This window comes from Taudactylus pleione, unplaced genomic scaffold (genome assembly GCF_031769625.1).
Source record: "Taudactylus pleione unplaced genomic scaffold, aTauple2 ptg000285l, whole genome shotgun sequence".
In the NCBI taxonomy this organism is placed as follows: Eukaryota; Metazoa; Chordata; class Amphibia; order Anura; family Myobatrachidae; genus Taudactylus; species Taudactylus pleione.
Genome location: NW_028284687.1, coordinates 692856 through 764944, shown reverse-complemented (window position 1 = coordinate 764944; position 72089 = coordinate 692856). Strand labels below are relative to the sequence as shown.

General features: G+C 46.7%; 1 protein-coding gene across 2 annotated transcripts; it reads left to right on the top strand.

Annotated features, from left to right (window-relative positions):
- Nucleotides 1-22567: 22567 nt before the first annotated feature.
- Nucleotides 22568-45840, top strand: LOC148512029 (uncharacterized). 2 transcript variants are annotated; one of them, XM_088482332.1, is made up of 7 exons: nucleotides 22568-22620; nucleotides 33049-33174; nucleotides 34176-34363; nucleotides 34548-34626; nucleotides 34741-34838; nucleotides 34967-35438; nucleotides 43338-45840. In XM_088482332.1, exons 4-7 carry the CDS (start codon nucleotides 34593-34595, stop codon nucleotides 45257-45259), a joined length of 2526 nt encoding a protein of 841 aa, XP_088338458.1. In that variant the 5' UTR covers nucleotides 22568-22620; nucleotides 33049-33174; nucleotides 34176-34363; nucleotides 34548-34592; the 3' UTR covers nucleotides 45260-45840. The 2 variants fall into 2 exon arrangements, with proteins under 2 accessions (XP_088338458.1, XP_088338457.1); XM_088482331.1 differs by lacking the exons at nucleotides 22568-22620; nucleotides 33049-33174; nucleotides 34176-34363 and having other exon boundaries at nucleotides 34542-34626.
- The last annotated feature ends 26249 nt before the right edge of the window (nucleotides 45841-72089 follow it).

Here is a 72089-nt window from a genome sequence, read left to right as displayed (position 1 = left end):
GGGGTAGGAACTTATAAGGGTGGTTAGGGGTAGGCACTTATAGGGGTGATTAGGGGTAGGAACTTATAGGGTTGGTTAGGGGTAGACACTTATAGGGGAGGTTAGGGGTAGGCACTTATAGGGGGGATTAGGGGTAGGCACTTATCGGGGAGGTTAGGGTTAGGCACTTATAGGGGAGGTTAGGAGTAGGCACTTATAGGGGTGGTTAGGGGTAGACAATTATAGGGGTGGTTAGGGTAGACACTTATAGGGGTGGTTAGGGTTAGGCACTTATAGGGGAGGTTAGGGGTAGACACTTATAGGGGGGGTTAGGGGTAGACACTTATAGGGGAGGTTATGTGTAGACACTTATAGAGGGGGTTAGGGGTAGGCACTTATAGGGGTGGTTAGGGGTAGACACTTATAGGGGAGGTTACGGGTAGGCACTTATAGGGGTGGTTAGGGGTAGGCACTTATAGGGCGGTTAGGGGTAGGCACTTATAGGGGGGGTTAGGGGTAGGCACTTATATGGGAGGTTAGGCACTAATAGGGGTGGTTAGGGGTAAGCACTTATAGGGGTGGTTAGGGGTAGGCACTTATAGGGGAGGTTAGGGGTAGACACTTATAGGGGGGTTAGGGGTAGTCACTTTTAGGGGTGGTTAGGGGTAGGCACTTATAGGGGTGGTTAGGGGTAGGCACTTTTAGGGGTGGTTAGGGGTAGACACTTATAGGGGTGTTAGGGGTAGGCACTTATAGGGGTGGTTAGGGGTAGGCATTTATAGGGGAGGTTAGGGGTAGGCACTTATAGGGGTGGTTAGGGGTAGACACTTATAGAGGGGGTTAGGGGTAGGAACTTATAAGGGTGGTTAGGGTTAGGCACTAATAGGGGTGGTTAGGGGTAGGCACTTATAGGGGAGGTTAGGGGTAGACACTTATAGAGGGGTTAGGGGAAGTCACTTATAGGAGTGGTTAGGGTTAGGCACTTATAGGGGTGGTTAGGGGTAGACACTTATAGGGGGGGTTAGGGGTAGGCACTTGTAGGGGTGGTTAAGGGTAGCCACTTATAGGGGTGGTTAGGGGTAGACACTTATAGAGGGGGTTAGGGGTAGGCACTTATAGGGGTGGTTAGGGGTAGGCATTTATAGGGGAGGTAAGGGGTAGGCACTAATAGGGGTGGTTAGAGGAAGGCACTTATAGGGGTGGTTAGGGTTAGGCACTTATAGGGGAGGTTAGGGGTAGACACTTATAGGGGGGGTTAGGGGTAGACACTTATAGGGGAGGTTAGGTGTAGACACTTATAGAGGGGGTTAGGGGTAGGCACTTATAGGGGTGGTTAGGGGTAGACACTTATAGGGGAGGTTACGGGTAGGCACTTATAGGGGTGGTTAGGGGTAGGCACTTATAGGGCGGTTAGGGGTAGGCACTTATAGGGGGGGTTAGGGGTAGGCACTTATATGGGAGGTTAGGCACTAATAGGGGTGGTTAGGGGTAGGAACTTATAAGGGTGGTTAGGGGTAGGCACTTATAGGGGTGATTAGGGGTAGGAACTTATAGGGTTGGTTAGGGGTAGACACTTATAGGGGAGGTTAGGGGTAGGCACTTATAGGGGGGATTAGGGGTAGGCACTTATCGGGGAGGTTAGGGTTAGGCACTTATAGGGGAGGTTAGGAGTAGGCACTTATAGGGGTGGTTAGGGGTAGACAATTATAGGGGTGGTTAGGGTAGACACTTATAGGGGTGGTTAGGGTTAGGCACTTATAGGGGAGGTTAGGGGTAGACACTTATAGGGGGGGTTAGGGGTAGACACTTATAGGGGAGGTTATGTGTAGACACTTATAGAGGGGGTTAGGGGTAGGCACTTATAGGGGTGGTTAGGGGTAGACACTTATAGGGGAGGTTACGGGTAGGCACTTATAGGGGTGGTTAGGGTTAGGCACTTATAGGGCGGTTAGGGGTAGGCACTTATAGGGGGGGTTAGGGGTAGGCACTTATATGGGAGGTTAGGCACTAATAGGGGTGGTTAGGGGTAAGCACTTATAGGGGTGGTTAGGGGTAGGCACTTATAGGGGAGGTTAGGGGTAGACACTTATAGGGGGGTTAGGGGTAGTCACTTTTAGGGGTGGTTAGGGGTAGGCACTTATAGGGGTGGTTAGGGGTAGGCACTTTTAGGGGTGGTTAGGGGTAGACACTTATAGGGGTGTTAGGGGTAGGCACTTATAGGGGTGGTTAGGGGTAGGCATTTATAGGGGAGGTTAGGGGTAGGCACTTATAGGGGTGGTTAGGGGTAGACACTTATAGAGGGGGTTAGGGGTAGGAACTTATAAGGGTGGTTAGGGTTAGGCACTAATAGGGGTGGTTAGGGGTAGGCACTTATAGGGGAGGTTAGGGGTAGACACTTACAGAGGGGTTAGGGGAAGTCACTTATAGGAGTGGTTAGGGTTAGGCACTTATAGGGGTGGTTAGGGGTAGACACTTATAGGGGGGGTTAGGGGTAGGCACTTGTAGGGGTGGTTAAGGGTAGCCACTTATAGGGGTGGTTAGGGGTAGACACTTATAGAGGGGGTTAGGGGTAGGCACTTATAGGGGTGGTTAGGGGTAGGCATTTATAGGGGAGGTAAGGGGTAGGCACTAATAGGGGTGGTTAGAGGAAGGCACTTATAGGGGTGGTTAGGGTTAGGCACTTATAGGGGGGGTTAGGGGTAGGCACTTATAGGGGTGGTTAGGGGTAGACACTTATAGAGGGGGTTAGGGTTAGGCACTTATAAGGTTGGTTAGGGGTAGGCACTTATAGGGGAGGTTAGGGACTAATAGGGGTGGTTAGGGGTAGGCACTTATAGGGGGGGTTAGGGGTAGGCACTTATAGGGGGGGTTAGGGGTAGGCACTTATAGGGGTGGATAGGGTTAGGCACTAATAGGGGTGGTTAGGGGTAGGCACTTATAGGAGTGGTAGGGGTAGACACTTATAGGGGGGGTTAGGGGTAGGCACTTGTAGGGGTGGTTAGGGGTAGCCACTTATAGGGGTGGTTAGGGGTAGACACTTATAGAGGGGGTTAAGGGTAGGCACTTATAGGGGTGGTTAGGGGTAGGCATTTATAGGGGAGGTTAGGGTTAGGCACTTATAGAGGTGGTAAGGCACTAATAGGGGTGGTTAGGGGTAGGCACTTATAGGGGTGATTAGGGGTAGGCACTTATAGAGTGGTTAGGGGTAGACACTTATAGGGGTGATTAGGGTTTAGGCACTTATAGGGATGGTTAGCGGTAGGAACTTATAAGGGTGGTTAGGGGTAGGCACTTATAGGGGTGATTAGGGGTAGGAACTTATAGGGGAGGTTAGGGGTAGGCACTTATAGGGGGGATTAGGGGAAGGCACTTATCGGGGAGGTTAGGGTTAGGCACTTATTGGGGAGGTTAGGGTTAGGCACTTATAGGGGTGGTTAGGGGTAGACACTTATAGGGGGGGTTAGGGGTAGGCACTTGTAGGGGTGGTTAAGGGTAGCCACTTATAGGGTTGGTTAGGGGTAGACACTTATAGAGGGGGTTAGGGGTAGGCACTTATAGGGGTTGTTAGGGGTAGGCATTTATAGTGGAGGTAAGGGGTAGGCACTTATAGGGGTGGTTAGGGGTAGGCATTTATAGGGGAGGTTAGGGTTAGGCACTTATAGAGGTGGTAAGGCACTAATAGGGGTGGTTAGGGGTAGGCACTTATAGGGGTGATTAGGGGTAGGCACTTATAGGGGAGGTTAGGGTTAGGCACTTATAGGGGGGGATAGGGGTAGGCACTTATAGGGGTGGTTAGGGGTAGACACTTATAGAGGGGGTTAGGGGTAGGCACTTATAGTGGAGGTTAGGGGCTAATAGGGGTGGTTAGGGGTAGGCACTTATAGGGGGGGTTAGGGGTAGGCACTTATAGGGGGGGTTAGGGGTAGGTACTTATAGGGGTGGTTAGGGGTAGGCACTTATAGGGGGGTTTAGGGGTAGGCACTTATAGGGGGGGTTAGGGGTAGGCCCTTATAGGGGGGGTTAAGGGTTGACACTTATAGGGGTGTTAGGGGTAGGCACTTATAGGGGTGGTTAGGGGTAGGCACTTATAGGGGTGGTTAGGGGTAGACACTTAAAGGGGTGGTTAGGGGTAGACACTTATAGGGGTGGTTAGGGGTAGGCACTTATAAGGGTGGTTAGGGGTAGACACTTATAGGGGAGGTTAGGGTTAGGCACTTATAGGGGTGGTTAGGGGTAGACACTTATAGGGGGGGTTAGGGGTAGGCACTTGTAGGGGTGGTTAGGGGTATGCACTTATAGGGGAGGTTAGGGGTAGGCACTTATAGGGGTGGTTAGGGGTAGGCACTTATAGGGGAGGTTAGGGTTAGCCACTTAAAGGGGTGGTTAGGGGTAGACACTTATAGAGGGGGTTAGGGGTAGGCACTTATAGGGGTGGTTAGGGGTAGGCACTTATAGGGGAGGTTAGGGTTAGGCACTTGTAGAGGTGGTTAGGGGTAGGAACTTATAGGGGTGGTTAGGGGTAGACACTTATAGGGGTGTTAGGGGTAGGCACTTATAGGTGTGGTTAGGGGTAGGCACTTATAGGGGTGGTTAGGGGTAGGCACTTATAGGGGTGGTTAGGGGTAGACACTTATAGGGGTGTTAGGGGTAGGCACTTATAGGGGTGGTTAGGGGTAGGCACTTATAGGGGTGGTTAGGGGTAGACACTTATAGGGGTGGTTAGGGGTAGACACTTATAGGGGTGGTTAGGGGTAGGCACTTATAGGGGTGGTTAGGGTTAGGCACTTATAGGGGTGTTTAGGGGTAGGCACTTATAGTGGTGGTTAGGGGTAGACACTTATAGAGGGGGTTAGGGGTAGGCACTTATAAGGGTGGTTAGGAGTAGGCACTAATAGGGGAGGTAACGCACTAATAGGGGTGGTTAGGGGTAGGCACTAATAGGGGTGGTTAGGGATAGGCACTTATAAGGGGGTTAGGGGTAGGCAATTATAGAGGAGGTTAGGGGTAGGAACTCATAGGGGTGGTTAGGGGTAGGCACTTATAGGAGGGGTTAGGGGTAGGCACTTATAGGGGTGGTTAGGGGTAGGCACTTATAGGGGAGGTTAGGGTTAGGCACTTTTAGGGGTGTTTAGGGGTAGACACTTATTGAGGGGGTTAGGGTTAGGCACTTATAGGGGTGGTTAGGGGTAGGCACTTATAAGGGGTATTAGGGGTAGACACTTACAGGGCGGGTTAGGGGTAGACACTTATAGGGGGGGTTAGGGGTAGGCACTTATAGTGGAGTTTAGGGTTAGGCACTATTAGAGGGGGTTAGGGGTAGACACTTATAGAGGGGATTAGGGTAGACACTTATAGGGGGGATTAGGGGTAGACACTTATAGAGGGGGTTAGGGGTAGACACTTAAAAAGGGGGTTAGGGGTAGGCACTTATAGGGATGGTTAGGGGTAGGCACTTATAGGGGTGGTTAGGGGTAGACACTTATAGGGGTGGTTAGGGGTAGGCACTTATAGGGGTGGTTAGGAGTAGACACTTATAGGGGAGATTGGGGTTAGGCACATATAGGGGTGGTTAGGGGTAGGCACTTATAGTGGTGGTTAGGGGTACACACTTATAGAGGGGGTTTAGGGGTAGGCACTTATAAGGGTGGTTAGGGGTTGGCACTAATAGTGGAGGTTAGGCACTAATAGGGGTGGTTAGGGGTAGGCACTTATAGGGGTGGTTAGGGTAGACACTTATAGGGGAGGTTAGGGGTAGGCAATTATAGAGGAGTATAGGGGTAGGAACTTATAGGGGTGGTTAGGGGAAGGCACTTATAGGAGGGGTTAGGGGTAGACACTTATAGAGGAGGTTAGGGTTAGGCACTTTTAGGGGTGTTTAGGGGTAGACACTTATAGAGGGGGTTAGGGGTAAACACCTATAGGGGTGGTTAGGGGTTGGCACTTATAGGAGGGGTTAGGGGCAGGCACTTATAGGGGTGGTTAGGGGTAGGCACTTATAAGGGGTATTAGGGGTAGACACTTATAGAGGGGGTTAGGGGTAAACACTTATAGGGGGGTTTGGGGTAGACACATAGAGGGGGTTAGGGGTAGTCACTTATAGGGGTGGTTAGGGGTAGGTACTTATAAGGGGGGTTAGGGGTAGACACTTATAGAGGGGGTTAGGGGTAGACACTTATAGGGGGAGTTAGGGGTAGACACTTATAGAGGGGGTTAGGGGTAAACACTTATAGGGGGGGTTTGGGGTAGACACTTATAGAGGGGGTTAGGGGTAGGCACTTGTAGGGGGGTTAGGGGTAGGCACTTATAGGGGAGGTTAGGGGTAGACTCTTATAGAGGGGGTTAGGGGTGGACACTTATAGAGGGGGTTAGGGGTAGGCACTTATAGAGGAGGTTAGGGGTAGACACTTATAGAGGGGGTTAGGGGTAGACACTTATAGGGGTGGTTAGAGGTATACACTTATAGAGGGGGTTAGGGATAGGCAATTATAAGGGTGGTTAGGGGTAGGCACTTATAGGGGAGGTTAGGGTTAGGCACTAATAGGGGTGGTTAGGCACTAATAGGGGTGGTTAGGGGTAGGCACTTATAGGGGTGGGTAGAGGTAGACACTTATAGAGGGGGTTAGGGATAGGCAATTATAAGGGTGGTTAGGGGTAGGCACTTATAGTGGAGGTTAGGGTTAGGCAATTATAGGGGTGGTTAGGCACTAATAGGGATGGTTAGGGGTAGACACTTATAGGGGAGGTTAGGGTTAGGCACTTATAGCGGTGTTCAGGGGTAGACACTTATAGAGGGGGTTAGGGGTAGGCACTTATAAAGGTGGTTAAGGGTAGGCACTAATAGGGGTGGTTAGGGGTAGACACTTATAGAGGGGGTTAGGGGTAGGCACTTATAGGGGTGGTTAGGGGTAGACACTTATAGAGGGGGTTAGGGGTAGGCACTTATAAGGGTGGTTAGGGTTAGGCACTAATAGGGGGGGTTAGGCACTAATAGGGGTGGTTAGGGGTAGGCACTTATAGGGGTGGTTAGGGTAGACACTTATAGGGGAGGCTAGGGATAGGCACTTATAAGGGGGGTTAGGGGTAGGCAATTATAGAGGAGGTTAGGGGTAGGAACTTATAGGGGTAGTTAGGGGTAGGCACTTATAGGGGGGGTTAGGGCTAGGCACTTATAAGGGGGGTTAGGGGTAGGCACTTAAAGGGGAGGTTAGGGTTAGGCACTTTTAGGGGTGTTTAGGGGTAGACACTTATAGAGGGGGTTAGGGTTAGGCACTTTTAGGGGTGGTTAGGGGTAGGCACTTATAAGGGGGGCTAGGGGTAGACACTTATAGAGGGGGTTAGGGGTAAACACTTATAAGGGGGGTTTGGGGTAGACACTTATAGAGGGGGTTAGGGGTAGGCACTTATAGGGGTGGTTAGGGGTAGGCACTTATAAGGGGGGTTAGGGGTAGACACTTATAGAGGGGGTTAGGGTTATACACTTATAGGGGGGGTTAGGGGTAGACACTTATAGAGGGGGTTAGGGGTAGACACTTATAGAGGGGGTTAGGGGTAGGCACTTATAGGGGTGGTTAGAGGTATTCACTTATAGAGGGGGTTAAGGGTAGGCAATTATAAGGGTAGTTAGGGTTAGGCACTTATAGGGGTGGTTAGGCACTAATAGGGGTGGTTAGGGGTAGGCACTTATAGGTAGGGGTGAGCGGGTTCGGATTTCTGAAATCCGAACCCCCCCGAGCCCCCCCGATCCGAGTCCGATCCGAGTCCGATCCGAATCAGGCTCGACTTTTCCCGCCTGACTCGGATCTGAAATCGAGGCAAAACGTCATCATCCCGCCTTCCGAGTCTCGCGGGTTTTGGATCCTATATAAGGTACCCACGTCGGCGCCATTTTCTCACTCGGCTGTGGACAGTGAAGAGGGAGGGTGGGAGTTAGGGCTGTGTAGTGTAGTGTAGTGTAGTGCTGCTGTTGTCCACTACTTCAAAGTCCATAGGGGCTGGCTGTGTTGTGCTGTGCTGCTGTTGTTAATAGGGGCTGTGTCCACTACTTCAAAGTCCATAGGGGCTGGCTGGACTGTGTTGTGCAGTCAGTTCTCCATAGGGGCTGTGTCCACTCCAAAGTCCTGTGCAGTGTCCCAGTCCTAAAGAGGTGCTGTAGTGTTGTCCAGGGGGTGCTCTGTCCATCAGGGGTGCTCCCCCCAAGTGCTAAAAAAAATAATATATTTTCTGTGTTTGTGAATTGTGTGCGCAGTAGCCGCACGTGCATCAACAAAGTAGTGCCAAGCGTGCGCCTGTGTCATAAGTAAAGGGCCGGCTGGCTTGACCGTTAAAGGGTGCTGTAACCCCCGAAAGTACACTCCAGTCCAAACCAAAAAAAAATTATTTTCTGTGTTTGTGAATTGTGTGCGCAGTAGCCGCACGTGCATCAACAAAGTAGTGCCAAGCGTGCGCCTGTGTCATAAGTAAAGGGCCGGCTGGCTTGACCGTTAAAGGGTGCTGTAACCCCCGAAAGTACACTCCAGTCCAAACCAAAAAAAAATTATTTTCTGTGTTTGTGAATTGTGTGCGCAGTAGCCGCACGTGCATCAACAAAGTAGTGCCAAGCGTGCGCCTGTGTCATAAGTAAAGGGCCGGCTGGCTTGACCGTTAAAGGGTGCTGTAACCCCCAAAGTACACTCCAGTCCAAACCGAAAAAAAATTATTTTCTGTGTTTGTGAATTGTGTGCGCAGTAGCCGCACGTGCATCAACAAAGTAGTGCCAAGTGTGCGCCTGTGTCATAAGTAAAGGGCCGGCTGGCTTGACCGTTAAAGGGTGCTGTAACCCCCGAAAGTACTCTCCAGTCCAAACCAAAAAAAAAATTATTTTCTGTGTTTGTGAATTGTGTGCGCAGTAGCCGCACGTGCATCAACAAAGTAGTGCCAAGCGTGCGCCTGTGTCATAAGTAAAGGGCCGGCTGGCTTGACCGTTAAAGGGTTCTGTAACCCCCAAAGTACACTCCAAACCCAAAAAATATATATTTTCTGTGTTTGTGACTTGTGTGCACTGTGGCTGCACGTGCATCAACAAAGGAGCAGCGCCAAGCGTGCGCCTGTGTCCCATAAGTAAAGAGCCGGCTGGCTCATTTCTTAAAGGGTGGTGTAACCCACAAAGTGCACTACTCTCCAGCAAAAATAAAAAAATATTTTCTGTGTTTGTGTGCGCTTTAGCCGCACGTATATATATCAATATAACATAAATGGAGGACCAAACTTTCTCTGATAAAAATAAAATAGGGAAAGATCAAGAACCACTTCCTACTAGTGCTGTTGCTGCTGCTGGGAGTTGTTCATCATCCCAGAGAGGAAGTAGGAACATCACTACTTTTACTAAACAATTGACCCTCCAACAGTCCCTAGCGATGAGGATGAAGTACGACAGCAGTCATCCTAAAGCAAAACGTATAACTGAGGCCTTGACTGCTATGTTGGTGTTAGACGTGCGTCCGGTATCCGACATTAGTGCAGTGGGATTTAGACAATTGATGGAGGTAGTGTGTCCTCGGTTCCAAATCCCGTCTAGATTCCACCTGCATCCTCAAAGCAGCAGCGACAAGCGTGCGTCTGTCTGTTAAAGGGTGGTGACACCCTCAAAGTGTGCTACACAAACAATTAAAATATTGTTCTTTTTTTTCTGTCTTTGTGAAATGTGTGGGCTGTAGCCGCACCTGCATCCTTAAAGCAGCAGCGACAAGCGTGCGTCTGTCTGTTAAAGGGTGGTGACACCCTCAAAGTGTGCTACACAAACAATTAAAATATTGTTCTTTTTTTTTCTGTCTTTGTGAATTGTGTGGGCTGTAGCCGCACTTGCATCCTCAAAGCAGCAGCGACAAGCGTGCGTCTGTCTGTTAAAGGGTGTTGTAACTCTCAAAGTGCTCCAAAAAAATCAAAAATTTTTTTTTAATGTGTTTGTGACTTGTGTGCGATGTAGCCACACTTGCATCCTCAAAGCAGCAGCGACAAGCGTGCGTCTGTCTGTTAAAGGGTGGTGACACCCTCAAAGTGTGCTACACAAACAATAAAAATATTCTTCTTCTTTTTTCTGTCTTTGTGAATTGTGTGGGCTGTAGCCGCACCTGCATCCTTAAAGCAGCAGCGACAAGCGTGCGTCTGTCTGTTAAAGGGTGGTGTAACTCACGAAGTGCTCCAAAAAATAAAAAACTATTTTTTTAATGTGTTTGTGACTTGTGTGCGATGTAGCCGCACTTGCATCCTCAAAGCAGCAGCGACAAGCGTGCGTCTGTCTGTTAAAGGGTGGTGACACCCTCAAAGTGTGCTACACAAACAATAAAAATATTCTTCTTTTTTCTGTCTTTGTGAATTGTGTGGGCTGTAGCCGCACCTGCATCCTTAAAGCAGCAGCGACAAGCGTGCGTCTGTCTGTTAAAGGGTGGTGACACCCTCAAAGTGTGCTACACAAACAATTAAAATATTGTTCTTTTTTCTGTCTTTGTGAATTGTGTGGGCTGTAGCCGCACCTGCATCCTTAAAGCAGCTGCGACAAGCGTGCGTCTGTCTGTTAAAGGGTGGTGACACCCTCAAAGTGTGCTACACAAACAATTAAAATATTGTTCTTTTTTTTTCGGTCTTTGTGAAATGTGTGGGCTGTAGCCGCACCTGCATCCTTAAAGCAGCAGAGACAAGCGTGCGTCTGTTTGTTAAAGGGTGGTGACACCCTCAAAGTGTGCTACACAAACAATAAAAATATTCTTCTTCTTTTATCTGTCTATGTGAATTGTGTGGGCTGTAGCCGCACCTGCATCCTTAAAGCAGCAGCGACAAGCGTGCGTCTGTCTGTTAAAGGGTGGTGACACCCTCAAAGTGTTCTACACAAACAATTAAAATATTGTTCTTTTTTTTCGGTCTTTGTGAAATGTGTGGGCTGTAGCCGCACCTGCATCCTTAAAGCAGCAGCGACAAGCGTGCGTCTGTCTGTTAAAGGGTGGTGTAACTCTCAAAGTGCTCCAAAAAATAAAAAACTATTTTTTTTATGTGTTTGTGACTTGTGTGCGATGTAGCCGCACTTGCATCCTCAAAGCAGCAGCGACAAGCGTGCGTCTGTCTGTTAAAGGGTGGTGACACCCTCAAAGTGTGCTACACAAACAATAAAAATATTCTTCTTTTTTCTGTCTTTGTGAATTGTGTGGGCTGTAGCCGCACCTGCATCCTTAAAGCAGCAGCGACAAGCGTGCGTCTGTCTGTTAAAGGGTGGTGACACCCTCAAAGTGTGCTACACAAACAATTAAAATATTGTTCTTTTTTTTTCGGTCTTTGTCAAATGTGTGGGCTGTAGCCGCACCTGCATCCTTAAAGCAGCAGCGACAAGCGTGCATCTGTCTGTTAAAGGGTGGTGACACCCTCAAAGTGTGCTACACAAACAATTAAAATATTGTTCTTTTTTTTTCTGTCTTTGTGAAATGTGTGGGCTGTAGCCGCACCTGCATCCTTAAAGCAGCAGCGACAAGCGTGTGTCTGTCTGTTAAAGGGTGGTGACACCCTCAAAGTGTGCTACACAAACAATAAAAATATTCTTCTTCTTTTATCTGTCTATGTGAATTGTGTGGGCTGTAGCCGCACCTGCATCCTTAAAGCAGCAGCGACAAGCGTGCGTCTGTCTGTTAAAGGGTGGTGACACCCTCAAAGTGTTCTACACAAACAATTAAAATATTGTTCTTTTTTTTCGGTCTTTGTGAAATGTGTGGGCTGTAGCCGCACCTGCATCCTTAAAGCAGCAGCGACAAGCGTGCGTCTGTCTGTTAAAGGGTGGTGTAACTCTCAAAGTGCTCCAAAAAATAAAAAACTATTTTTTTTATGTGTTTGTGACTTGTGTGCGATGTAGCCGCACTTGCATCCTCAAAGCAGCAGCGACAAGCGTGTGTCTGTCTGTTAAAGGGTGGTGACACCCTCAAAGTGTGCTACACAAACAATAAAAATATTCTTCTTTTTTCTGTCTTTGTGAATTGTGTGGGCTGTAGCCGCACCTGCATCCTTAAAGCAGCAGCGACAAGCGTGCGTCTGTCTGTTAAAGGGTGGTGACACCCTCAAAGTGTGCTACACAAACAATTAAAATATTGTTCTTTTTTTTTCGGTCTTTGTGAAATGTGTGGGCTGTAGCCGCACCTGCATCCTTAAAGCAGCAGCGACAAGCGTGCGTCTGTCTGTTAAAGGGTGGTGACACCCTCAAAGTGTGCTACACAAACAATTAAAATATTGTTCTTTTTTTTTCTGTCTTTGTGAAATGTGTGGGCTGTAGCCGCACCTGCATCCTTAAAGCAGCAGCGACAAGCGTGCGTCTGTCTGTTAAAGGGTGGTGACACCCTCAAAGTGTGCTACACAAACAATAAAAATATTCTTCTTCTTTTATCTGTCTATGTGAATTGTGTGGGCTGTAGCCGCACCTGCATCCTTAAAGCAGCAGCGACAAGCGTGCGTCTGTCTGTTAAAGGGTGGTGACACCCTCAAAGTGTGCTACACAAACAATAAAAATATTCTTCTTTTTTCTGTCTTTGTGAATTGTGTGGGCTGTAGCCGCACTTGCATCCTTAAAGCAACAGTGACAAGCGTGCGTCTGTCTGTTAAAGGATTACATCGGTGACAGCATCCAAGTAGGCATATCAGAGAGTCCGTACCTGTACTGGCAGGAAAAAGAAGCAATTTGGAGGTCCCTGTACAAACTGGCTCTATTTTACCTGAGTTGCCCCCCCTCCAGTGTGTACTCCGAAAGAGTGTTTAGTGCAGCCGGGAACCTTGTCAGCGAAAGGCGTAGGAGGTTGCTTCCACAAAATGTGGAGAAGATGATGTTCATAAAATGAATTATCAACTGAATTATCAAATGAGACCAGCCTCCAGAATGTACAGAGGGACCTGTGGTTACAGCAGGGACAAATTAATACTCTGTGAGGATGAGGATGTACACACTGAAGAGGGTGAGGAATCGGTGGATGAGGAGGATGAGGATGACATCTTGCCTCCGTAGAGCCAGTTTGTGCAGGGACAGATTAATTGCCAGCTTGTTTTGTGGGGGCCCAAACGAACCAATCATTTCAGCCACAGTTGTGTGGCAGACCCTGGCGCTGAAACGATTGGTTTGTTAAAGTGTGCATGTCCTGTTTATACAACATAAGGGTGGGTGGGAGGGCCCAAGGACAATTCCATCTTGCACCTCTTTTTTTTCTTTGCATTATGTACAGTTTGGGGCCTAGTTTTTCAAACTGCAATCCTGTCTGCCACTGCAGTATCACGCCTAGATGGGTCACGTGTTTGTGCCGCCCACTCGTGTCGCTTAGCATAGTCATCCAGCTACCTCGGTGCAACCTTTTGGACATAAAAACACTATTGTGAGGTGTGAGGTGTTCAGAATAGACTGGAAATGAGTGGAAATTAAGGTTATTGAGGTTAATAATAGCATAGGAGCAGAAAAACCTACAAATTCTGTGATTTTAGCTGTTTTTATGCTTTTTTTCAAAAAAATACAGATCCAAAACACAAAACCCAGAACCCAAAACACGGAAGGGTGGTTTTGGCAAAACCAATCCAGATCCAAAACACGAAGAAAGATCCAGATCCAAAACCAAAACACAAAACACGAAAAGTGGCCGGTGCACACCCCTACTTATAGGGGTGGTTAGGAGTAGGCACTTATAGGGGCGGTTAGGGGTAGGCACTTATAGGGGTGGTTAGGAGTAGACACTTATAGGGGAGGTTAGGGATAGGCACTTATAGGGGGAGGTTAGGGTAAGACACTTATAGGGGGTTAGGCACTTATAGGGGTGGTTAGGGGTAGGCACTTAAAGGGGTGGTTATGGGGTGGTTAGGGGTAGGCACTTATAGGGGTTGCTAGGGGTAGGCACTTATAGGGGGGGTTAGGGGTAGGCACTTATAGGGGTGGTTAGGGGTAGACACTTATAGGGGAGTTAGGGGTAGACACTTATAGAGGGAGTTAGGTGTAGGCACTTATAGGGGTGGTTAGGGGTAGACACTTATAGGAGATGTTAGGGGTAGGCACTTATAGGGGAGGTTAGGGGTAGACACTTATAGGGGGGGTTAGGGATAGACACTTATAGAGGGGGTTAGGGGTAGGCACTTATAAGGGTGGTTAGGGGTAGACACTTATAGGGGAGGTTAGGGATAGGCACTTATAGGGGGAGGTTAGGGTAAGACACTTATAGGGGGTTAGGCACTTATAGGGGTGGTTAGGGGTAGGCACTTATAGGGGTGGTTATGGGGTGGTTAGGGGTAGGCACTTATAGGGGTTGCTAGGGGTAGGCACTTATAGGGGGGGTTAGGGGTAGGCACTTATAGGGGTGGTTAGGGGTAGACACTTATAGGGGGGTTAGGGGTAGACACTTATAGAGGGGGTTAGGTGTAGGCACTTATAGGGGTGGTTAGGGGTAGACACTTATAGGAGATGTTAGGGGTAGGCACTTATAGGGGAGGTTAGGGGTAGACACTTATAGGGGGGGTTAGGGATAGACACTTATAGAGGGGGTTAGGGGTAGGCACTTATAAGGGTGGTTAGGGGTAGACACTTATAGGGGAGGTTAGGGTCAGGCACTTATAGCGGTGGTTAGGGGAAGGCACTTATAGGGGTGGTCTGGAGTTGACACTTATAGGGGAGGATAGGGATAGGCAATTATAGGGGAGGTTAGGGGAAGGCACTTATAGGGGTGGTTAGGGGTAGGCACTTATAGGGGGGGTTAGGGGTAGGCTATTATAGGGGTGGTTAGGGGTAGACACTTATAGGGGTGGATAGGGGTAGACACTTATAGGGGGGGTTAGTGGTAGGCACTTATAGGGGTTTAAGGGTAGGCACTTATAGGGGGGGTTAGGGGTAGGCTATTATAGGGGTGGTTAGGGGTAGACACTGATAGGGGTGGTTAGGGGTAGACACTTATAGGGGGGGTTAGGGGTAGGCTATTATAGGGGTGGTTAGGGGTAGACACTGATAGGGGTGGTTAGGGGTAGACACTTATAGGGGGAGTTAGGGGTAGGCACTTATAGGGGAGGTTAGGGGTAGACACTTATAGGGGGGTTAGGGGTTGGCACTTGTAGGGGTGGTTAGGGATAGGCACTTATAGGGGTGGTTAGGGGTAAGCACTTATAGGGGAGGTTAGTGTTAGGCACTTATAGGGGTGGTAAGGCACTAATAGGGGTGTTTAGGGGTAGGCACTTATATGGGTGGTTAGGGTTAGGCACTTTTAGGGGGGGGTTAGGGGTAGGCACTTATAGGGGTGGTTAGCGGTAGACACTTATAGGGCTGGTTAGGGGTAGGCACTTATAGGGGTGTTTAGGGGTAGACACTTATATGGGAGGTTAGGGGTAGGCACTTATAGGGGTGGTTAGGGGTAGACACTTATACGGGAGGTTAGGGGTAGGCACTTATAGGGGTGCTTAGGGGTAGGCACTTATAGGGGTGGTTAGGGGTAGGCACTTATAGGGGTGATTAGGGGTAGACACTTATACGGGAGGTTAGGGGTAGGCACTTATAGGGGTGATTAGGGTTTAGGCACTTATAGGGATGGTTAGGGGTAGGCACTTATAGGGGTGGTTAGGGGTAGGCACTTATAGGGGAGGTTAGGGGTAGACACTTATAGCGGTGGTTAGGGGTAGGCACTTATAAGGGTGGTTAGGGGTAGGCACTTATAGTGGTGGTTAGGGGTAGGAACTTATAGGGTTGGTTAGGGGTAGACACTTATAGGGGAGGTTAGGGGTAGGTACTTATAGGGGGGATTAGGGGTAGACTCTTATCGGGAGGTTAGGGGTAGGCACTTATCGGGGAGGTTAGCGTTAGGCACTTATAGGGGTGTTTAGGGATAGTCCCTTATTGGGGGGTTAGGGGTAGGCAATTATAGAGGTTAGGGGTAGGCACTTATAAGGGTGGTTAGAGTTAGGCACTTATAGGGGAGGTTAGGGTCAGGCACTTATAGGGGTGGTTAGGGGTAGACACTTATAGGGGAGGTTAGGGGAAGACACTTATAGGGGGTGTTAGGGGTAGCCACTTATAGGGGAGGATAGGGGTAGGCACTTATAGGGGAGGTTAGGGGTAGGCACTAATAGGGGAGGTTAGGGGTAGGCAATTATAGGGGGGGTTAGGGGTAGGCACTTATAGGGGAGGTTAGGTGTAGGCAATTATAGAGGGGGTTAGGGGTAGGCACTTATAAGGGTGGTTAGGGTTAGGCACTTATAGGGGTGGTTAGGGGTAGACATTTATAGAGGGGGTTAGGGGTAGGCACTTATAAGGGTGGTTAGGGGAAGACACTTATAGAGGGGGTTAGGGGTAGGCACTTATAGGGGTGGTTAGGGGTAGACACTTATAGGGGTGGTTAGGGATAGGCACTTATTGGGGGGGGTTAGGGGTAGGCAATTATAGAGGTTAGGGGTAGGAACTTATAGTGGTGGTTAGGGGAAGGCACTTATAGGGTGGGTTAGGGGTAGGCACTTATAGGGGGGGTTAGGGATAGGCACTTATAGCGGTGGTTAGGGGTAGGCACTTATAGGGGTGGTTAGGGATAGTCACTTATAGCGGTGGTTAGGGGTAGGCACTTATAGGGGTGGTTAGGGGTAGACACTTATAGGGGAGGTTAGGGGTAGACACTTATAGGGGGGGTTAGGGGTAGTCACTTATAGCGGTGGTTAGGGGTAGGCACTTATAGGGGTGGTTAGGTATAGTCACTTATAGCGGTGGTTAGGGGTAGGCACTTTTAGGGGTGGTTAGGGATAGTCACTTATAGCGGTGGTTAGGGGTAGGCACTTATAGGGGTGGTTAGGGGTAGGCACTTATAGGGGAGGTTAGGGGTAGACACTTATAGCGGTGGTTAGGGGTAGGCACTTTTAGGGGTGGTTAGGGATAGTCACTTATAGCGGTGGTTAGGGGTAGGCACTTATAGGGGTGGTTAGGGGTAGGCACTTATAGGGGAGGTTAGGGGTAGACACTTATAGGGGGGGTTAGGGATAGTCACTTATAGCGGTGGTTAGGGGTAGGCACTTATAGGGGTGGTTAGGGGTAGGCACTTATAGGGGAGGTTAGGGGTAGACACTTATAGGGGGGGTTAGGGGTTGGCACTTGTAGGGGTGGTTAGGGATAGGCACTTATAGGGGTGGTTAGGGGTAAGCACTTATAGGGGGGTTAGGGATAGGCACTTATAGGGGTGGTAAGGCACTAATAGGGGTGTTTAGGGGTAGGCAGTTATAGGGGTGGTTAGGGGTAGCCACTTAAAGGGGTGGTTAGGTGTAGACACTTATAGAGGGGGTTAGGGGTAGGCACATATAGGGGTGGTTAGGGGTAGGCACTTAGGGGAGGTTAGGGTTAGGCACTTGTAGAGGTGGTAGACACTAATAGGGGTGGTTAGGGGAAGGCACTTATAGGGGTGGTTAGGGGTAGGCACTTATAGGGGAGGTTAGGGTTAGGCACTTATAGGGGGGGATAGGGGTTGGAACTTATAAGGGGGGATAGGGGTTGGAACTTATAAGGTTGGTTAGGGGTAGGCACTTATAGGGGAGGTTAGTGACTAATAGGGGTGGTTAGGGGTAGGCACTTATAGGGGGGTTAGGGGTAGGCACTTATAGGGGTGGTTAGGGGTAGGCACTTATAGGGGGGGTTAGGGGTAGGCACTTATTGGGGTGGTTAGGGGTAGGCACTTATAGGGGGGGTTAGGGGTAGGCACTTATAGGGGTGGTTAGGGGTAGGCCCTTATAGGGGAGGTTAGGGGTAGACACTTATAGGGGGGTTTAGGGGCAGTCACTTATAGCGGTGGTTAGGGGTAGGCACTTATAGGGGTGGTTAGGGGTAGACACTTATAGGGGGTTAGGGGTAGGCACTTATAGGGGAAGTTAGGGGTAGACACTTATAGGGGGGGTTAGGGGCTGGCACTTGTAGGGGTGTTTAGGGGTAGGCACTTATAGGGGTGGTTAGGGGTAGGCACTTATAGGGGAGGTTATGGTTAGGCACTTATAGGGGGGGTTAGGGGTAGGCACTTATAGGGGTGGTTAGGGGTAGACACTTATAGGGCTGGTTAGGGTAGGCACTTATAGGGGTGTTTAGGTGTAGACATTTATATGGGAGGTTAGGGGTAGCCACTTATAGGGGTGGTTAGGGGTAGGCACTTATAGGGGTGCTTAGGGGTAGGCACTTATAGGGGTGGTTAGGGGTAGGCACTTATAGGGGTGATTAGGGGTAGACACTTATACGGGAGGTTAGGGGTAGGAACTTATAGGGGTGGTTAGGGGTAGGCACTTATAAGGGTGGTTAGGGGTAGGCACTTATAGTGGAGGTTAGGGTAGACACTTATAGGGGGGGGTTAGGGGTAGACACTTATAGGGGTGGTTAGGGGTAGGCACTTATAGGGGAGGTTAGTGTTAGGCACTTATAGGGGTGTTTAGGGATAGTCCCTTATTGGGGGGTTAGGGGTAGGCAATTATAGAGGTTAGGGGTAGGCACTTATAAGGGTGGTTAGAGTTAGGCACTTATAGGGGAGGTTAGGGTCAGGCACTTATAGGGGTGGTTAGGGGTAGACACTTATAGGGGAGGTTAGGGGAAGACACTTATAGGGGGTTGTTAGGGGTAGCCACTTATAGGGGAGGATAGGGGTAGGCACTTATAGGGGAGGTTAGGGGTAGGCACTAATAGGGGAGGTTAGGGGTAGGCAATTATAGGGGGGGTTAGGCGTAGGCACTTATAGGGGAGGTTAGGTGTAGGCAATTATAGAGGGGGTTAGGGGTAGGCACTTATAAGGGTGGTTAGGGTTAGGCACTTATAGGGGTGGTTAGGGGTAGACATTTATAGAGGGGGTTAGGGGTAGGCACTTATAAGGGTGGTTAGGGGAAGATACTTATAGAGGGGGTTAGGGGTAGGCACTTATAGGGGTGGTTAGGGGTAGACACTTATAGGGGTGGTTAGGGATAGGCACTTATTGGGGGGGTTAGGGGTAGGCAATTATAGAGGTTAGGGGTAGGAACTTATAGTGGTGGTTAGGGGAAGGCACTTATAGGGTGGGTTAGGGATAGGCACTTATAGCGGTGGTTAGGGGTAGGCACTTATAGGGGTGGTTAGGGATAGTCACTTATAGCGGTGGTTAGGGGTAGGCACTTATAGGGGTGGTTAGGGGTAGACACTTATAGGGGAGGTTAGGGGTAGACACTTATAGGGGGGGTTAGGGGTAGTCACTTATAGCGGTGGTTAGGGGTAGGCACTTATAGGGGTGGTTAGGGATAGTCACTTATAGCGGTGGTTAGGGGTAGGCACTTTTAGGGGTGGTTAGGGATAGTCACTTATAGCGGTGGTTAGGGGTAGGCACTTATAGGGGTGGTTAGGGGTAGGCACTTATAGGGGAGGTTAGGGGTAGACACTTATAGGGGGGGTTAGGGATAGTCACTTATAGCGGTGGTTAGGGGTAGGCACTTATAGGGGTGGTTAGGGGTAGGCACTTATAGGGGAGGTTAGGGGTAGACACTTATAGGGGGGGTTAGGGGTTGGCACTTGTAGGGGTGGTTAGGGATAGGCACTTATAGGGGTGTTTAGGGGTAGGCAGTTATAGGGGTGGTTAGGGGTAGCCACTTAAAGGGGTGGTTAGGTGTAGACACTTATAGAGGGGGTTAGGGGTAGGCACATATAGGGGTGGTTAGGGGTAGGCACTTATAGGGGAGGTTAGGGTTAGGCACTTGTAGAGGTGGTAGACACTAATAGGGGTGGTTAGGGGTAGGCACTTATAGGGGTGGTTAGGGGTAGGCACTTATAGGGGAGGTTAGGGACTAATAGGGGTGGTTAGGGGTAGGCACTTATAGGGGGGTTAGGGGTAGGCACTTATAGGGGTGGTTAGGGGTAGGCACTTATAGGGGTGATTAGGGGTAGACACTTATACGGGAGGTTAGGGTTAGGAACTTATAGGGGTGGTTAGGGGTAGGCACTTATAAGGGTGGTTAGGGGTAGGCACTTATAGTGGAGGTTAGGGTAGACACTTATAGGGGGGGGTTAGGGGTAGACACTTATAGGGGTGGTTAGGGGTAGGCACTTATAGGGGAGGTTAGTGTTAGGCACTTATAGGGGTGTTTAGGGATAGTCCCTTATTGGGGGGTTAGGGGTAGGCAATTATAGAGGTTAGGGGTAGGCACTTATAAGGGTGGTTAGAGTTAGGCACTTATAGGGGAGGTTAGGGTCAGGCACTTATAGGGGTGGTTAGGGGTAGACACTTATAGGGGAGGTTAGGGGAAGACACTTATAGGGGGTGTTAGGGGTAGCCACTTATAGGGGAGGATAGGGGTAGGCACTTATAGGGGAGGTTAGGGGTAGGCACTAATAGGGGAGGTTAGGGGTAGGCAATTATAGGGGGAGTTAGGCGTAGGCACTTATAGGGGAGGTTAGGTGTAGGCAATTATAGAGGGGGTTAGGGGTAGGCACTTATAAGGGTGGTTAGGGTTAGGCACTTATAGGGGTGGTTAGGGGTAGACATTTATAGAGGGGGTTAGGGGTAGGCACTTATAAGGGTGGTTAGGGGAAGACACTTATAGAGGGGGTTAGGGGTAGGCACTTATAGGGGTGGTTAGGGGTAGACACTTATAGGGGTGGTTAGGGATAGGCACTTATTGGGGGGGTTAGGGGTAGGCAATTATAGAGGTTAGGGGTAGGAACTTATAGTGGTGGTTAGGGGAAGGCACTTATAGGGTGGGTTAGGGGTAGGCACTTATAGGGGGGGTTAGGGATAGGCACTTATAGCGGTGGTTAGGGGTAGGCACTTATAGGGGTGGTTAGGGATAGTCACTTATAGCGGTGGTTAGGGGTAGGCACTTATAGGGGTGGTTAGGGGTAGACACTTATAGGGGAGGTTAGGGGTAGACACTTATAGGGGGGGTTAGGGGTAGTCACTTATAGCGGTGGTTAGGGGTAGGCACTTATAGGGGTGGTTAGGGATAGTCACTTATAGCGGTGGTTAGGGGTAGGCACTTTTAGGGGTGGTTAGGGATAGTCACTTATAGCGGTGGTTAGGGGTAGGCACTTATAGGGGAGGTTAGGGGTAGACACTTATAGGGGGGGTTAGGGATAGTCACTTATAGCGGTGGTTAGGGGTAGGCACTTATAGGGGTGGTTAGGGGTAGGCACTTATAGGGGAGGTTAGGGGTAGACACTTATAGGGGGGGTTAGGGGTTGGCACTTGTAGGGGTGGTTAGGGATAGGCACTTATAGGGGTGTTTAGGGGTAGGCAGTTATAGGGGTGGTTAGGGGTAGCCACTTAAAGGGGTGGTTAGGTGTAGACACTTATAGAGGGGGTTAGGGGTAGGCACATATAGGGGTGGTTAGGGGTAGGCACTTATAGGGGAGGTTAGGGTTAGGCACTTGTAGAGGTGGTAGACACTAATAGGGGTGGTTAGGGGTAGGCACTTATAGGGGTGGTTAGGGGTAGGCACTTATAGGGGAGGTTAGGGACTAATAGGGGTGGTTAGGGGTAGGCACTTATAGGGGGGTTAGGGGTAGGCACTTATAGGGGTGGTTAGGGGTAGGCACTTATAGGGGTGGTTAGGGGTAGGCACTTATTGGGGTGGTTAGGGGTAGGCACTTATAGGGGGGGTTAGGGGTAGGCACTTATAGGGGTGGTTAGGGGTAGGCACTTATGGGGGGGTTAGGGATAGGCACTTATAGGGGAGGTTAGGGGTAGGCACTTATAGGGGGGGTTAGGGGTAGGCACTTATAGGGGGGGTTAGCGGTAGGCACTTATAGGGGGGGTTAGGGGTAGGCACTTATAGGGGTGGTTAGGGGTAGGCACTTATAGGGAAGGTTAGGGGTAGGCACTTATAGGGGAGGTTAGGGGTAGGCACTTATAGGGGTGGTTAGGGGTAGACACTTATAGGGGGGGTTAGGGGTAGGCACTTATAGGGGGGGTTAGGGGTAGGCACTTATAGGGGGGGTTAGCGGTAGGCACTTATAGGGGTGGTTAGGGGTAGGCACTTATAGGGGAGGTTAGGGGTAGGCACTTATAGGGGAGGTTAGGGGTAGGCACTAATAGGGGAGGTTAGGGGTAGACACTTATAGGGGAGGTTAGGGGTAGACACTTATAGGGGAGGTTAGGGGTAGACACTTATAGGGAAGGTTAGGGGTAGGCACTAATAGGGGAGGTTAGGGGTAGACACTTATAGGGGAGGTTAGGGGTAGACACTTATAGGGAAGGTTAGGGGTAGACACTTATAGGGGAGGTTAGGGGTAGACACTTATAGGGGAGGTTAGGGGTAGACACTTATAGGGGAGGTTAGGGGTAGGCACTAATAGGGATGAGGCCCCTCTGTGAAGGGAGAACATTATATATACGAGCAGTAAATAGATGGGAGCGGCGGTCATTTTCCTGTAGTTCAGACACTGTCACATCTTTATCATAAAGCCGAAAGATGCTTAATTTCTATAGTAACAGAGAGAGAATATCCGTGTCATGTGACCAGAAGCCAGCATCTGATTGGTTAAGACTTTATCACTAGAAGACCAACTGTAATCTGAGCTGTAGGACGGCGGCCATTTTTGTGTAGTTTCTAGTCTTCCATGTTACACCTTATACGCCAGCACGTGATGTGATCGTGGGCGGAATCGCAGTCGCTTCCTGACGCCATTTTGTTTTCTGGACGTCTGAGGCTGAGGTAATATATATCTATCATATTATATATAATTATTATATAGGGGAGGGGACTGTACAGTGATATATGAGGGGGAATAACACAGCTCCCAGCATACACTGATATGTGGTATTATTATATAGGGGGAGAGGGGACTGTACAGTGATATATGAGGGGGAATAACACAGCTCCCAGCACACACTAATATCTGCTATTATTATATAGGGGGAGGGGACTGTACAGCACACTCTCATTTTTGGTATTGTTTTCTACATCAGGGTCAATAGTGTATCCACAGGGTATACCTTGGGGTATTGGCGATGAGGTCAGACATCGGGCGCCACATAGTTTAGTTTTCGGCCTCCCAGGATTCACTGGGGTCCCCCTATATCCCACCCCCCAGCCAAGACAAATTAGTTTCGTTGGTGCCCGGCTCGGAGTCAGATCACCTTTATCAGAGGGGGGCTATTATCTCCCTTGAAGTTTTCTTCAAGGCAGCTGTGTCTGCACATTTGAGTACTGACATCCATGCTGTCACTCCTACACTCCGCCGGACCAGAACGCCGATACCGATCCGGGGATGCTGATTGGTGTCCGGGGTCACTGCTAGCGTTGACCCCGGATGCCTGGACTGTGGCCGGATCCAAGGGGACAGGTAAGCGGAGGGTACCCGCCGAGCAACACAGTCCTAAATCCCCAGGCAGGGGCTCCCTGGGGACTGGCAGCAGCGTGGAGCCAGGTATTAACCTGCGCTTCCACTATACCCAAGGGACAATGGGGCGCGGCTGAGCGGCAGTCCGAAATCCTGGGGGTTAATTGCATGCCAGGGGAGCACGCCTTCCCTGTATACAGCCGGCACCTCCCCCGCTGCACACGGCCTCTCCATTGCGGTCTGGTGCCTGTTTGTACGCTCCTCCCCCGGGCCCGCCTCCTCTTTGCTCCTGCTGCTGGACACTGAAGACGGTGACATCGCGGTCCGGGTCCCCCCGCATAACTCTCCCTCGATTATGGTCGATGTATACAGTGCTGTTTCCTACCAGGCTCTAGTCTATGTAGTTGATCTCAGCGCTGATAGTGCAGGGAGGTATTTCTGCTTTGTATGTGACCTAATGCTAGCGCTTCTGCCTGTACTTTTACTTCTGACTGTCAGACATTTTACTATCCCTATTCTTCCTCTGCTAATGCCCTCGGAGTGCGGTGTTGCAGGGTGCTTATTGCCTCATTATATAAGTATTTCTGTGTGAGGTGGGTCACATACATTCCGTTACACTCATCGTGTCTGAGTGTGAATTTCCCCTCCAGCTGAAGTGTACTAAATGTAATGTACCATTTGCGGAGGGCGATGGGAATACTGAGGGATTGTGTAGGGCATGGTATATGATATCATGCCCGATTTCTGTCACTGCGCCTGTGCAGGAACCGCCCTGGGCTTGTTTTGCTAAGGCACTTACAACCCTTGTGGGCCAGTTAACACCTCCCCCTGCGTTCCCCCAGATGTGGTTATCACAGCAGTCAGTGGTGTCGTCACCCATGCAGGGGTTCCCCAGACAGTTGATGGTACCCCAGTGTCTACCGCTTTCGCCCCCCCAGGTCTCACAACAGCCTGCGTGGGTTAATTCCTTGTCCACTACAATGCAATACCTGTCAGACGTTTTACAGGGGGAGTCATCATTGTGGCCGCATAAGCGACCTTTAGCGTCTCATATGACTCAGTATGATGAGGATGAGGAGTCGTCTGATGACGGTGACATTTTTGACCTTTCTGATAAGGAGCCCCTCCGTACTAAAGAGACGGAGTCTAAGGTCTATATACCTGGCCTTATATGTGCAGTCCGTACGGCCTTGGTTATTGAGGATGACGATCCCCCCGTGGCCAAATCCAAATGCGCCTTCTTTAAGGATGTTAAGGGTGATGCCACTATATTTTCTCTATCTGGTCAGCTAGTTAGAGGAGGCGTGAAAAAATCCGGGTAAGTAGTACCAGCCTCAAAAACGTTTGGCTTTTGGATACCCCTTTGCGGATAATTATTTCTCTAAGTGGGAATCTCCTCCACAAGTGGATTCTCATGTGACATGCCTAGTGAGGAGTGCTACTTTGCCCATGCCCTCCATGTCCTCCTTAAAGGATGCTATGGATCTCAAGGTTGAAATATGCCTTAATCCATTTATTCCCTTGCTGGAGGGGTGTCCAGACCGGCTATGGCCGTGTGTTGGCTGGCAAGAGCCATGGAGTGCTGGTCTGATAGTTTGGAGGCGTCTCTGGACTCTGACTCTTCTGTGGAGCAAGCGGAGTTAGTGGGCAATCTCAGAGACTCAGCCACTTATATTAATGAGGCAGCTTTAGATATCGGTCTCCTCACCTCTAGAATCTCCTCAGAAGCTGTGGCCGCTCTTCGCTCCCTATGGTTGCGCTCTTGGAAAGCGGACGCAGATTCCAAGAAGGGCTTGGAATGCTTGCCTTTTAATGGACAGGTCCTGTCTGGCCCTGATCTGGACAAGATAATGGCCACTCTGGCAGCAGCTAAGTCTGCGTGTCTGCCATCGGCTACAGTCCCGTCATGGTCTGGTACTTCGTCCTTTCGGCCCTACAGGGCCCAGGGTAGGTCCAAAGTACAGTCTTTTCCCAGACAGGCCGGGCCCAAAAAGTCTGCCAAGCCCAAGAAACAGGCTTGGAGTACCAGACGCCCTGCCCCCAAGTTGGACGATAAGCCTTCGTCCAGACGGACCGGGCCTCCATTTGGGGGATCCCAGAGTGGGAGGCCGCCTGCTTCGCTTCGCCCAGTATTAGTGTCTGACTACCAAGGACACTTGGGTACACAAGGTGGTCTCTCCGGGGTATGCCCTCTCCTTCCGGCGCTGGCCCCCCAGCAGGTTTTTCACCACAGGCCTTCCATCGGATCAGAACAAAGCCCTGGAACTGCAGAAAGTGTTGCACTCTATGCTCCAGGCTGGAGTTATAGTGTCTGCTTCGTTCTCCCAGAGGGGCATGGGTTTCTATTCCAGTTTTTTCCCAATGGGTCTTACCAACCCATCCTCAACCTCAAATCCCTCTACAAGTCCTTGAGGGTGCCTCGGTTCAGGATGGAGACCCTGCGTTCCATTATACTGGCGATGGAGCCTGGGGATTTCATGGTGTCGTTGGACATTCAAGACGCTTACCTGCATGTCCCCATTATTTTAACACATCAGCAATTCCTCACGTTTGCAGTGCTCGACAAACATTTTCAGTTCCAGGCACTGCCCTTTGGTCTGGCGACAGCGCCTCGTATCTTTACCAAAGTCATGGCGGTCATGGCAGCCCACCTGCGGATGCAGGGGAACCGCTTGTTGCCTTATCTGGACAACCTTCTGTTAGCAGGGTTTCCAACGGTCCTCCAGCTTCATCTGCAACTGACAATCTCAGTATTGGAGAATCACGGCTGGTTAATAAACTGGAAAAAAATCTACCCTGGTTCCTTCGCAGAGGATGCTCCATCTCGGGGACTTGTTGGACTCTCAACAACAGAGGATTGGCCTCCCTTTCTCATCTATCATAGGGATAGGATGGTGCTTCGCACCCGCCCTAGTTTTCTCCCAAAGGTGGTATCTAGTTTCCACATCAACAAGGAAATCATTGTACCGGTCTTTAATTCACCAGACCTCACGGTTGGTGAGGCCACCTAAGGCTCTAAGGATTTATGTTGATGGCACCAATTCTTTTAGGAAGTCGGACTCCTTGTTTGTCGTCTATGGCTTCCAAAAGAAGGGTTGGCCTGCCACTAAGCAAACTTTGGCAGGATGGATTCGCATGGCAATTTCTGAAGCTTATGTTCATGAAGGCCTTCCTGTTCCATCCTCTGTTAGGGCTCATTCCACTAGGTCTGTGGGTCCTTCGTGGGCAGCTCGACGTGGTTCCTCAGTGGTTCATCTTTGCAAGGCAGCCACGTGGTCTTCTGTCCATACTTTTGTGAGGTATTATGCATTTGACACCTTTGCATCTCAGGATGCTTCCTTCGGGCGGCGGATTCTCCTTCCAGCACAGGAGCGTCCCCACCCTTAAAGGATACTGCTTTGGGACATCCCCAAGGTATCCTGTGGATACCCTATGGACCCTGATGTAGAAAATATGAGATATGGTAAGAACTTTCCCTTGTTATCTCTATTTCAACAAATTCCATAGGGTTCCACAGGACTTCCACCCTGTCGCACCTGTACTGCAGATGGGCTTTCATCTGGTCACCGGTTTTTACGTCTCCTTCTGGTGAGAGTGTGATTCTTGTGTGTTCCAGATCTTTCTTCTCTCTTTCCTCTCCTCCCACGGCCTGGGGCTTGTTACGTAACTGATTTGCCTTGGCTGGGGGGCGGGGTATACACAGAAAGCTTCCATCCAGGTCTCATCTGGAGTTCATAGGTATTTCTATTCATCAGACCTCCTGCTAGATAATTACAGCCTCTAATTTCCTGCAGTCACAAAAGCTGGTGATGTCTTATACTGTACAGGCATATCCGAGAAGTGCACATCTAACATACAATTACATTTAAACATGTCATAGACTATTAAATATACTCTGCTTTATACACACATGCATTACAGATCAGATGCAGTGCTCTTCCGCATAATTTGTGTATATTAATACAGTTTATTATAAACCATGTGCAGTGTGCGTTTTAACAGTGTTCATTGCGGGTACTTGCAGTGCTACAGTGGATATTTCACCCACGTGTGGCCAGTCTCCGGCGACAGGGAGACGTCCGGCTCCCAAGCCTGATGACAAGCCCTCAGCCTGATGGGAGGCCGACGACTTCAGTTCGCCCAACATTGGTGTCAGACTATCACAGACACGGGTGAGAGAAGTGGTCTCTCAGGGTTATGCCCTCTCCTTCCACAGAAGGCCTACCCATCTGTTCTTCTGCACAGGACTCCTGTCGAGCAAGGGCAAGTCCTTGACTATTCAGGAGGCAGTACAATCCATGCTTCAGACAGGGGTCATTGTACCGGTCCCGTTATCCCAGAGGGGAATAGGTTATTATTCCAGCCTTTTTCTGGTTTAAAACCTGAACGGTTCCTGTCACGGACCGCCGTGACGACTCTTCCCAGATACGACAATCTGAGAGTTGCCGCCGTGACTTTACACCAGTACCTCAGCGCGTGTAGTTATTATCTCCGGTATCTGCCACTAGCAGGAGACCAATTTAACGCTAAGCGTAAGGCAAGCTTCTGCTCTCACCTGTACACACAAATTATCAATATTTAAACATAGGTAACATGCCAAACATGAGGCGTTTGGGTCACAAAAACACAGATTCCAAGAACTAAAATTAGTTTAGTTTAATTCAAAAAATATCTTCAAAGCTTATGTACAAAAATTAGAAAGGATATAAGGATGTTACAAGAAGTCACAAACACAGTTAATCACAATTTCAAGTAAACAAAACAGTACAGATGGTGTAATGGTTAGCGTTACTGCCTCACAGCACTGAGGTCATGGGTTCGATTCCCACTATGGCCCTAACTGTGCAGAGTTTGTATATTCTCCCTGTGCTTGCGTGGGTTTCCTCCGGATACTCCGGTTTCCTCCCACACTCCAAAAATATACTGGTAGGTTAATTGGCTCTCCTCAAAATTGACCATAGTGTGTATGTTTGTGAGCATGTGGTAGAAAATATAGATTGTAAGCTCCACTGGGGCAGGGACAGATGTGAATGGTAAGATATTCTCTGTAAAGCGCTGCGGAATATGTGTGCGCTATATAAATAACTGGTAATAAATAAATAAATAATAAAATGGGAGAAAACAGACCATTCAGATCGCGATGGGTTGAACAGTTTGAGGATGAGGCCTTCCCAATGACTAATTCTGGTGCCCTGTGTCTTGTCGACAACCTTGAGTAGAGAATCGCGCTTTCTGTCTAGTGAGCCTGTATTTTATCCCTGTGTGCCCAGCTATTTCCCCCTCACCCCCCCCCCCGGAGGTGGGATACTAACCCTCCCCGTAGAGAGTGGCTGATTGGCTCATCCAATATGTTTGAAGTTGTGGGGAAGCAAACTGATACCACTTATACAGGTCAAAGTAAGGTCCTTTTTATGCCCAGCTGCACATCCTGACTCCAGGGTCTATAGACCTGGCCCCCTGGGGCTATGAACAGAACCTGTACTTTGTGTTCAATATCCACAACCACAGATTTTAACAGTTAACCAAGTTTTATGATGCTATGGGAAGGAAAGCCCATCTACCATTCATCCCAGCTTCAAAGAACTAAACACTAAGGGTTTTGACACCTCACATTAGACCTTAGCATGACATTATACAGATACACCTTCCTACAGAGAGACACCTATATATATTGACATTATATTCTATATCTGGCTTCTTTAATAAAAAAAAATAACTTTTTCATCACCGTTCCCACCGACCTATCCTCAATCTCAAATCCCTGAACAAATTCCTCCGGGTACCTCGGTTCAGGATGGAAACCCTACGCTCCATCATACTGGTGATGGAACCTGGGGATTTTATGGTGTAACTGGATATTCAGGATGCATACCTGCATATTGCGATTGCTTCAACTCAGTAGCGATTTCTCAGGTTTGCTGTGTCACAACAACATTTCCAGTTTCGGGCTCTGCAGTTTGGCCTCTCTACTGCACCTCGAGTGTTTACAAAAATGATGGCGTTAATGGCAGCCAATCTGCGGCTTCAGGGGGTCTGCCTGTTACCATACCTGGACAACCTCTTACTGTTGGTATGGTCTCCAGTGGTACTTCATCACCACCTCCTACAGCTGACAATATCTGTACTACAGAAGCACAGGTGGTTGATCAATTGGAAGAAATCCTCCCTGATCCCATCTCAAAGGATGCTTCATCTGGGAGCTCTATTGGACTCACAGCAGAGGATCTTTCTGACAGCAGAAAAGATCTCCACTTTGCAGACGCGAGTGCGCAGATGCCTCCACAGTTGCCGAGTGTCAATGCACTCAGCCATGCAGTTACTGGGATCGATGGTGTCGACGTTCGACATGGTGGAATATACACAGTTTCATTTCAGGCCTCTGCAAAAATGAATCCTCTCCAGGTGGGACGGATTACCCCATCGGACAAGGACGCAAATGATGGTGCTATCTCCGGAGGTGCGTCTATCTATGACTTGGTGGCTGAAAACGGTCCACCTCACCAGGGGGCGCCCCTTTTGGATCTTCTGACGACGGACGCCAGTCTCCGGGGTTGGGGCGCAATGACAGGTCCACACTCTTATATCAGCAGTGTTCATCCCAGGAGTTCTCAATTGGGAAGCGGACTTCCTCAGCCATCATGACGTGCATCCTGGGGAATGGTCTCTTTACCAAGAGGTGTTTCAGCTCCTAGTGAACAAGTAGGGTGTTCCGGACGTGGACCTCATGGTCTCTCGACACAATCACAAACTGCCACTGTACGGGTTCAGGACAAGAGACGCTAAGGCTCTCTTGGTAGATGCTCTGTCAGTCCAGTGGACCTTCCAATACCTGTTCCCTCCAATCTCCCTTCTTCCTCGAGTACTTCAGAAGTTCAAACAATAATGAGGCACTGTGCTCCTGGTGGCTCCAGTGAGGCCCAGACGTCACTGGTACTCAGATCTTCGGAAACTATCAGAAACAAAGGAAGAAGTATCCAATTTGGACAGAGAAACCCTTTTCAAATCAAAGGAAAAGAAAAATCAGAAAGTAAAAAATTGGGCTTTTATTACACAGTATGGATCACACCACTCGTTTTTAGAGAATATTTTTAAAAAACATTGGCACATTTTACAGAAAGATTGTTTTATCCATGGTTTTACCCTCGAAAACCGTTTTTTATATATAAAAAGGCTGACAATCTTGTCAGAAGTGCCCTTGAACAAAATAATAGTACTCCTATAAGAACCAAAGGGTTTCATCGCTGTGGACTATGCATCATCTTAAAGGAAAAAATTATCAAATTAATGATTTTATCACATGCCACACTACCAATGTTGTATATTTTATTGTCGTCGCTAGTGTGCAGGATATCATCAAATTTCAGCCTGTTAGTGTCTGGATCAGGGTGCTGTACGGAACCCCTGTCTCCTTGCCCAAATAGACACTCATCTACCATTCACGGTATGCTATACACCACCAGGACATTTCGATCTATACTTTATGGAACTGGAATCCCTTATTTATTGATATACCATTTTTGTTGCTACAATAGATGCACCTTAGTCATCTACTGTTTATTGAATTATCTACTTGCCCTACTTTTATGCACTTTAAATCTGTTTCTTATTGGATTTGTGTATTTTTATTTTTGCCTTCCCAAAGTGTTTGGGAAATGTTTGTTAAATTTCCATGTTATCAATTAAATCATTTTTAAACCACTATTTAATATTTCAAGTGCTTTTGCCACTTTAATTTTTTATTACTGTGATTTCGGAGTGTCTCCATCGACACTCCATTTGCTGTTGCCTCAACGTCTGGACCTGTTGTCTCAAGGTCCTTGCTTTTACCCAGACCTGGGTCGTCTGTCTTTGATGGTGTGGCTCTTGAGACATCCTTCCTTGGGTCCAAGTGTTTTTCCGGCTCTGTGGTTAACACCATGTTTAGAGCACGAAAACCTGCCTCTGCTAGGATTTACCACAGGGTGTGACATACCTTCTTTGAATGGTGTCGTCGCAGAGGTTATGACCCAAAAGGGTTTAGGATAATCTAGAGTTTTGGCTTTTCTGCAGGCGGGTTTGGACCTTGGTTTCCACCTTGCTTTGCTGAAGGTGCATGTCTCTGCCCTTTCAGTGTGGTTCCAGGGATGGATTGCTCCTCTTCCTGATATCTGCACTTTCCTACAGGGGGTCCTTCGCATCCAGCCTCCCTTTGTCTCTCCTGTGGAGCCTTGGGATTTGGCTGTTAACCTTTGGGCCCTCCATTTGAGCCCCTGGACTCAGTGGATCTCAAATGGCTTACTGCTAAAACAGTTTTTCTTCTGGCTATTGCTTCTGCCAGAAGGGTGTCAGATTTGGGGGCTCTCTCATGTTTTTCACCAGGACAGGGCGGTGCTTCGGACTCACCCTGGGTTCCTTCCTAAGGTGGTCTGTAGTTTCCACATTAATGAGGAAGTTATTGTGCCGACCTTTAATTCTCCAGACCTCTCCGCAGGTGAGGCCTCATTGGATGTGGTGCGTGCCCTCAGGATTAATGTTTACCGTACCAACTCCCTTCGGAAGTCAGACTCCTTGTTTGTACTCTATGGTTTCCACAAGAAGGGATGGCCAGCCAATAAACAAACTGTGACTAGATGGCTTTGCATGGCTCTCTCTGAGGCTTACACTCATTAGGGCCTTCCAGTGCCACTCTCTGTTACTGCTCATTCTACTAGTTCTGTGGGTCCTTCGTGGGCAGCTCACCGTAGCGCCTCGGCTGTTCAGTTTTGTAAGGCGGCCATGTGGTCTTCTGTCCAGACTTTTTTGAGGTATTATGCTTTCGATACCTTTGCCTCTTAGGATGCTTCCTTCGGGTGGCGGATTCTCCTCTCTGCAGAGAAGCGTCCCCACCCTTAAAGGTACTGCTTTGGGTCATCCCCAAGGTCTCCCTGTAGACCCTGAAGTAGAAAATGAGAGATACGGTAAGAACTTGCCTTTTGTTATCTCTTTCTATGAAGTCCATAGGGTCCACAGGGCACCCACCCTGACGAACCTATGCTTCAGATGGGCTTCGCTCTGGTCACCGGTTTTCCGTCTCCTTCTGGGTGAGAAAGTGATTCTTGAATGTTCCAGACTTTCTTATCCTCCTCCGGCCTTTGGCTTGCTACGATACTGAGCTGCCTCTGGCCCGGGGGCGGGGTATAGGAGAGAGACCCAGTGCATCCAGGGGGAAAAATTTACTGTGTATGGTGCCCGGATGACTCTGCATCACCTATACCCCAAGGTCACCCTGTGGACCCTATGGACTTCGTAGAAAGAGAGATAACAAAGGTAAGCTCTTACCATATCTCTCATTTTCTGCTACTTGTGCTGTTTCTACATTTTTTGCTTTATTTTTATCTATTATTATAAAATTGGACCATGGTGAAACTTAGGCCATCATGTCTGTGTCAGCCACGATGACTGGGAAGCGGGTTCCGTGTAACAGGGTGGTGCGGAGTAGGGGCGGCTAATATTACCTGGCAGATGTCGCCTTAATTTAAAAAAATTTCATAAAATTGGACGTCAATGACCATACATAGAATCTAAAGTTTTTTTAAGAATCATAAGTTCACTCATTTATCCGGCCACCCACAGACATTTCCACTCCAACCACTTGATCACAAAAAAAGCTATAAACAAGTGTGTATGAGAAGATCTTTTTTATTCTATTGTATTTATAGATTTTTATTGTAACAATTTTATCATGGTACACATAGCAACTGACATTTTCAAGCGCTCTCTCAAGTTTATTTTCACATAAATAGAATATGTCAAATAATCTTTATAAATCCAATTTTTTCCAGGCTGCAAAACTGATTTTTTTAAATTAGAAGAAAATAAATATATCTTCTAATTACCATTCATCTGAGGATAGAGAAGGATAACAGTGCGATGACACCCTGGAGATAATCTACCTGCTGACTGGCGAGGTGAGAGAATCTGGGAGTGTCACAATGACATCACTTATACCTATAGTAATAATACAGGGACATGACTGGGGTGGTGAGGGGATCTGGGAGTGTCACAGTGATATCACTTGTATCTATAGTAATAATACAGGAACATGACTGGGATGGTGATGGGATCTGGGAGTGTCACAGTGACATCACTTATATCTAATAATACAGGGACATGACTGGGGAGGTGAGGAGATCTGGGAGTGTCACAGTGACATCACTTTTATATACATATAGTAATAATACAGGGACATGACTGGGGAGGTGAGGTGATCTGGGAGTGTCACAGTGACATCACTTATATCTATAGTAATAATACAGGGACATGGCTGGAAAGGAGAGAGGATCTGGGAGTGTCACAGTGACATCACTTATATCTATAGTAATAAAGGGATATGACTGGGGAGGTGAGGGAATCAGGAGGTGTCACAGTGACATCACTTATATATAGAGTAATAATACAGGGACATGACTGGGGAGGTGAGGGGATCTGGGAGTGTCAAAGTGACATCACTTATATATCGAGTAATACTACAGGGACATGACTGGGGAGGTGAGGGGATCTGGGAGTGTCAAAGTGACATCACTTATATATCGAGTAATACTACAGGGACATGACTGGGGAGGTGAGGGGATTTTAGAGTGTCAGTGACATCACTTATATCTATAGTAATAATACAGGGACATGACTGGGGAGGTGAGGGGATATGGGAGTGTCACAGTGACATCACTTATACCTATAGTAATAATACAGGGACATGACTGGGATGGTGAGGGGATCTGGGAGTGTCACAGTGACATCACTTATATCTATAGTAATAATACAGGGACATGACTGGGGAGGTGAGGAGATCTGGGAGTGTCACAGTGACATCACTTATATACATATAGTAATAATACAGGGACATGACTGGGAAGGTGATGGGGATCTGGGAGTGTATACAGTGATATTTTGTGTCTGCCTCAATACACAGGAATAGATAGTTGTGAAGAAGACATTCGGTGAGTGTGAGTCACCCAGCTGCTGTCCCTGTGTGTCAGGAGGACAGAGCAGCACCCAGAGACCCATCACGGTGCCTCCACCTCACTGATACATGAGAGATACAAAAACCAAAAGATCCTGGAACTTACCAACAAGATCATTCAGCTGCTGACTGGAGAGGTGACTGCTGGGAATAGAACATTATACAGTAACACCAGGGGATGTGTCTGGGTGATGAATGGGGAGGTGACTGCTGGGAATGGGACAATATACAGTAACACCAGGGGATGTGTCTGGGTGATTACAGTATCATTGTGTCAGGTTCCTATAAGGTGTCAGGATGTCACTGTCTGTCTCCATGCAGGAAGGGGAGTATATAGAGGAACACAGGGGTCTGTACAAGGACTTCATGATGGAGAATCACCGGCCCCTCACATCACTGGGTAAGAGGAGACTGTCATTTATTTGCTGGGGGGATCAGGTATGGGGGCCCCCTATATACACATATCACCTGATAATCACATATATACAATGTACTCACTGTGTGTCTCCCACAGATGGACTCAGTAACAGAAATACCCCAGCGAGATGTCCCCGTCCTCTTTATTCACAGGATTGTACAGAGGAGAATCACAGGATCCCACAGGAGCATCAGGTAGAGAATCTGTGTGTTTTATGTACTTAAATTATATTGTGTAATCTCCATTATTGAAAAGAAACATCACTAAAGTTTTTTTTTTTGTTTAATGGATTAATATGGTTGATGTTCTGACTGATATTAAGGAAGAAGATATAGAGAGAGAAGAAGAGACGTATATGACTGATATAAAGGCAAAAGATATAGATGGAGAAGAAGAGATGTATGTGACTGATATAAAGGCAGAAGGTATAGAGGGAGAAGAAGAGACGTATGTGACTGATATAAAGGCAGAAGATATAGAGAGAGAAGAAGAGACGTATGTGACTGATATGAAGGCAGAAGATATAGAGGGAGAAAAAGAGACGTATGTGACTGATATCAATTCAGAAGATATGGAGGGAGAAGAAGAGACGTATGTGACTGATATAAAGGCAGAAGATATAGAGAGAGAAGAAGAGAAGTATGTGACTGATATAAAGGCAGAAGATATAGAGGGAGAAGAAGAGACGTATGTGACTGATATGAAGGCAGAAGATATAGAGGGAGAAGAAGAGACGTATGTGAGGGGTGATCAGCAGTGTAAGGAAGAGGAAATCCCTACAGGTATCAGCACTGGTGAGTAATAAACACTTATTACAGAATAGAGTCACATATTCCTCTTGTTCAGTCACTACAGCAAATTCTTATCCTACACCCTCCTCTGTCAGTACAAGCTAATGAGGTAAATGTAATCAACCCTTACTAGACTCCTATTCCCCTAATCCTATCATGTTACTGCGTAATACCAGCTAGAAGATCTGACCAGTCACCTCACCACACTCTCTGGTGTATCTCATACATCAGGAGCCATCAGCCCCTATTACACTCCTGCTCTCCTCCTCACATCATGTCACTGTGTGTTACCAACCCAGAGATCTGACCAGTCTCCTCCCCACACTCTCTGGTGTATCTCATACATCAGGAGCCATCAGCCTCTATTATACTCCTGCTCTCCCCCTCACATCATGTCACTGTGTGTTACCAGCCCAGAGATCTGACCAGTCTCCTCCCCACACCCTCTGGTGTATCTCATACATCAGGAGCCATCAGCCCCTATTACACTCCTGCTCTCCTCCTCACATCATGTCACTGTGTGTTACCAACCCAGAGATCTGACCAGTCTCCTCCCCACACTCTCTGCTGTATCTCATACATCAAGAGCCATCAGCCCCTATTATACTCCTGCTCTCCTCACATCATGTCACTATTATTCACACCCATTGGTTTTACTTCCCACATACCCTTATATCGATGTTATCCTCACCCATTGGTTTTACATCACACACACCCTTATATCCATGTTATCCTCACCCATTGGTTTTACATCACACACACCCTTATATCCATGTTATTCTCACCCATTGTATTACATCACATACACCCTTATATCCATGTTATTCTCACCCATTGTATTACATCACACATACCCTTATATCCATGTTATTCTCACCCATTGTTTTACATCACACACACCCTTAAATCCATGTTATTCTCACCCATTGTATTACATCACACACCCTTATATCCATGTTATTCTCACCCATTGTATTACATCACACATACCCTTATATCCATGTTATTCTCACCCATTGTATTACATCACACACACCCTTATATCCATGCTATCCTCACCCATTGTATTACATCACACACACCCTTATATCCATGTTATTCTCACCCATTGTATTACATCACACACACCCTTATATCCATGTTATTCTCACCCATTGTATTACATCACACACACCCTTATATCCATGTTATTTTCACCCATTGTATTACATCACACACACCCTTATATCCATGTTATTCTCACCCATTGTATTACATCACACACACCCTTATATCCATGTTATTCTCACCCATTGTATTACATCACACACACCCTTATATCCATGTTATTCTCACCCATTGTATTACATCACACACACCCTTATATCCATGTTATTCTCACCCATTGTATTACATCACACACACCCTTATATCCATGTTATTCTCACGCATTGTATTACATCACACACACCCTTATATCCATGTTATTCTCACCCATTGTATTACATCACACACACCCTTATATCCATGTTATTTTCACCCATTGTATTACATCACACACACCCTTATATCCATGTTATTCTCATCCATTGTATTACATCACACACACCCTTATATCCATGTTATTCTCACCCATTGTATTACATCACACACCCTTATATCCATGTTATTCTCACCCATTGTATTACATCACACACCCTTATATCCATGTTATTCTCACCCATTGTATTACATCACACACACCCTTATATCCATGTTATTCTCACCCATTGTATTACATCACACACACCCTTATATCCATGTTATTCTCACCCATTGTATTACACCACACACCCTTATATCTATGTTATTCTCACCCATTGTATTACATCTCACACACCCTTATATCCATGTTATCCTCACCCATTGTATTACATCACACACCCTTATATCCATGTTATCCTCACCCATTGTATTACATCACACACACCCTTATATCCATGTTATTCTCACCCATTGTATTACATCACACACACCCTTATATCCATGTTATTCTCACCCATTGTATTACATCACACACACCCTTATATCCATGTTATCCTCACCCATTGTATTACATCACACACACCCTTATATCCATGTTATTCTCACCCATTGTATTACATCACACACACCCTTATATCCATGTTATTCTCACCCATTGTATTACATCACACACACCCTTATATCCATGTTATTCTCACCCATTGTATTACATCACACACACCCTTATATCCATGTTATTCTCACCCATTGTATTACATCACACACACCCTTATATCCATGTTATTCTCACCCATTGTATTACATCACACACACCCTTATATCCATGTTATTCTCACCCATTGTATTACATCACACACACCCTTATATCCATGTTATTCTCACGCATTGTATTACATCACACACACCCTTATATCCATGTTATTCTCACCCATTGTATTACATCACACACACCCTTATATCCATGTTATTTTCACCCATTGTATTACATCACACACACCCTTATATCCATGTTATTCTCATCCATTGTATTACATCACACACACCCTTATATCCATGTTATTCTCACCCATTGTATTACATCACACACCCTTATATCCATGTTATTCTCACCCATTGTATTACATCACACACCCTTATATCCATGTTATTCTCACCCATTGTATTACATCACACACACCCTTATATCCATGTTATTCTCACCCATTGTATTACATCACACACACCCTTATATCCATGTTATTCTCACCCATTGTATTACACCACACACCCTTATATCTATGTTATTCTCACCCATTGTATTACATCTCACACACCCTTATATCCATGTTATCCTCACCCATTGTATTACATCACACACCCTTATATCCATGTTATCCTCACCCATTGTATTACATCACACACACCCTTATATCCATGTTATTCTCACCCATTGTATTACATCACACACACCCTTATATCCATGTTATTCTCACCCATTGTATTACATCACACACACCCTTATATCCATGTTATCCTCACCCATTGTATTACATCACACACACCCTTATATCCATGTTATTCTCACCCATTGTATTACATCACACACACCCTTATATCCATGTTATTCTCACCCATTGTATTACATCACACACACCCTTATATCCATGTTATTCTCACCCATTGTATTACATCACACACACCCTTATATCCATGTTATTCTCACCCATTGTATTACATCACACACACCCTTATATCCATGTTATTCTCACCCATTGTATTACATCACACACACCCTTATATCCATGTTATTCTCACCCATTGTATTACATCACACACACCCTTATATCCATGTTATTCTCACCCATTGTATTACATCACACACACCCTTATATCCATGTTATTTTCACCCATTGTATTACATCACACACACCCTTATATCCATGTTATTCTCATCCATTGTATTACATCACACACACCCTTATATCCATGTTATTCTCACCCATTGTATTACATCACACACCCTTATATCCATGTTATTCTCACCCATTGTATTACATCACACACCCTTATATCCATGTTATTCTCACCCATTGTATTACATCACACACCCTTATATCCATGTTATTCTCACCCATTGTATTACATCACACACACCCTTATATCCATGTTATTCTCATCCATTGTATTACATCACACACACCCTTATATCCATGTTATTCTCTCCCATTGTATTACATCACACACACCCTTATATCCATGTTATTCTCACCCATTGTATTACATCACACACACCCTTATATCCATGTTATTCTCACCCATTGTATTACATCACACACACCCTTATATCCATGTTATTCTCACCCATTGTATTACATCACACACCCTTATATCTATGTTATTCTCACCCATTGTATTACATCTCACACACCCTTATATCCATGTTATCCTCACCCATTGTATTACATCACACACCCTTATATCCATGTTATCCTCACCCATTGTATTACATCACACACACCCTTATATCCATGTTATTCTCACCCATTGTATTACATCACACACCCTTATATCCATGTTATTCTCACCCATTGTATTACATCACACACACCCTTATATCCATGTTATTCTCACCCATTGTATTACATCACACACACCCTTATATCCATGTTATTCTCACCCATTGTATTACATCACACACCCTTATATCCATGTTATTCTCACCCATTGTATTACATCACACACACCCTTATATCCATGTTATTCTCACCCATTGTATTACATCACACACCCTTATATCCATGTTCTCACCCATTGTATTACATCACACACACCCTTATATCCATGTTATTCTCACCCATTGTATTACATCACACACACCCTTATATCCATGTTATCCTCACCCATTGTATTACATCACACACACCCTTATATCCATGTTATTCTCACCCATTGTATTACATCACACACACCCTTATATCCATGTTATTCTCACCCATTGTATTACATCACACACACCCTTATATCCATGTTATTCTCACCCATTGTATTACATCACACACACCCTTATATCCATGTTATTCTCACCCATTGTATTACATCACACACACCCTTATATCCATGTTATTCTCACCCATTGTATTACATCACACACACCCTTATATCCATGTTATTCTCACCCATTGTATTACATCACACACCCTTATATCCATGTTATTCTCACCCATTGTATTACATCACACACCCTTATATCCATGTTATTCTCACCCATTGTATTACATCACACACCCTTATATATATGTTATTCTCACCCATTGTATTACATCACACACCCTTATATCCATGTTATTCTCACCCATTGTATTACATCACACACCCTTATATCCATGTTATTCTCACCCATTGTATTACATCACACACCCTTATATCCATGTTATTCTCACCCATTGTATTACATCACACACCCTTATATCCATGTTATTCTCACCCATTGTATTACATCACACACCCTTATATCCATGTTATTCTCACCCATTGTATTACATCACACACCCTTATATCCATGTTATTCTCACCCATTGTATTACATCACACACACCCTTATATCCATGTTATTCTCACCCATTGTATTACATCACACACTCCCTTATATCCATGTTATTCTCACCCATTGTATTACATCACACACACCCTTATATCCATGTTATTCTCACCCATTGTATTACATCACACACAACCTTATATCCATGTTCTCACCCATTGGTATTACATCACACACACCCTTATATCCATGTTATTCTCACCCATTGGTATTACATCACACACACCCTTATATCCATGTTATTCTCACCCATTGTATTACATCACACACAACCTTATATCCATGTTCTCACCCATTGGTATTACATCACACACACCCTTATATCTATGTTATTCTCACCCATTGTATTACATCACACACACCCTTATATCCATGTTATTCTCACCCATTGTATTACATCACACACACCCTTATATCCATGTTATTCTCACCCATTGTATTACATCACACACACCCTTATATCCATGTTATTCTCATCCATTGGCTTTAATTGATTGCAATAGTACAATAAGTAAAGTGATTGTGACTACAATCATTGTGTCAGTCTATTGATTTACTATTAAGTTACAATACACATTGTGGTCTAGATTAGGGGGATTATAACTAGTGGTTTATATTTTCCTCTCATAACGTTATGTCTCACAACTGCTACAACTGCTATTTTCCTACACTGTGAGGTCTGCAAGGATTTCCTTGACTGTTCTCCTCCCCTTTTCCCTGGTTGCTCTGAGTCCCTGGCACTTGCAGGCTATAACAGCTGTACCTGACTGGGCTGTTCTCCTCTTTTCCCCGGTTGCGCTGAGTCTCTGGCACTTGCAGGCCATGACAGCTGTACCTGACTGGGCTGTTCTCCTCTTTTCCCTGGTTGCGCTGAGTCCCTGGCACTTGCAGGCTATAACAGCTGTACCTGACTGGGCTGTTCTCCTCCTCTTTTCCCTGGTTGCGCTGAGTCCCTGGCACTTGCAGGCTATAACAGCTGTACCTGACTGGGCTGTTCTCCTCTTTACCCTGGTTGTGCTGAGTCCCTGGCACTTGCAGGCTATGACAGCTGTACCTGACTGGGCTGTTCTCCTCCTCTTTACCCTGGTTGTGCTGAGTCCCTGGCACTTGCAGGCTATGACAGCTGTACCTGACTGGGCTGGTCTCCGTTCTGGTTTCCGTGACAGCCCTCCGGTGTCTACCTGCTGTCTTAGTTGCTAAGACTGTCTCATCTGTCTCCCTCCTGTGGTTTGATGGCTTCTGTACACCTGAGGGAGTGCTGCACATCTCTTCTCCGGTTGCTCCAGCAGATGAGGTTTCTTTCTGGAAGAGGGTTGTGAAGGCTGTAGGGGTCCATTCTGATGGCTGCAGCTCACTGAGGAGTTTATGACGCACATTGGACTGTCAGTGCCAGCAGACCTGAGGTACTGTCCTCTCCTGGATTGTCCTGGTGATATGATGGAGGCTGTCTGTCACTCACTGCACCATATTCTGGCTCTCCCTCCTCCCCTGAGTAGCCTTCATGGCAAGCATGGCCAAACAGTGTGGTTTTTGTTGGCACCTGCTGGACTCTGGAAACTCACTGTGCTGTCTCCCTGCATTCTGCAATTGTCTCACCCCCTGTACCTTTCCTCAGCTTTCACCAGTTTCCAATGGACCCTGTACAGCTCCTGTCATTTTGGCTGGCCTCTCTTCCTCAGTTGTCTGCTGCCTGTCCTCCCCTAGTCCTGATTTGGGGTGCATCTCCATTTCCTTGTACAGCTCTTTACCAGTAAGGACCTTTATTTTGGGGTGCTAAATGTATTGGTTTCCCTTGGAAGCCCTCCCATGAGGTTTAGCTACCTCCTCTCACCTAAATGTCTTTTTGTCCGGTTGATTATACGATATGTTTATATAGTGCACCTAAATCTAAGAAGGGATAGACGTTCAGCCCGGAAGTGCCTCCACCTCAATCCCCTCCTTCCTCCACTCCTCTGGTTACAGATGGTGATATGGATCACACTTGTGGGTGTCTCAATTTCGGCACACACTCACTGCTGACCTTCAAACAATGATTGGAAGATTCATAAGGATGTTTCTGATTTGTCCCAATGGGTGGTGGCTGCGGAATCTAAACTGAACGATGACTATAAACTCCATGATTCTGCTCTACATAATATTGACTTCCCTCACCAGGAGAATGTGTTCCTTAATGCGGGGGACCTTGAGAACTTTCAAAGGCGTAACAACCTCACACTTTGTGGCATCCCTGACTCGGTAGATGCTTCAGGTATGGAAAGCTATCTTCTGTTTTTTCATTTTCTGGTTCCATCTCTATCTGATTCCTCCATCCATATTGAATGGGCTCGCTTTGCTCTGCACCCTAATCCTGCAGACTCTGACCCCCCACCCTTTCCTCTAGGGATCTTCTTTTGAAATTTCTCTCTTTGAGGACAGAGAACAGTATTGTTTCATCTTCCTTATGTCTTATTTTTATCTTGTCCAAGATTTGGCCCTTAGAACTATTGCTAAACGTCATGATGTTTGGGATATTACTAGGGTCCTGGGAGAACATGGCTACCGTTATCGCTGGGGCTTTTCTTTGCGTTTGCTTGTGGATGTCAGTGGCCACTAGGTTACAGTGCATTATCCTAGAGAAGGTAGAGAAACTTAGTCTGACCCCATGCTCCACAGATGGATGACTCCCGAGTATCTTTATATTTGATTACTCCACATTTTAGATGTTCCAAAGTGTTCCGCATGATTTACTAAGCACAAATCTATGGGAATAGGGGTGAGATATAAATAATGATTAATGATGCCTTTGCTGTGGGATACTTGGATAACTATTTTATTTCTACCAGATGGACAGAATACAAGGAAGACCTCGGAGGGGCATCTCGTTTTGACTCCAGATTTTAAATTAGAAGATAACCCCACACAAGGATCGCCAGAAGAAAACCGCATTACCCTAAATCAACATCCAGTTTTTCTTAGTGCAGATATATCATCTGATCCCTCTATTCTTGAGGAATGTACTTCTGGTAACTCACATATTGCTGCACATAGTACTGATCATAGCAGTGATACTGTTACTTCTGAGTGTCTGAAATGTTTTACTCCAAAATCAGCTCCTGTTACACATAAGAGGAGTCACACAGGTGAGAAACCATTTCCATGTTCTGAGTGTGGGAAATGTTTTAGATATAAATCACAGCTTGTTACACATCAGAGAAGTCACACAGGTGAGAAACCATTTCCATGTTCTGAGTGTGGGAAATGTTTTACACATAAATCAGCTCTTGTTACACATCAGAGAAGTCACACAGGTGAGAAACCATTTCCATGTTCTGAGTGTGGGAAATGTTTTGCACAGACATCACATCTTATTATACATAAGAGAAGTCACACAGGTGAGAAACCATTTCCATGTTCTGAGTGTGGAAAATGTTTTACAACTAAAACACTGCTTGTTCTACATAAGAGAAGTCACACAGGTGATAAACCATTTCCATGTTGTGAGTGTGGCAAATGTTTTGCACATAAATCAGCTCTTGTGACACATCAGAGACATCACACAGGTGAGAAATTATTTTCATGTTCTGAATGTGGGAAATCTTTTATTCAGAAATCACTGCTTGTTATACATGAGAGAAGTCACACAGGTGAGAAAACATTTCCATGTTCTGAGTGTGGGAAATGTTTTACAAGGAAATCAGGTCTTGTTATACATAAGAGAAGTCACACAGGTGAGAAACCATTTCCATGTTCTGAGTGTGGGAAATGTTTTACAAGGAAATCAGGTCTTGTTATACATAAGAGAAGTCACACAGGTGAGAAACAATTTTCATGCCCTGAGTGTGAGAAATGTTTTACAAATAAATCAGAGCTTGTTACACATCAGAGAAGTCACACAGGTGAAAAACCATTTCCATGTTCTGAGTGTGGGAAATGTTTTACACATAAATCATCTCTTGTTACACATCAGAGAAGTCACACAGGTGAGAAATCATTTTCATGTTCTGAATGTGGGAAATGTTTTACACAGAAATCATGTCTTGTAATACATGAGAGAAGTCACACAGGTGAGAAACCATTTCCATGCTCTAAATGTGGGAAATGTTTTGCACAAAAATCATGTCTTGTTATACATGAGAGACGTCACACAGGTGAGAAGCCATTTTCATGCCCTGAGTGTGAGAAATGTTTTACAACAAAATCACTGCTTGTTATACATGAGAGAAGTCACACAGGTGAGAAACAATTTCCATGTTCTGAGTGTGGGAAATGTTATCCACATATATCAGCTCTTGTTGCACATCAGAGAAGTCACACAGGTGAGAAACCATTTCCATGTTCTGAGTGTGGGAAATGTTTTAGACAGATATCACATCTTATTATACATAAGAGAAGTCACACAGGTGAGAAACCATTTCCATGTTCTGAGTGTGGGAAATGTTTTACAACTAAAACACTGCTTGTTACACATCAGAGAAGTCACACAGGTGAGAATCCATTTACATGCTCTGAGTGTGGGAAATGTTTTACAAGGAAATCAGGTCTTGTTATACATAAGAGAAGTCACACAGGTGAGAGGCCATTTCCATGTTCTGAGTGTGGGAAATGTTTTATACATAAATCAGCTCTTGTTACACATCAGAGAAGTCACACAGGTGAGAAACCATTTCCATGTTCTGAGTGTGGGAAATGTTATATACAGAAATCAGCTCTTGTTAAACATGTGAGAAGACACACAAATGAGAGGCCATTTCCATGCTCTGAATAGGGATGGACACGAGGAGCTTGGTGTCGAATGATTGCCAGGCTTCTGACATCAAATCATGTCATACGATAGCTACTAGCTATCACATCATAACTATGCAATGGTATAACCATTGGTGGTTAAACCATGCGTAGAAAAAAACAGCACTGCAATAGGCACCGAAGACACCACTTTATGGTGTTTTCCGCTTAATTCATATTGTCGCAAACCCCTCTCATCAATGGAAAGAGTACTTCAATCGGATTGGGAACATTGATGGGTGGTAACCATCGGTTTCTGATATTCATTCCTAGTTCTGAGTGTGGGAAGCATTTTATACAGAAACCACCTCTTGTTACACATCAGAGAAACTCATAGAGGTGATAAACCAGTTACATACTGATAATGGGTGTGTTTTTCCTCCTTTTTGTACACACAGACCATTGCCAGCTCGTTTAATCCCAATATATCTGAAGCAAATTATTGTATTTTTCATATAATAACTATCAGGTTACAAGTAACATAAATATATGAACTTCGTAAAGTGTTAACCAGAATTATATACCTTTAAATCATTTGGATAATTTCCTTTCATAAAGATAACGATGCACACAAAATGTTATAAGTAAAATGTTTTTCTATTCATCAAATCAATCTTAAAATCAATGCTTGTTACAATACAATATGGACGATACAAAGATGAGAGAGAGAGAGAGAAAATGGCTGCTGTGTGAGATTATGTGTGGGGGTGGTTGTTAAGGCTCCTATCCTATTCAAACCGCATGGTCTCTGAACACAAACTCCATTTTGAATGTCAGAAAAACTCTCTTTGAAATCTCCCATAATGCCATAGTTAATTAAATATGCAAGCTGAATATCATATGCCAACACATCAGGCAAACACTGCACCATTTAATATTCCAACATGTATAACACAAGCTGATTCCAATGTACAACAATACCTTCCTACAACAGACCTCATCCAGTACCCACTAGACCGTGGGGAGGGGGAAGGGCCGAAGCACATGCTCTTCCTTTGTTTGCAAGCCTCATGATCCCTAGGCAAACTCCATTATGAAAACTCACATTGAAGACTCTCATAATACACTCCATTTTGAAAGTAAGAAAACTTGCAGAATGTTGTAACTTCTGTAAATCATATATCCATTAATGATCATAATTATAATAACTATAATAAACCTATCTGAACTATACAACACCAAAACTGGGTAGAGTTATAACTATGATCACAAGACTAGTAATTCACAACTTCCATTGAATCAAGCAAATGATTCAATGGGGAAACGTGGAGCACATGGAATTTCCTTTGTTCATACCACATGGAGGTAGCCATCTTTAACTAACTGCAGACTACCTTTCACATGGTAATAATTACTTATACCAATCTATTTGAACTATAAAATCCCCAAACTATGATAGTACATAACTTCACAATACTATCACAATATGGCTATCAATCCACAACTCCCATGGGACCACAACCAGTAGCTGAATTCAACCTGAAATATTCACATTCCATACTACAATATTTAAGCCAGATTCCATTATATAATGTTTCAGAAAGTATAAACTACTAAACCGTGTACATTACTTATAAACTTAGTACAATGTAATTGACCACTACCGAGTTACGGGTTCCTTCATCACCAGCTGATATCAAACAATTATATATCTACAGATTGCAATATTTTACCCAATTTCCATCTTAATCTTAACTACACAATGATACAGTCAGACCACAAGAATACAACACACACTAAACCTCTCTCTATCAGACTATGCTATTGTTCAAGCACATGGTGGATCGTCTGAACGAGCTACAGTCTCCATTAAACACGTGAATAGACAAAGACTACACCATATCATCCACTGTATGCATTGCTACATAAATCACTACAAACTATATAAGCTATAAACAGATTAATACAAACTTGTTACAAATATCATATAGGCTATCTAATGTACAGTTTACTTAGCCATATTCCAGGTGTATTTGGTTCCATCTTAGCAGTCTTCTGGGGAGAAGTCTACTGTCCTTCGTATCTCTCTGCAAGTGTGTGTCTGCCTGCGTCTGTGTCTGGTGTGTCCTTGCAAGGATGTGTCCACAGTGTGAATGCTATCCTGTGTCTCTCTCACCTGTGGGATCTTGCCCATAAAAGGACATTTCAAACCTTATTATCTAGAACCTCAGGAAGGAAGTGGTCTATAATGTGTGAACTGCTAAAGCTCCTAGCTTAGGGTAAACAAATGCTAATTAGATTGTATTGTGAGCTGGTTTCTGTTACCTCTAAACTCTGGGAAAATTATCACATTTCATTTATATATGGTTCTGGGATTACGTGATGAGTATTAATTTATATTGATTTTAATAATCATTCTACATTATAGTGATATTTTAAGATACACACTGTAACACATACCCTAAGTATGGGAATTTTACCCTAGTAATTAGTGTGGTTATACTGTGATGTTACAGCTCATCATCCTACCACTGCTGGGTGACATACAGACCTAGGACACAGCACTAGTGTGTGGTTATAGTGTTACAGCTCATCATTCTACCACTGCTGGGTGACATACAGACCTAGGACACGGCACTAGTGTGTGGTTATAGTGTTACAGCTCATCATTCTACCACTGCTGGGTGACATACAGACCTAGGACACAGCACTAGTGTGTGATTATAGTGTTACAGCTCATCATTCTACCACTGCTGGGTGACATACAGACCTGGGACACGGCACTAGTGTGTGGTTATAGTGTTACAGCACATCATGCTACCGCTGCTGGGTGACATACAGACCTAGGACACAGCACTAGTGTGTGATTATAGTGTTACAGCTCATCATCCTACCACTGCTGGGTGACATACAGACCTGGGACACGGCACTAGTGTGTGGTTATAGTGTTACAGCTCATCATGCTACCACTGCTGGGTGACATACAGACCTAGGACACGGCACTAGTGTGTGGTTATAGTGTTACAGCACATCATCCTACCACTGCTGGGTGACATACAGACCTGGGACACGGCACTAGTGTGTGGTTATAGTGTTACAGCTCATCATCCTACCACTGCTGGGTGACATACAGACCTAGGACACGGCACTAGTGTGTGGTTATAGTGTTACAGCTCATCATGCTACCACTGCTGGGTGACATACAGACCTGGGACACGGCACTAGTGTGTGGTTATAGTGTTACAGCACATCATCCTACCACTGCTGGGTGACATACAGACCTAGGACACGGCACTAGTGTGTGGTTATAGTGTTACAGCTCATCTTTCTACCACTGCTGGGTGACATACAGACCTAGGACACGGCACTAATGTGTGGTTATAGTGTTACAGCTCATCATTCTACCACTGCTGGGTGACATACAGACCTAGGACACAGCACTAGTGTGTGGTTATAGTGTTATTTCTCATCATTCTACCACTGCTGGGTGACATACAGACCTAGGACACAGCACTAGTGTGTGGTTACAGTGTTACAGCACATCATCCTACCACTGCTGGGTGACATACAGACCTAGGACACAGCACTAGTGTGTGGTTACAGCACATCATCCTACCACTGCTGGGTGACATACAGACCTAGGACACAGCACTAGTGTGTGGTTATAGTGTTACAGCTCATCATCATACCACTGCTGGGTGACATACAGACCTAGGACACAGCACTAGTGTGTGGTTATAGTGTTACAGCTCATCATCCTACCACTGCTGGGTGACATACAGACCTCGGACACGGCACTAGTGTGTGGTTATAGTGTTACAGCTCATCATCCTACCACTGCTGGGTGACATACAGACCTAGGACACAGCACTAGTGTGTGGTTATAGTGTTGCAGCTCATCATTCTACCACTGCTGGGTGACATACAGACCTAGGACACAGCACTATTGAGTGGTTACAGTGTTACACCTCATCATTCTACCACTGCTGGGTGACATACAGACCTAGGACACAGCACTAGTGTGTGGTTATAGTGTTACAGCTCATCATCCTACCACTGCTGGGTGACATACAGACCTAGGACACAGCACTAGTGTGTGGTTATAGTGTTACAGCTCATCATCCTACCACTGCTGGGTGACATACAGACCTAGGACACAGCACTAGTGTGTGGTTATAGTGTTACAGCTCATCATTCTACCACTGCTGGGTGATATACAGACCTAGGACACAGCACTAGTGTGTGGTTATAGTGTTACAGCTCATCATTCTACCACTGCTGGGTGACATACAGACCTAGGACACAGCACTAGTGTGTGGTTATAGTGTTACAGCTCATCATCCTACCACTGCTGGGTGACATACAGACCTAGGACACAGCACTAGTGTGTGGTTATAGTGTTGCAGCTCATCATTCTACCACTGCTGGGTGACATACAGACCTAGGACACAGCACTATTGAGTGGTTACAGTGTTACACCTCATCATTCTACCACTGCTGGGTGACATACAGACCTAGGACACAGCACTAGTGTGTGGTTATAGTGTTACAGCTCATCATCCTACCACTGCTGGGTGACATACAGATCTAGGACACAGTACTAGTGTGTGGTTATAGTGTTACAGCTCATCCTACCACTGCTGGGTGACATACAGACCTAGGACACAGCACTAGTGTGTGGTTATAGTGTTACAGCTCATCATTCTACCACTGCTGGGTGACATACAGACCTAGGACACAGCACTAGTGTGTGGTTACAGTGTTACAGCTCATCATTCTACCACTGCTGGGTGACATACAGACCTAGGACACGGCACTAGTGTGTGGTTATAGTGTTACAGCACATCATCCTACCACTGCTGGGTGACATACAGACCTGGGACACGGCACTAGTGTGTGGTTATAGTGTTACAGCTCATCATCCTACCACTGCTGGGTGACATACAGACCTAGGACACGGCACTAGTGTGTGGTTATAGTGTTACAGCTCATCATGCTACCACTGCTGGGTGACATACAGACCTGGGACACGGCACTAGTGTGTGGTTATAGTGTTACAGCACATCATCCTACCACTGCTGGGTGACATACAGACCTAGGACACGGCACTAGTGTGTGGTTATAGTGTTACAGCTCATCTTTCTACCACTGCTGGGTGACATACAGACCTAGGACACGGCACTAATGTGTGGTTATAGTGTTACAGCTCATCATTCTACCACTGCTGGGTGACATACAGACCTAGGACACAGCACTAGTGTGTGGTTATAGTGTTATTTCTCATCATTCTACCACTGCTGGGTGACATACAGACCTAGGACACAGCACTAGTGTGTGGTTACAGTGTTACAGCACATCATCCTACCACTGCTGGGTGACATACAGACCTAGGACACAGCACTAGTGTGTGGTTACAGCACATCATCCTACCACTGCTGGGTGACATACAGACCTAGGACACAGCACTAGTGTGTGGTTATAGTGTTACAGCTCATCATCATACCACTGCTGGGTGACATACAGACCTAGGACACAGCACTAGTGTGTGGTTATAGTGTTACAGCTCATCATCCTACCACTGCTGGGTGACATACAGACCTCGGACACGGCACTAGTGTGTGGTTATAGTGTTACAGCTCATCATCCTACCACTGCTGGGTGACATACAGACCTAGGACACAGCACTAGTGTGTGGTTATAGTGTTGCAGCTCATCATTCTACCACTGCTGGGTGACATACAGACCTAGGACACAGCACTATTGAGTGGTTACAGTGTTACACCTCATCATTCTACCACTGCTGGGTGACATACAGACCTAGGACACAGCACTAGTGTGTGGTTAGAGTGTTACAGCTCATCATCCTACCACTGCTGGGTGACATACAGACCTAGGACACAGCACTAGTGTGTGGTTATAGTGTTACAGCTCATCATCCTACCACTGCTGGGTGACATACAGACCTAGGACACAGCACTAGTGTGTGGTTATAGTGTTACAGCTCATCATTCTACCACTGCTGGGTGATATACAGACCTAGGACACAGCACTAGTGTGTGGTTATAGTGTTACAGCTCATCATTCTACCACTGCTGGGTGACATACAGACCTAGGACACAGCACTAGTGTGTGGTTATAGTGTTACAGCTCATCATCCTACCACTGCTGGGTGACATACAGACCTAGGACACAGCACTAGTGTGTGGTTATAGTGTTGCAGCTCATCATTCTACCACTGCTGGGTGACATACAGACCTAGGACACAGCACTATTGAGTGGTTACAGTGTTACACCTCATCATTCTACCACTGCTGGGTGACATACAGACCTAGGACACAGCACTAGTGTGTGGTTATAGTGTTACAGCTCATCATCCTACCACTGCTGGGTGACATACAGATCTAGGACACAGTACTAGTGTGTGGTTATAGTGTTACAGCTCATCCTACCACTGCTGGGTGACATACAGACCTAGGACACAGCACTAGTGTGTGGTTATAGTGTTACAGCTCATCATTCTACCACTGCTGGGTGACATACAGACCTAGGACACAGCACTAGTGTTTGGTTATAGTGTTACAGCACATTCTACCACTGCTGGGTGACATACAGACCTAGGACACAGCACTAGTGTGTGGTTACAGTGTTACAGCTCATCATTCTACCACTGCTGGGTGACATACAGACCTAGGACACGGCACTAGTGTGTGGTTATAGTGTTACAGCTCATCATCCTACCACTGCTGGGTGAAATACAGACCTAGGTCTCTGCACTAGTGTGTGGTTACAGTGTTACAGCTCATCATCCTACCACTGCTGGGTGACATACAGACCTAGGTCTCTGCACTAGTGTGTGGTTACAGTGTTACAGCTCATCATCCTACCACTGCTGGGTGACATACAGACCTAGGACACAGCACTAGTGTGTGGTTATTGTGTTACAGCTCATCATTCTACCACTGCTGGATGACATACAGACCTAGGACACAGCACTAGTGTGTGGTTATAGTGTAACAGCTCATCATTCTACCACTGCTGGGTGACATACAGACCTAGGACACAGCACTAGTGTGTGGTTATAGTGTTACAGCTCATCATCCTACCACTGCTGGGTGACATACAGATCTAGGACACAGTACTAGTGTGTGGTTATAGTGTTACAGCTCATCCTACCACTGCTGGGTGACATACAGACCTAGGACACAGCACTAGTGTGTGGTTATAGTGTTACAGCTCATCATTCTACCACTGCTGGGTGACATACAGACCTAGGACACAGCGCTAGTGTTTGGTTATAGTGTTACAGCACATTCTACCACTGCTGGGTGACATACAGACCTAGGACACAGCACTAGTGTGTGGTTACAGTGTTACAGCTCTTCATTCTACCACTGCTGGGTGACATACAGACCTAGGACACGGCACTAGTGTGTGGTTATAGTGTTACAGCTCATCATCCTACCACTGCTGGGTGACATACAGACCTAGGTGTCTGCACTAGTGTGTGGTTACAGTGTTACAGCTCATCATCCTACCACTGCTGGGTGACATACAGACCTAGGACACGGCACTTGTGTGTGGTTATAGTGTTACAGCTCATCATCCTACCACTGCTGGGTGACATACAGACCTAGGACACGGCACTAGTGTGTGGTTATAGTGTTACAGCTCATCATCCTACCACTGCTGGGTGACATACAGACCTAGGACACGGCACTAGTGTGTGGTTATAGTGTTACAGCTCATCATTCTACCACTGCTGGGTAACATACAGACCTAGGACACGGCACTAGTGTGTGGTTATAGTGTTACAGCTCATCATCCTACCACTGCTGGGTGACATACAGACCTGGGACACGGCACTAGTGTGTGGTCATAGTGTTACAGCTCATCATGCTACCACTGCTGGGTGACATACAGACCTAGGACACGGCACTAGTGTGTGGTCATAGTGTTACAGCTCATCATTCTACCACTGCTGGGTGACATACAGACCTAGGACACAGCACTAGTGTGTGGTCATAGTGTTACAGCTCATCATTCTACCACTGCTGGGTGACACACAGACCTAGGACACGGCACTAGTGTGTGGTTATAGTATTACAGCTCATCATTCTACCACTGCTGGGTGACACACAGACCTAGGACACGGCACTAGTGTGTGGTTATAGTGTTACAGCTCATCATTCTACCACTGCTGGGTGACACACAGACCTAGGACACGGCACTAGTGTGTGGTTATAGTGTTACAGCTCATCATTCTACCACTGCTGGGTGACACACAGACCTAGGACACGGCACTAGTGTGTGGTTATAGTGTTACAGCTCATCATCCTACCACTGCTGGGTGACATACAGACCTAGGACACGGCACTAGTGTGTGGTTATAGTGTTACAGCTCATCATCCTACCACTGCTGGGTGACATACAGACCTAGGACACAGCACTAGTGTGTGGTTATAGTGTTACAGCTCATCTTCCTACCTCTGCTGGGTGACATACAGACCTAGGACACAGCACTAGTGTGTGGTTATAGTGTTACAGCTCATCATTCTACCACTGCTGGGTTACATACAGACCTAGGACACAGCGCTAGTGTTTGGTTATAGTGTTACAGCACATTCTACCACTGCTGGGTGACATACAGACCTAGGACACAGCACTAGTGTGTGGTTACAGTGTTACAGCTCTTCATTCTACCACTGCTGGGTGACATACAGACCTAGGACACGGCACTAGTGTGTGGTTATAGTGTTACAGCTCATCATCCTACCACTGCTGGGTGACATACAGACCTAGGTGTCTGCACTAGTGTGTGGTTACAGTGTTACAGCTCATCATCCTACCACTGCTGGGTGACATACAGACCTAGGACACGGCACTTGTGTGTGGTTATAGTGTTACAGCTCATCATCCTACCACTGCTGGGTGACATACAGACCTAGGACACGGCACTAGTGTGTGGTTATAGTGTTACAGCTCATCATCCTACCACTGCTGGGTGACATACAGACCTAGGACACGGCACTAGTGTGTGGTTATAGTGTTACAGCTCATCATTCTACCACTGCTGGGTAACATACAGACCTAGGACACGGCACTAGTGTGTGGTTATAGTGTTACAGCTCATCATCCTACCACTGCTGGGTGACATACAGACCTGGGACACGGCACTAGTGTGTGGTCATAGTGTTACAGCTCATCATCCTACCACTGCTGGGTGACATACAGACCTAGGACACGGCACTAGTGTGTGGTCATAGTGTTACAGCTCATCATTCTACCACTGCTGGGTGACATACAGACCTAGGACACGGCACTAGTGTGTGGTCATAGTGTTACAGCTCATCATTCTACCACTGCTGAGTGACACACAGACCTAGGACACGGCACTAGTGTGTGGTTATAGTATTACAGCTCATCATTCTACCACTGCTGGGTGACACACAGACCTAGGACACGGCACTAGTGTGTGGTTATAGTGTTACAGCTCATCATTCTACCACTGCTGGGTGACACACAGACCTAGGACACGGCACTAGTGTGTGGTTATAGTGTTACAGCTCATCATTCTACCACTGCTGGGTGACACACAGACCTAGGACACGGCACTAGTGTGTGGTTATAGTGTTACAGCTCATCATCCTACCACTGCTGGGTGACATACAGACCTAGGACACGGCACTAGTGTGTGGTTATAGTGTTACAGCTCATCATCCTACCACTGCTGGGTGACATACAGACCTAGGACACAGCACTAGTGTGTGGTTATAGTGTTACAGCTCATCTTCCTACCTCTGCTGGGTGACATACAGACCTAGGACACAGCACTAGTGTGTGGCTATAGTGTTACAGCTCATCATTCTACCACTGCTGGGTGACATACAGACCTAGGACACAGCACTAGTGTGTGGTTATAGTGTTACATCTCATCATTCTACCACTGCTGGGTGACATACAGACCTAGGACACAGCACTAGTGTGTGGTTATAGTGGTTATAGTGTTACAGCTCATCATTCTACCACTGCTGGGTGATATACAGACCTTGGACACAGCACTAGTGTGTGGTTATAGTGTTACAGCTCATCATTCTACCTCTGCTGGGTGACATACAGACCTAGGACACAGCACTAGTGTGTGGTTATAGTGTTACAGCTCATCATTCTACCACTGCTGGGTGACATACAGACCTAGGACACAGCACTAGTGTGTGGTTATAGTGTTACAGCTCATCATCCTACCACTGCTGGGTGACATACAGATCTTGGACACAGTACTAGTGTGTGGTTATAGTGTTACAGCTCATCATTCTACCACTGCTGGGTGACATACAGACCTAGGACACAGCACTAGTGTTTGGTTATAGTGTTACAGCACATTCTACCACTGCTGGGTGACATACAGACCTAGGACACGGCACTAGTGTGTGGTTACAGTGTTACAGCTCATCATTCTACCACTGCTGGGTGACATACAGACCTAGGACACAGCACTAGTGTGTGGTTATAGTGTTACATCTCATCATTCTACCACTGCTGGGTGACATACAGACCTTGGACACAGCACTAGTGTGTGATTATAGTGTTACAGCTCATCATCCTACCACTGCTGGGTGATATACAGACCCAGGACACAGCACTAGTGTGTGGTTATAGTGTTACAGCTCATCATTCTACCACTGCTGGGTGACATACAGACCTAGGACACAGCACTAGTGTGTGGCTATAGTGTTACATCTCATCATTCTACCACTGCTGGGTGACATACAGACCTAGGACACAGCACTAGTGTGTGGTTATAGTGTTACAGCTCATCATTCTACCACTGCTGGGTGATATACAGACCTAGGACACAGCACTAGTGTGTGGTTATAGTGTTACAGCTCATCATTCTACAACTGCTGGGTGACATACAGACCTAGGACACAGCACTAGTATGTGGTTATAGTGTTACAGCTCATCCTCCTACCACTGCTGGGTGACATACAGATCTAGGACACAGTACTAGTGTGTGGTTATAGTGTTACAGCTCATCCTACCACTGCTGGGTGACATACAGACCTAGGACACAGCACTAGTGTGTGGTTATAGTGTTACAGCTCATCATTCTACCACTGCTGGGTGACATACAGACCTAGGACACAGCACTAGTGTTTGGTTATAGTGTTACAGCACATTCTACCACTGCTGGGTGACATACAGACCTAGGACACAGCACTAGTGTGTGGTTATAGTGTTACAGCTCATCATCCTACCACTGCTGGGTGACATACAGACCTAGGTCTCTGCTCTAGTGTGTGGTTATAGTGTTACAGCTCATCATCCTACCACTGCTGGGTGACATACAGACCTAGGACACAGCACTAGTGTGTGGTTTCAGTGTTACAGCTCATCATCCTACCACTGCTGGGTGACATACAGACCTAGGACACAGCACTAGTGTGTGGTTATAGTGTTACAGCTCATCATTCTACCACTGTTGGGTGACATACAGACCTAGGACACAGCACTAGTGTGTGGTTATAGTGTTACAGCTCATCATCCTACCACTGCTGGGTGATATACAGACCCAGGACACAGCACTAGTGTGTGGTTATAGTGTTACAGCTCATCATTCTACCACTGCTGGGTGACATACAGACCTAGGACACAGCACTAGTGTGTGGCTATAGTGTTACATCTCATCATTCTACCACTGCTGGGTGACATACAGACCTAGGACACAGCACTAGTGTGTGGTTATAGTGTTACAGCTCATCATTCTACCACTGCTGGGTGATATACAGACCTAGGACACAGCACTAGTGTGTGGTTATAGTGTTACAGCTCATCATTCTACAACTGCTGGGTGACATACAGACCTAGGACACAGCACTAGTGTGTGGTTATAGTGTTACAGCTCATCATCCTACCACTGCTGGGTGACATACAGACCTAGGACACGGCACTAATGTGTGGTTATAGTGTTACAGCTCATCATTCTACCACTGCTGGGTGACATACAGACCTAGGACACAGCACTAGTGTGTGGTTATAGTGTTACAGCTCATCATTCTACCACTGCTGGGTGACATACAGACCTAGGACCCAGCACTAGTGTGTGGTTACAGTGTTACAGCACATCATCCTACCACTGCTGGGTGACATACAGACCTAGGACACAGCACTAGTGTGTGGTTACAGCACATCATCCTACCACTGCTGGGTGACATACAGACCTAGGACACAGCACTAGTGTGTGGTTATAGTGTTACAGCTCATCATCATACCACTGCTGGGTGACATACAGACCTAGGACACAGCACTAGTGTGTGGTTATAGTGTTACAGCTCATCATCCTACCACTGCTGGGTGACATACAGACCTCGGACACGGCACTAGTGTGTGGTTATAGTGTTACAGCTCATCATCCTACCACTGCTGGGTGACATACAGACCTAGGACACAGCACTAGTGTGTGGTTATAGTGTTGCAGCTCATCATTCTACCACTGCTGGGTGACATACAGACCTAGGACACAGCACTATTGAGTGGTTACAGTGTTACACCTCATCATTCTACCACTGCTGGGTGACATACAGACCTAGGACACAGCACTAGTGTGTGGTTATAGTGTTACAGCTCATCATCCTACCACTGCTGGGTGACATACAGACCTAGGACACAGCACTAGTGTGTGGTTATAGTGTTACAGCTCATCATCCTACCACTGCTGGGTGACATACAGACCTAGGACACAGCACTAGTGTGTGGTTATAGTGTTACAGCTCATCATTCTACCACTGCTGGGTGACATACAGACCTAGGACACAGCACTAGTGTGTGGTTATAGTGTTACAGCTCATCATCCTACCACTGCTGGGTGACATACAGACCTAGGACACAGCACTAGTGTGTGGTTATAGTGTTGCAGCTCATCATTCTACCACTGCTGGGTGACATACAGACCTAGGACACAGCACTATTGAGTGGTTACAGTGTTACACCTCATCATTCTACCACTGCTGGGTGACATACAGACCTAGGACACAGCACTAGTGTGTGGTTATAGTGTTACAGCTCATCATCCTACCACTGCTGGGTGACATACAGACCTAGGACACAGCACTAGTGTGTGGTTATAGTGTTACAGCTCATCATTCTACCACTGCTGGGTGACATACAGACCTAGGACACAGCACTAGTGTTTGGTTATAGTGTTACAGCACATTCTACCACTGCTGGGTGACATACAGACCTAGGACACAGCACTAGTGTGTGGTTACAGTGTTACAGCTCATCATTCTACCACTGCTGGGTGACATACAGACCTAGGACACGGCACTAGTGTGTGGTTATAGTGTTACAGCTCATCATCCTACCACTGCTGGGTGAAATACAGACCTAGGTCTCTGCACTAGTGTGTGGTTACAGTGTTACAGCTCATCATCCTACCACTGCTGGGTGACATACAGACCTAGGTCTCTGCACTAGTGTGTGGTTACAGTGTTACAGCTCATCATCCTACCACTGCTGGGTGACATACAGACCTAGGACACAGCACTAGTGTGTGGTTATTGTGTTACAGCTCATCATTCTACCACTGCTGGATGACATACAGACCTAGGACACAGCACTAGTGTGTGGTTATAGTGTAACAGCTCATCATTCTACCACTGCTGGGTGACATACAGACCTAGGACACAGCACTAGTGTGTGGTTATAGTGTTACAGCTCATCATCCTACCACTGCTGGGTGACATACAGATCTAGGACACAGTACTAGTGTGTGGTTATAGTGTTACAGCTCATCCTACCACTGCTGGGTGACATACAGACCTAGGACACAGCACTAGTGTGTGGTTATAGTGTTACAGCTCATCATTCTACCACTGCTGGGTGACATACAGACCTAGGACACAGCGCTAGTGTTTGGTTATAGTGTTACAGCACATTCTACCACTGCTGGGTGACATACAGACCTAGGACACAGCACTAGTGTGTGGTTACAGTGTTACAGCTCTTCATTCTACCACTGCTGGGTGACATACAGACCTAGGACACGGCACTAGTGTGTGGTTATAGTGTTACAGCTCATCATCCTACCACTGCTGGGTGACATACAGACCTAGGTGTCTGCACTAGTGTGTGGTTACAGTGTTACAGCTCATCATCCTACCACTGCTGGGTGACATACAGACCTAGGACACGGCACTTGTGTGTGGTTATAGTGTTACAGCTCATCATCCTACCACTGCTGGGTGACATACAGACCTAGGACACGGCACTAGTGTGTGGTTATAGTGTTACAGCTCATCATCCTACCACTGCTGGGTGACATACAGACCTAGGACACGGCACTAGTGTGTGGTTATAGTGTTACAGCTCATCATTCTACCACTGCTGGGTAACATACAGACCTAGGACACGGCACTAGTGTGTGGTTATAGTGTTACAGCTCATCATCCTACCACTGCTGGGTGACATACAGACCTGGGACACGGCACTAGTGTGTGGTCATAGTGTTACAGCTCATCATCCTACCACTGCTGGGTGACATACAGACCTAGGACACGGCACTAGTGTGTGGTCATAGTGTTACAGCTCATCATTCTACCACTGCTGGGTGACATACAGACCTAGGACACGGCACTAGTGTGTGGTCATAGTGTTACAGCTCATCATTCTACCACTGCTGGGTGACACACAGACCTAGGACACGGCACTAGTGTGTGGTTATAGTATTACAGCTCATCATTCTACCACTGCTGGGTGACACACAGACCTAGGACACGGCACTAGTGTGTGGTTATAGTGTTACAGCTCATCATTCTACCACTGCTGGGTGACACACAGACCTAGGACACGGCACTAGTGTGTGGTTATAGTGTTACAGCTCATCATTCTACCACTGCTGGGTGACACACAGACCTAGGACACGGCACTAGTGTGTGGTTATAGTGTTACAGCTCATCATCCTACCACTGCTGGGTGACATACAGACCTAGGACACGGCACTAGTGTGTGGTTATAGTGTTACAGCTCATCATCCTACCACTGCTGGGTGACATACAGACCTAGGACACAGCACTAGTGTGTGGTTATAGTGTTACAGCTCATCTTCCTACCTCTGCTGGGTGACATACAGACCTAGGACACAGCACTAGTGTGTGGTTATAGTGTTACAGCTCATCATTCTACCACTGCTGGGTGACATACAGACCTAGGACACAGCGCTAGTGTTTGGTTATAGTGTTACAGCACATTCTACCACTGCTGGGTGACATACAGACCTAGGACACAGCACTAGTGTGTGGTTACAGTGTTACAGCTCTTCATTCTACCACTGCTGGGTGACATACAGACCTAGGACACGGCACTAGTGTGTGGTTATAGTGTTACAGCTCATCATCCTACCACTGCTGGGTGACATACAGACCTAGGTGTCTGCACTAGTGTGTGGTTACAGTGTTACAGCTCATCATCCTACCACTGCTGGGTGACATACAGACCTAGGACACGGCACTTGTGTGTGGTTATAGTGTTACAGCTCATCATCCTACCACTGCTGGGTGACATACAGACCTAGGACACGGCACTAGTGTGTGGTTATAGTGTTACAGCTCATCATCCTACCACTGCTGGGTGACATACAGACCTAGGACACGGCACTAGTGTGTGGTTATAGTGTTACAGCTCATCATTCTACCACTGCTGGGTAACATACAGACCTGGGACACGGCACTAGTGTGTGGTTATAGTGTTACAGCTCATCATCCTACCACTGCTGGGTGACATACAGACCTGGGACACGGCACTAGTGTGTGGTCATAGTGTTACAGCTCATCATCCTACCACTGCTGGGTGACATACAGACCTAGGACACGGCACTAGTGTGTGGTCATAGTGTTACAGCTCATCATTCTACCACTGCTGGGTGACATACAGACCTAGGACACGGCACTAGTGTGTGGTCATAGTGTTACAGCTCATCATTCTACCACTGCTGGGTGACACACAGACCTAGGACACGGCACTAGTGTGTGGTTATAGTGTTACAGCTCATCATTCTACCACTGCTGGGTGACACACAGACCTAGGACACGGCACTAGTGTGTGGTTATAGTGTTACAGCTCATCATTCTACCACTGCTGGGTGACACACAGACCTAGGACACGGCACTAGTGTGTGGTTATAGTGTTACAGCTCATCATTCTACCACTGCTGGGTGACACACAGACCTAGGACACGGCACTAGTGTGTGGTTATAGTGTTACAGCTCATCATCCTACCACTGCTGGGTGACATACAGACCTAGGACACGGCACTAGTGTGTGGTTATAGTGTTACAGCTCATCATCCTACCACTGCTGGGTGACATACAGACCTAGGACACAGCACTAGTGTGTGGTTATAGTGTTACAGCTCATCTTCCTACCTCTGCTGGGTGACATACAGACCTAGGACACAGCACTAGTGTGTGGCTATAGTGTTACAGCTCATCATTCTACCACTGCTGGGTGACATACAGACCTAGGACACAGCACTAGTGTGTGGTTATAGTGTTACATCTCATCATTCTACCACTGCTGGGTGACATACAGACCTAGGACACAGCACTAGTGTGTGGTTATAGTGGTTATAGTGTTACAGCTCATCATTCTACCACTGCTGGGTGATATACAGACCTTGGACACAGCACTAGTGTGTGGTTATAGTGTTACAGCTCATCATTCTACCTCTGCTGGGTGACATACAGACCTAGGACACAGCACTAGTGTGTGGTTATAGTGTTACAGCTCATCATTCTACCACTGCTGGGTGACATACAGACCTAGGACACAGCACTAGTGTGTGGTTATAGTGTTACAGCTCATCATCCTACCACTGCTGGGTGACATACAGATCTTGGACACAGTACTAGTGTGTGGTTATAGTGTTACAGCTCATCATTCTACCACTGCTGGGTGACTTACAGACCTAGGACACAGCACTAGTGTGTGGCTATAGTGTTACAGCTCATCATTCTACCACTGCTGGGTGACATACAGACCTAGGACACAGCACTAGTGTGTGGTTATAGTGTTACATCTCATCATTCTACCACTGCTGGGTGACATACAGACCTAGGATACAGCACTAGTGTGTGGTTATAGTGTTACAGCTCATCATTCTACCACTGCTGGGTGACACACAGACCTAGGACACAGTACTAGTGTGTGGTTATAGTGTTACAGCTCATCCTACCACTGCTGGGTGACATACAGACCTAAGACACAGCACTAGTGTGTGGTTATAGTGTTACAGCTCATCATTCTACCACTGCTGGGTGACATACAGACCTAGGACACAGCACTAGTGTTTGGTTATAGTGTTACAGCTCATCATCCTACCATTGCTGGGTGACATACAGACCTAGGACACGGCCCTAGTGTGTGGTTATAGTGTTACAGCTCATCATCCTACCACTGCTGGGTGACATACAGACCTAGGACACGGCACTAGTGTGTGGTTATAGTGTTACAGCTCATAATTCTACCACTGCTGGGTGACATACAGACCTAGGACACGGCACTAGTGTGTGGTCATAGTGTTACAGCTCATCATCCTACCACTGCTGGGTGACATACAGACCTAGGACACGGCACTAGTGTGTGGTTATAGTGTTACAGCTCATCATTCTACCACTGCTGGGTGACACACAGACCTAGGACACGGCACTAGTGTGTGGTCATAGTGTTACAGCTCATCATCCTACCACTGCTGGGTGACAAACAGACCTAGGACACGGCACTAGTGTGTGGTTATAGTGTTACAGCTCATCATTCTACCACTGCTGGGTGACACACAGACCTAGGACACGGCACTAGTGTGTGGTTATAGTGTTACAGCTCATCATTCTTCCACTGCTGGGTGACACACAGACCTAGGACACGGCACTAGTGTGTGGTTATAGTGTTACAGCTCATCATTCCACCACTGCTGGGTGACATACAGACCTAGGACACAGCACTAGTGTGTGGCTATAGTGTTACAGCTCATCATTCTACCACTGCTGGGTGATATACAGACCTAGGACACAGCTCTAGTGTGTGGTTATAGTGTTACATCTCATCATTCTACCACTGCTGGGTGACATACAGACCTAGGACACAGCACTAGTGTGTGGTTATAGTGTTACAGCTCATTATTCTACCACTGCTGGGTGATATACAGACCTAGGACACAGCACTAGTGTGTGGTTATAGTGTTACAGCTCTTCATTCTACCACTGCTGGGTGACATACAGACCTAGGACACGGCACTAGTGTGTGGTTATAGTGTTACAGCTCATCATCCTACCACTGCTGGGTGACATACAGACCTAGGACACAGCACTAGTGTGTGGTTATAGTGTTACAGCTCATCATCCTACCATTGCTGGGTGACATACAGACCTAGGACACGGCCCTAGTGTGTGGTTATAGTGTTACAGCTCATCATCCTACCACTGCTGGGTGACATACAGACCTAGGACACGGCACTAGTGTGTGGTTATAGTGTTACAGCTCATCATTCTACCCCTGCTGGGTGACATACAGACCTAGGACACGGCACTAGTGTGTGGTCATAGTGTTACAGCTCATCATCCTACCACTGCTAGGTGACATACAGACCTAGGACACGGCACTAGTGTGTGGTCATAGTGTTACAGCTCATCATCCTACCACTGCTGGGTGACATACAGACCTAGGACACGGCACTAGTGTGTGGTTATAGTGTTACAGCTCATCATTCTACCACTGCTGGGTGACACACAGACCTAGGACACGGCACTAGTGTGTGGTTATAGTGTTACAGCTCATCATTCTTCCACTGCTGGGTGACACACAGACCTAGGACACGGCACTAGTGTGTGGTTATAGTGTTACAGCTCATCATTCCACCACTGCTGGGTGACATACAGACCTAGGACACAGCACTAGTGTGTGGCTATAGTGTTACAGCTCATCATTCTACCACTGCTGGGTGATATACAGACCTAGGACACAGCTCTAGTGTGTGGTTATAGTGTTACATCTCATCATTCTACCACTGCTGGGTGACATACAGACCTAGGACACAGCACTAGTGTGTGGTTATAGTGTTACAGCTCATTATTCTACCACTGCTGGGTGATATACAGACCTAGGACACAGCACTAGTGTGTGGTTATAGTGTTACAGCTCTTCATTCTACCACTGCTGGGTGACATACAGACCTAGGACACGGCACTAGTGTGTGGTTATAGTGTTACAGCTCATCATCCTACCACTGCTGGGTGACATACAGACCTAGGACACAGCACTAGTGTGTGGTTATAGTGTTACAGCTCATCATCCTACCATTGCTGGGTGACATACAGACCTAGGACACGGCCCTAGTGTGTGGTTATAGTGTTACAGCTCATCATCCTACCACTGCTGGGTGACATACAGACCTAGGACACGGCACTAGTGTGTGGTTATAGTGTTACAGCTCATCATTCTACCCCTGCTGGGTGACATACAGACCTAGGACACGGCACTAGTGTGTGGTCATAGTGTTACAGCTCATCATCCTACCACTGCTAGGTGACATACAGACCTAGGACACGGCACTAGTGTGTGGTCATAGTGTTACAGCTCATCATCCTACCACTGCTGGGTGACATACAGACCTAGGACACGGCACTAGTGTGTGGTTATAGTGTTACAGCTCATCATTCTACCACTGCTGGGTGACACACAGACCTAGGACACGGCACTAGTGTGTGGTTATAGTGTTACAGCTCATCATTCTTCCACTGCTGGGTGACACACAGACCTAGGACACGGCACTAGTGTGTGGTTATAGTGTTACAGCTCATCATTCTACCACTGCTGGGTGACACACAGACCTAGGACACGGCACTAGTGTGTGGTTATAGTGTTACAGCTCATCATCCTACCACTGCTGGGTGACATACAGAGCTTGGACACAGCACTAGTGTGTGGTTATAGTGTTACAGCTCATCATTCTACCACTGCTGGGTGACATACAGACCTAGGACACAGCACTAGTATATGGTTATAGTGTTACAGCTCATCTTCCTACCTCTGCTGGGTGACATACAGACCTAGGACACAGCACTAGTGTGTGGCTATAGTGTTACAGCTCATCATTCTACCACTGCTGGGTGACATACAGACCTAGGACACAGCACTAGTGTGTGGTTATAGTGTTACATCTCATCATTCTACCACTGCTGGGTGACATACAGACCTAGGACACAGCACTAGTGTGTGGTTATAGTGTTACAGCTCATCATTCTACCACTGCTGGGTGACACACAGACCTAGGACACAGTACTAGTGTGTGGTTATAGTGTTACAGCTCATCATTCTACAACTGCTGGGTGACATACAGACCTAGGACACAGCACTAGTGTGTGGTTATAGTGTTACAGCTCATCCTCCTACCACTGCTGGGTGACATACAGATCTAGGACACAGTACTAGTGTGTGGTTATAGTGTTACAGCTCATCCTACCACTGCTGGGTGACATACAGACCTAGGACACAGCACTAGTGTGTGGTTATAGTGTTACAGCTCATCATTCTACCACTGCTGGGTGACATACAGACCTAGGACACAGCACTAGTGTTTGGTTATAGTGTTACAGCACATTCTACCACTGCTGGGTGACATACAGACCTAGGACACAGCACTAGTGTGTGGTTATAGTGTTACAGCTCATCATCCTACCACTGCTGGGTGACATACAGACCTAGGTCTCTGCTCTAGTGTGTGGTTATAGTGTTACAGCTCATCATCCTACCACTGCTGGGTGACATACAGACCTAGGACACAGCACTAGTGTGTGGTTACAGTGTTACAGCTCATCATCCTACCACTGCTGGGTGACATACAGACCTAGGACACAGCACTAGTGTGTGGTTATAGTGTTACAGCTCATCATTCTACCACTGTTGGGTGACATACAGACCTAGGACACAGCACTAGTGTGTGGTTATAGTGTTACAGCTCATCATCCTACCACTGCTGGGTGATATACAGACCCAGGACACAGCACTAGTGTGTGGTTATAGTGTTACAGCTCATCATTCTACCACTGCTGGGTGACATACAGACCTAGGACACAGCACTAGTGTGTGGCTATACTGTTACATCTCATCATTCTACCACTGCTGGGTGACATACAGACCTAGGACACAGCACTAGTGTGTGGTTATAGTGTTACAGCTCATCATTCTACAACTGCTGGGTGATATACAGACCTAGGACACAGTACTAGTGTGTGGTTATAGTGTTACAGCTCATCATTCTACAACTGCTGGGTGACATACAGACCTAGGACACAGCACTAGTGTGTGGTTATAGTGTTACAGCTCATCATCCTACCACTGCTGGGTGACATACAGATCTAGGACACAGTACTAGTGTGTGGTTATAGTGTTACAGCTCATCCTACCACTGCTGGGTGACATACAGACCTAGGACACAGCACTAGTGTGTGGTTATAGTGTTACAGCTCATCATTCTACCACTGCTGGGTGACATACAGACCTAGGACACAGCACTAGTGTGTGGTCATAGTGTTACAGCTCATCATTCTATCACTGCTGGGTGACATACAGACCTAGGACACAGCACTAGTGTGTGGTTATAGTGTTACAGCTCATCATCCTACCACTGCTGGGTGACATACAGACCTAGGACACAGCACTAGTGTGTGGTAATAGTGTTACATCTCATCATGCTACCACTGCTGGGTGATATACAGACCTAGGACACAGCACTAGTGTGTGATTATAGTGTTATAGCTCATTCTACCACTGCTTGGTGACATACAGACCTAGGACACAGCACTAGTGTGTGGTTATAGTGTTACAGCTCATCATCCTACCACTGCTGGGTGACATACAGACCTAGGACACAGCACTAGTGTGTGGTTATAGTGTTACAGCTCATCATTCTACCACTGCTGGGTGACATACAGACCTAGGACACAGCACTAGTGTGTGGTTATAGTGTTACAGCTCATCATCCTACCACTGCTGGGTGACACACAGACCTAGGACACAGCACTAGTGTGTGGTTATAGTGTTACATCTCATCATTCTACCACTGCTGGGTGACATACAGACCTAGGACACAGCACTAGTGTGTGGTTATAGTGTTACAGCTCATCATTCTACCACTGCTGGGTGACACACAGACCTAGGACACAGTACTAGTGTGTGGTTATAGTGTTACAGCTCATCCTACCACTGCTGGGTGACATACAGACCTAGGACACAGCACTAGTGTGTGGTTATAGTGTTACAGCTCATCATTCTACCACTGCTGGGTGACATACAGACCTAGGACACAGCACTAGTGTTTGGTTATAGTGTTACAGCACATTCTACCACTGCTGGGTGACATACAGACCTAGGACACAGCACTAGTGTGTGGTTACAGTGTTACAGCTCTTCATTCTACCACTGCTGGGTGACATACAGACCTAGGACACGGCACTAGTGTGTGTTTATAGTGTTACAGCTCATCATCCTACCACTGCTGGGTGACATACAGACCTAGGTCTCTGCACTAGTGTGTGGTTACAGTGTTACAGCTCATCATCCTACCACTGCTGGGTGACATACAGACCTAGGACACGGCACTAGTGTGTGGTTATAGTGTTACAGCTCATCATCCTACCATTGCTGGGTGACATACAGACCTAGGACAAGGCCCTAGTGTGTGGTTATAGTGTTACAGCTCATCATCCTACCACTGCTGGGTGACATACAGACCTAGGACACGGCACTAGTGTGTGGTTATAGTGTTACAGCTCATCATTCTACCACTGCTGGGTGACATACAGACCTAGGACACGGCACTAGTGTGTGGTCATAGTGTTACAGCTCATCATCCTACCACTGCTGGGTGACATACAGACCTAGGACACGGCACTAGTGTGTGGTTATAGTGTTACAGCTCATCATTCTACCACTGCTGGGTGACACACAGACCTAGGACACGGCACTAGTGTGTGGTCATAGTGTTACAGCTCATCATCCTACCACTGCTGGGTGACATACAGACCTAGGACACGGCACTAGTGTGTGGTTATAGTGTTACAGCTCATCATTCTACCACTGCTGGGTGACACACAGACCTAGGACACGGCACTAGTGTGTGGTTATAGTGTTACAGCTCATCATTCTTCCACTGCTGGGTGACACACAGACCTAGGACACGGCACTAGTGTGTGGTTATAGTGTTACAGCTCATCATTCCACCACTGCTGGGTGACATACAGACCTAGGACACAGCACTAGTGTGTGGCTATAGTGTTACAGCTCATCATTCTACCACTGCTGGGTGATATACAGACCTAGGACACAGCTCTAGTGTGTGGTTATAGTGTTACATCTCATCATTCTACCACTGCTGGGTGACATACAGACCTAGGACACAGCACTAGTGTGTGGTTATAGTGTTACAGCTCATTATTCTACCACTGCTGGGTGATATACAGACCTAGGACACAGCACTAGTGTGTGGTTATAGTGTTACAGCTCTTCATTCTACCACTGCTGGGTGACATACAGACCTAGGACACGGCACTAGTGTGTGGTTATAGTGTTACAGCTCATCATCCTACCACTGCTGGGTGACATACAGACCTAGGACACAGCACTAGTGTGTGGTTATAGTGTTACAGCTCATCATCCTACCATTGCTGGGTGACATACAGACCTAGGACACGGCCCTAGTGTGTGGTTATAGTGTTACAGCTCATCATCCTACCACTGCTGGGTGACATACAGACCTAGGACACGGCACTAGTGTGTGGTTATAGTGTTACAGCTCATCATTCTACCACTGCTGGGTGACATACAGACCTAGGACACGGCACTAGTGTGTGGTCATAGTGTTACAGCTCATCATCCTACCACTGCTAGGTGACATACAGACCTAGGACACGGCACTAGTGTGTGGTCATAGTGTTACAGCTCATCATCCTACCACTGCTGGGTGACATACAGACCTAGGACACGGCACTAGTGTGTGGTTATAGTGTTACAGCTCATCATTCTACCACTGCTGGGTGACACACAGACCTAGGACACGGCACTAGTGTGTGGTTATAGTGTTACAGCTCATCATTCTTCCACTGCTGGGTGACACACAGACCTAGGACACGGCACTAGTGTGTGGTTATAGTGTTACAGCTCATCATTCTACCACTGCTGGGTGACACACAGACCTAGGACACGGCACTAGTGTGTGGTTATAGTGTTACAGCTCATCATCCTACCACTGCTGGGTGACATACAGAGCTTGGACACAGCACTAGTGTGTGGTTATAGTGTTACAGCTCATCATTCTACCACTGCTGGGTGACATACAGACCTAGGACACAGCACTAGTATATGGTTATAGTGTTACAGCTCATCTTCCTACCTCTGCTGGGTGACATACAGACCTAGGACACAGCACTAGTGTGTGGCTATAGTGTTACAGCTCATCATTCTACCACTGCTGGGTGACATGCAGACCTAGGACACAGCACTAGTGTGTGGTTATAGTGTTACATCTCATCATTCTACCACTGCTGGGTGACATACAGACCTAGGACACAGCACTAGTGTGTGGTTATAGTGTTACAGCTCATCATTCTACCACTGCTGGGTGACACACAGACCTAGGACACAGTACTAGTGTGTGGTTATAGTGTTACAGCTCATCCTACCACTGCTGGGTGACATACAGACCTAGGACACAGCACTAGTGTGTGGTTATAGTGTTACAGCTCATCATTCTACCACTGCTGGGTGACATACAGACCTAGGACACAGCACTAGTGTTTGGTTATAGTGTTACAGCACATTCTACCACTGCTGGGTGACATACAGACCTAGGACACAGCACTAGTGTGTGGTTACAGTGTTACAGCTCTTCTTTCTACCACTGCTGGGTGACATACAGGCCTAGGACACGGCACTAGTGTGTGGTTATAGTGTTACAGCTCATCATCCTACCACTGCTGGGTGACATACAGACCTAGGTCTCTGCACTAGTGTGTGGTTACAGTGTTACAGCTCATCATCCTACCACTGCTGGGTGACATACAGACCTAGGACACAGCACTAGTGTGTGGTTATAGTGTTACAGCTCATCATCCTACCATTGCTGGGTGACATACAGACCTAGGACACGGCCCTAGTGTGTGGTTATAGTGTTACAGCTCATCATCCTACCACTGCTGGGTGACATACAGACCTAGGACACGGCACTAGTGTGTGGTTATAGTGTTACAGCTCATCATTCTACCACTGCTGGGTGACATACAGACCTAGGACACGGCACTAGTGTGTGGTCATAGTGTTACAGCTCATCATCCTACCACTGCTGGGTGACATACAGACCTAGGACACGGCACTAGTGTGTGGTTATAGTGTTACAGCTCATCATTCTACCACTGCTGGGTGACACACAGACCTAGGACACGGCACTAGTGTGTGGTTATAGTGTTACAGCTCATCATTCTTCCACTGCTGGGTGACACACAGACCTAGGACACGGCACTAGTGTGTGGTTATAGTGTTACAGCTCATCATTCTACCACTGCTGGGTGACACACAGACCTAGGACACGGCACTAGTGTGTGGTTATAGTGTTACACCTCATCATCCTACCACTGCTGGGTGACATACAGACCTTGGACACAGCACTAGTGTGTGGTTATAGTGTTACAGCTCATCATTCTACCACTGCTGGGTGACATACAGACCTAGGACACGGCACTAGTATGTGGTTATAGTGTTACAGCTCATCTTCCTACCTCTGCTGGGTGACATACAGACCTAGGACACAGCACTAGTGTGTGGCTATAGTGTTACAGCTCATCATTCTACCACTGCTGGGTGATATACAGACCTAGGACACAGCTCTAGTGTGTGGTTATAGTGTTACATCTCATCATTCTACCACTGCTGGGTGACATACAGACCTAGGACACAGCACTAGTGTGTGGTTATAGTGTTACAGCTCATTATTCTACCACTGCTGGGTGATATACAGACCTAGGACACAGCACTAGTGTGTGGTTATAGTGTTACAGCTCATCATTCTACCACTGCTGGGTGACATACAGACCTAGGACACAGCACTATTGTGTGGTTATAGTGTTGTAGCTCATCATCCTACCACTGCTGGGTGACATACAGATCTAGGACACTGTACTAGTGTGTGGTTATAGTGTTACAGCTCATCCTACCACTGCTGGGTGACATACAGACGTAGGACACAGCACTAGTGTGTGGTTATAGTGTTACAGCTCATCATTCTACCACTGCTGGGTGACATACAGACCTAGGACACAGCACTAGTGTTTGGTTATAGTGTTACAGCACATTCTACCACTGCTAGGTGACATACAGACCTAGGACACAACACTAGTGTGTGGTTACAGTGTTACAGCTCTTCATTCTACCACTGCTGGGTGACATACAGACCTAGGACACGGCACTAGTGTGTGGTTATAGTGTTACAGCTCATCATCCTACCACTGCTGGGTGACATACAGACCTAGGTCTCTGCACTAGTGTGTGGTTATAGTGTTACAGCTCATCATCCTACCACTGCTGGGTGACATAAAGACCTAAGACACAGCACTAGTGTGTGGTTATTGTGTTACAGCTCATCATCCTACCACTGCTGGGTGACATACAGACCTAGGACACAGCACTAGTGTGTGGTTATTGTGTTACAGCTCATCATTCTACCACTGCTGGGTGACATACAGACCTAGGACACAGCACTAGTGTGTGGTCATAGTGTTACAGCTCATCATTCTACCACTGCTGGGTGACATACAGACCTAGTCACAGCACTAGTG

Coding starts and splice junctions, on each gene's coding strand:
- LOC148512029 (XM_088482331.1), top strand. CDS start 34,542: ATGCAGGAAGGGGAGTATATAGAGGAACACAGGGGTCTGTACAAGGAC. Junction 34,839..34,966: donor GGATCCCACAGGAGCATCAG/GTAGAGAATCTG, acceptor ACTGATATTAAG/GAAGAAGATATAGAGAGAGA. Junction 35,439..43,337: donor CCCTACAGGTATCAGCACTG/GTGAGTAATAAA, acceptor TATTTCTACCAG/ATGGACAGAATACAAGGAAG.